Source organism: Zosterops lateralis (assembly GCF_965231275.1).
Source record: "Zosterops lateralis genome assembly, chromosome: 1".
Classification (NCBI taxonomy): Eukaryota; Metazoa; Chordata; class Aves; order Passeriformes; family Zosteropidae; genus Zosterops; species Zosterops lateralis.
This window is the reverse complement of record NC_139762.1, coordinates 68,542,908-68,602,769: the sequence shown is the minus strand read 5'-3', so window position 1 is coordinate 68,602,769 and position 59,862 is coordinate 68,542,908. Positions and strand designations below refer to the sequence as shown.

General features: G+C 43.4%; 3 protein-coding genes across 6 annotated transcripts; all 3 read left to right on the top strand.

Annotated features, from left to right (window-relative positions):
• The first annotated feature begins 4,114 nt into the window (after positions 1-4,114).
• LOC310911066 (ribosyldihydronicotinamide dehydrogenase [quinone]-like) lies at positions 4,115-11,519 on the top strand. 3 transcript variants are annotated; one of them, XM_083864244.1, is made up of 7 exons: positions 4,115-4,222; positions 4,360-4,436; positions 5,512-5,676; positions 6,551-6,681; positions 7,648-7,761; positions 9,111-9,203; positions 10,068-11,519. In XM_083864244.1, the coding sequence occupies exons 2-7, from the start codon at positions 4,430-4,432 to the stop codon at positions 10,239-10,241; spliced, it is 684 nt and encodes a 227-aa protein (XP_083720370.1). In that variant the 5' UTR covers positions 4,115-4,222; positions 4,360-4,429; the 3' UTR covers positions 10,242-11,519. The 3 variants fall into 3 exon arrangements, with proteins under 3 accessions (XP_083720370.1, XP_083720372.1, XP_083720371.1); XM_083864246.1 differs by having other exon boundaries at positions 4,165-4,222; positions 4,384-4,436; XM_083864245.1 differs by having other exon boundaries at positions 4,175-4,222; positions 4,377-4,436.
• Positions 11,520-15,063: 3,544 nt separating this feature from the next.
• Positions 15,064-21,576, top strand: NQO2 (N-ribosyldihydronicotinamide:quinone dehydrogenase 2). Of its 2 annotated transcripts, none has more exons than XM_083864226.1 (7): positions 15,064-15,118; positions 15,461-15,513; positions 16,920-17,084; positions 17,938-18,068; positions 19,024-19,137; positions 19,512-19,613; positions 20,793-21,576. In XM_083864226.1, exons 2-7 carry the CDS (start codon positions 15,507-15,509, stop codon positions 20,964-20,966), a joined length of 693 nt encoding a protein of 230 aa, XP_083720352.1. In that variant the 5' UTR covers positions 15,064-15,118; positions 15,461-15,506; the 3' UTR covers positions 20,967-21,576. The 2 variants fall into 2 exon arrangements, with proteins under 2 accessions (XP_083720352.1, XP_083720351.1); XM_083864225.1 differs by having other exon boundaries at positions 15,071-15,118; positions 15,454-15,513.
• Positions 21,577-30,327: 8,751 nt separating this feature from the next.
• On the top strand, positions 30,328-55,032 carry RIPK1 (receptor interacting serine/threonine kinase 1). Its single transcript, XM_083866492.1, has 12 exons — positions 30,328-30,483; positions 34,976-35,191; positions 36,841-36,994; positions 37,936-38,073; positions 40,399-40,627; positions 41,515-41,664; positions 42,778-42,854; positions 45,897-45,987; positions 48,189-48,755; positions 50,297-50,368; positions 52,196-52,360; positions 53,004-55,032. Exons 2-12 carry the CDS (start codon positions 35,040-35,042, stop codon positions 53,288-53,290), a joined length of 2,082 nt encoding a protein of 693 aa, XP_083722618.1. The 5' UTR covers positions 30,328-30,483; positions 34,976-35,039; the 3' UTR covers positions 53,291-55,032.
• Positions 55,033-59,862: the final 4,830 nt, after the last annotated feature.

The following is a 59,862-nucleotide window of genomic DNA, read 5'->3' as shown; positions in this document are numbered from 1 at the left end:
AATGCCAAGTTGTTAATCTTGAGCCTGGGCAGGACAACTTTCCTTTGATGACTGTTTTACCAGGATGGCTAGTGCTCAGCTTACAGGATGGTGTGTTCCTGTACAGGACTTGATCCCATATTGTGGCTTTATTCCAAGTCAATGAAAGGCTTCAACAGAAAGCAACCACTAAGTTATTGTCATGGGTATGTCCCATAACAAAGTGCCAGGATGAGGTCATGGCACACTGAGCAAGTGGGTGTTCCCTCTTCGTTTCCCTGACTTTTCTCCCCATGGGGCTTGCAGGTGCACAGAGTGACCTGTCAGCAGATGTTTCAGACTTGTACTCTGGCATGTGAGAGGAACCTGTAAAACTTCCTTTGGAAAGATTATCTAAAATCAGTTGCTTCTGAAATACATAATGTCACACATGTCACTGGGCTCACCAGAGGCAGCACCTTATATACATTCTGCTGCCTCTCTAGGGCTGATCAGATGTATAGGATTGTTATCCGCCACCACAACAGACTTTAGCCAGCAGCTGGGCTCCTTTCCAGCATCACTTTTCAAATCTAAGGAAGCTTCACTTTGAATATGAAAACAGAACGCCAACGTGATGTCTTGTCTTCATAATAGACAAATGCAAATTTTACAATAGAGATAGAAAGCAATTTTGATGTGCAATGACTATTGAAACAGGTCTCCCAAGTTTTTGTTTCATCTAAAGGAAGAATTATTGGCATAGAAAATCTACTTAGTCCCTTATTCACCTCTCTCCTGAAAAAGCCTACAATCTTTAAAACAGTGTTTTGAACTTGTGTTCAAAGTCAGATAGGTAGAGCTGTAGAATATCAGCAGATTTTAAAATACTTTCTCAGAAAGCTATGCTCAGATGTATTCCAGTATTTTAATATCATAGCTAACACATTGCCATTCTCAGTTCAGATACTCCATAAAGTATCTTCCCCTGAAATTAAACTCCTTATTTATTGCCTTTTTAAGTACCAGTTAATACTAATTTCACTCTGTATTTACATAAAATATTCCACAAGTAGTTGAGGGAGAATGCAGACACTTCCTATTGCCTTTTGCTATCACAAATGGGGCAAAGACAGTCACATTTAGCAAAGATTCTCATTATTCAGATGCAAAGACAAATCCTAGCTATGCTGTGCTTTACAGACAAAGACTGAATTCATAGTCAGATGTGAAACTTCAGCCCCTCTTCAAAAGATTATCTCAGGCCAGACTCCTCAAACAAAAATTACAGAAGGGATTAAAAATTTGAAAATAACAAATTTGTATTTGCCTGAACTAATCCTCTTACACCCTGGCAAAAATCTGCTAGCAGAAGCTGCAATTCAGTTTCAAACAGATAAAAGCCTTATATATATATATATATATTTCATTTATATACTTTCATAGTGTTAAATATTTAACACCACAAAGTTTAAAAATAAGCTAAACAACTGATAAGAGATGTTTTCCAGGACACTATCCCTGTTTCTGGTTTGCTTTTGGTTTAGAGACTGTATTACAGACTTGTTAACTCCAGAGGTTACCATTTTCAATGTCTTCTACTCATTACCACACAGGCTGAGAAGAGAACAGGTCACAATGAGAGGCTGTTAGTTACACAGTCCTCCTGCTTCCTTCCTTCCTTCCTGCCTGTTGCACAAGCCCCTCAACTTTCCTGCTCTGAGGAGAAAGATGAATACAAGAGTGACTGTCATCTTTATTACATAACAAAACAAGCCTAGGAATAGCTACGGTGTTATTGTGACATGTAAAGGGGCAAAGACCTATTTTCTGTTGGATATTATTTCTCAGTTTCTCCTTTTTTCTTCCTTTTCAGTGCAGAACCACAGTACTCACTGCCTAGAACTCTTCCCCCCCATGGCTGTGTTCTCCGCGAAAGTCACAGAAAACTTAATTTAAATAGGATTTCTCTCACTCTAACGGTTTGTTAGCATCGTTTTTCTTTGCTGTTTATTGTCACTGGCAACAAAGGTTCTTAAAATATTTCATCTGGTGCAGAAATTGCTTTAGGGATTAAATGCTCGTCCTCGGTGGCGGCTTCACTTCTGCTGTAAAGGCAAACCCTCGCACTGGGCGCTAGAGGGCACGATAAATATCCTTTAGATACGCAGTATCTTAAAACCTTGATATAGTACTCCAGAGACGGAACGGCGTAAAAATAGTTAAAGTAGTTCCTGCACAGTTATATTCTAACGTGTTTCATTTATTCTAATTCATTTCTTTTCTAAGATAGATGACCATCCCTTGCACTCTAACCCACAGTATGCAATTTGTATGAAGAAAATTCACACATACACGCACAAGTACGTTATTAGCATTTCCACACGGATTTATACAACAGCTATTGTGCATCACAACATTGTGTGCTGTGTCATCTGATAAAGTGGGAGGGGAAAACTTTCATTTAATTCAATTGCTGAAGAAATCAATCAACCTAAGTGTTGCATGTGTTTGTACTTTATAGTGGCATCTATAATGGCTTTGATTGTGTTTATGACTCAACTCATTGTTGGCTTGAAGCAACAAACCTGACTGTTTCAGAGTGGTTTGGGTGGAAGTGCTGAGCTCTCCTCTCCTGGAACCAATGACAATGGGAATGGCTAAATGCTGCACCAGGGCAGGTTCAGACTGGACATTAGGAAGAATTTCTTTATCAATCATTCAGTATTGTTTCCCTCTAATCCTCCCCAAGAGTTTCATTAGCAAGAATCTGGGTTACCCTCACCTTCTGCACCTTCTGGGTCACTACAGCACCCAACTGCTGTTGCATATTAAAAGTTTCAGCAATTCTGAACATAAAGACTGGAGCTTTCTTGTTCCAAGGTAAACCCAGTGCCTAAGTAATAAAATGATGCCTGCTTTCTCTCTTTTCCTTCACCAAAACATAAAATATTTTTCTGCAATGGAACAGCTGCAACTGGAGCTGATGATGTACCCACTCCAGAAAAAAACAACTCGCAGTTAGATGTGAAGGTCATTCTTTAAGAATGAGTGTTTTGTTTCCCTCAAGATGAAGACAGAATTAAATCCAGCTCATGAACTTTCTAAATAAGTGGACCAATAAGCAAAAATTGCAGCTGTACCAAAAAAAAAAAAAAAAAACCAAAAAAAAAAAAAAAAAAAAAAAAACACCACCCACAAACACCCCACAAGTATTTCTACCTTCCTCTGCTATGTGTCCAATGCCTGCCCCAAGAAAATCAATAGAAGATCAAGTTTCTTCAAGTTTCCTGATTAGATTTTCAGAGAATAAAAGTTATTCATCTTCTTTAGCGGTTTTAGGGCAAGAGTAAAAGTATTTTAGATACCAGTAGGAAAGTGTACCTATAATATATAAGCTACAAACCTGTGCCAAATTCCTCCAATAGGTAAGTCGTTCACAGAGCAGAAGGGTTATTTCTAACCTCTATGAGAACTAAGACCAGCACAGTGCTCTGAATGATGCTCAGGAGGTTAGACAAGTGAAAGTTGTTTTTAGTCTCTGTGGACCTTAAGAGACGCTTCTGGGAGACAAACAAACCGGATTGGCCTCACTTTTAAAATAAAAGGCTTTGAGCTATCACCACACAGGAGTAAAATCTTCTAACTATGACAGATATTTCCACACAGTCATCAGTTCAACACTCCCCACTGGTCAAAAAAAAAGCACAAACTTTACATCAGGAACCACTGGGACCACAGAGCAGAAAATCATCAGATTACTGGGTATATCCAAGGCATGTCCACAATGTGAAAACCATGTGTAGAGCTGGTTCCTTCTCTTCAAGAATGGTACAGCAAACCTGGAAAGGGGCAGATAAGAGCACTAGGAAGGATTGAGAGTACAGAGTAGTTTCTGAACACAGATCGCCGCCGAAGAATGGAAAGAGGTGATTCAGCCGGCCCACGCTGCAAGCCCACAAAATCACCAGCGGACAGGGGGGGAAGAGCAGGGACTGACCCTGGACAAGACCTACAGCTGTGGGGTACCAAATGAACCAGATGCAAAGGGGAAAAAAGCCGCAGCCGTGGCTGCGGGCGGCGCCCATCCCGATCCTGATCCCGCCCCGCGCTGGCGCTGCCCCAGGGCCCAGGGTGGGCGGGCCGCCGGGAAAAGTCGGACTCGGTGATCATTAACAGTCCCTTCCAGCTCAGGATATTCAGTGATTTTACGAAGGGCCGCTCCCAGCCCTACCTCAGACGTGCTCCGGGCCCCGAGGAGCAGGTAAGGGCGGCACGGCCGGCGCCGGGGCCGGGGCTGGGGTCGTTCTGGAGCCTCTTTCCAGAGGGCGGGACGGGACCGGGAGAGGAGCCATGCACCTGCCCGTTCTCCTCGCTCCTCTTCCTGATGTTTCTCACCAGAAAATCTCTCCCTTGAGTTCCCAGGCAGTACCAGATTATCAAGAGAGAAGCTCCCCCGCGCTCCCCAACAATGGCAGGTAAGAGCAAATGAGGGGAAAACGCTGCTGGATCCCGGGTGGGCGCTGGGCACCTCAGGGATGGGCCCCTCTGCCGTGGTTAGTTGGGACACTGAGGTCTTACTTTCCAAGCGACTGAAATTACCTCAGTAAGTGATGCCTTGGAAAACTCCAGTCTCTCCAAACACTGTGCCCGAGTGGCCCCAGCTCCACCGAAATGGAAACAAATCAGCATTTTTGCAGAATCGAGCTTAGTACCTTGGAGAGCTTGTCCATCTCCAGATACTCCATAGAGGTCCCTGTTTGCTGGGAACTGGCAGGAACAGCAAAGGGGCAACTACTCCGTATATTCCAGAATAACATATATGCAGAGGTTGAAAAAGTTTGTACACAAGTTCAATTTATGAGAGCATTTGACCCGAGAGTTTTAATTGGGTTTTTTGCATAGCTCTTGTTACATGGACAATGTGCACACTGGTGAAATAATTACCCCAAACTATTTCGGTTGAAAATGAGCTGGTTTTTCATCAAATATTCAGCTCAGTTTCTAGTAGTTCTCCCTGATACCGTAAACTTGCCTGTCACTCCACAGGTGTTCCTCTGAGCTGAAACTGTGTCCCAGAGAAACTGACCTCAGGAGTTGCCTGAATTTTTATCTTGGCAGTCAAGAACTAGGAGCTGCATTTTTTGCACACCCTGTCACTTTAAATAATCCCTATAAATGTTGCTCTCTGATTATCTATAAACACCTGCTACAAAATATTTCCTCTTTTCTTGTTGTCTCAAGGGGAAGGGCTGGGTTGGGCTGATATAGGGCAGTGTGACCTGCTGTGCAACACCCCCTCTGACCACTGAGCTCCTCCTAGGAGAGCCCAGAATTGCTGGGCAGGGCACACGCAGCAATCAGTGCCTCAGGAGTCACTCACTGATGCTGAGCAGGAGTCAAATGCTGCCACTGCCACTCTGCTGCCACTGGCTTTGTGCCCTCGGGAAAAGACACTACAGAAAGAGTGAGGAACAAGCCCCAACTCTACAAACTGTTCTGCATCTGCCTCCTACATTCCAAATGGTCTCCTAGTTTTCTTTCTGCCCTCAGGGAAAAAAGTGCTGATAGTCTATGCACATCAGGAGCCCAAGTCCTTCAATGGATCTCTGTTGAAGATTGCTGTGGAGGAGCTGACCAAGCAGGGCTGCAGTGTCACCGTGTCGGATTTATACGCCATGCAGTTTGAGCCCAGGGCAACAAGAAATGACATTGTTGGTGAGACCAGCTAAAATATACCTTTTTCACAAACCAGAGACTTGTAATCCCCCCTGACAGGTATCAGAAGGCTGAATAAAGTCCCCCTGAAACCTTCCCCATGCTGAACAACCCCAGCTCTCAGCCTGTCTTGATAGAAGAGGTGATCCAGCCCTCAGGTCAGCAAGAGATTCATAAGAAACTCATTTCATTAATAAGAAACCTATTCATGACCAGGCATCTGCATTTCTAAAAATCCACTCGTGAACATGAACTTTGTATCACGCTGAGATTACTGACAAAAAAAACACATTAGCACATGCCCATAATCAGTCTCCAAAGTCCATTTCTCCTGGGAGGAAATGCCTTGGATAACATTCTGGCACTTGCTACAGTTTAGTTCACAAGGCTACAACTGCCCCTGTCTTCTGCTAGAGACTGATGATCTGCAGTGGAGTCAGAGCTGGCCAATACTGGTTCCCCAGCCCTTGGTCAATCTCCCAATTCTGGAGGCTGGAAAGCAGCTCCATAGTGTTAACAAGTGCATGATGGCCTCAGTAAACCTGAAGGCAGAGGCAGAACAATTAACAACACTCTCTTAAATCTTCCACCTGCATCCCCAGAGTCCTGAGGCAAGTTTATCTCCTCATATTGAACTTCCTGGTTGCTTCAGGAAGGTGAAGGTTTAGAACTCTGAGATCCTACATTCCTCTCCATGTTAAAATCAAGTCACCATCAGCTGGGATGATGCTGAATATCCAACAAAGACAAGAAAGTAGGAGAAATGGAAAGCAGTAACTCAGTTTAGAACTGTGAATGGCAACCTGCACTCAACCCTTATCTGGCACTGATCCTGGATGGGGGGCAAGGAATGACTGTTCACTTCTACCCACAGGTCACCTGCACAACCCAGAAGCGTTCAATTACGGTGTGGAGACCTGGGAGGCTTACAAGAGAGGAGGTTTGTCCAAAGACTTGGTTGAAGAGCAGAAGAAGGTGCAGGAAGCAGACCTGCTGATTTTTCAGGTCCTTATTTTAGACAGAATTCAGTTGTGATGTTCACTTTATCTCTAGGTTATGGTACAGTAAAAACTACAGATCAGTAGTACAATTACCTGGGTCATTATTACAGCCCATCCAGTAACTGAGTAGCACAATGATGCAGGTTGGAACAGCAACCCCAGGAACTCCTCAGCACTGGGCCAAACTTCCTGAGGGATGCACAAAGACATATGTGACCATGGCTGTCAGGCAGGTGGGCAGGAAACAGAGCAGAGATTATTTTCTGGGCAAGGAGCTGGGAGCAGCCAGCAAAGTCAGGGGATTGGGCTTTCCCAAATAGACTGTTCTCACTTGTTGCTGAGTTGCAAAAGCACTACTGGGAATTGCTAATGGATTTTTATAGTCCATGTCTATTGTCCACTATGCCAGCTGTGTCCCCAGTGTCTACAAGTCCCAAAGAACTGCGAAGGGAGGCAGTAGCCTTACCTGTCTGTTTTTTCCCTGTTGGCCTTAGACATGGCTTGATGGCACGATGTCAGTAGGTTTTGAAAATAAGTCTTTCCTAAGATCCTGTGGCATTTGTCAGCACACTTTCAGATCAGAACTCATCACCAGATGTCAATCCTGCTAATCAGATATTAGATTCTTTTGCATTTCAGCCATGGGAAACATGATTCTGTACAGTCTGAAATCTGAATTAAATGGCACCCTCCTACTTTTATCCTGTCCCACCTTTAATCTGGATGGAAGCCCTCACATGCACCATGGTGTTGATGTGCTGTAGATGCTCAGCTCTGGCCCTGAGGTTACCTCAAACAGAAAGCACTTCAGTTCTTTTTGCCAGTCATAGTTACTGCCTCTCCTGACAGAGAGCTGCAAGAAGGCAAGCACAGGATCTGAGCTGGTTCTGAGGACAGAATTGTCCTGCAGACCAGGGCTAAGGGTGGCCCAGACTCTCTGTGCTGACCAGGTAATTTTCTCTTTGCCCAGTTTCCCTTGTTTTGGTTCAACATGCCTGCGATCCTGAAGGGCTGGATGGACAGAGTCTTGGTCCGAGGCTTTGCTTATGATGTGTCAAAGGCTTATGATGGTGGTTTGCTCCAGGTATGTTTATGGAATTGTTTTGTTAAGGTCAAGGCTTGCACCGTGTTCTATGGTTCTTGTTCATTCTTTTCCATTGCAGTTGTTTAAAGCTCTCACTTTACACTGCTCTGAACTAATGCTTTGGTAACATGTTGAGTGATTTTCTGGGTTGTTCACACTGTCTGAAGGGTAAGAAAATATGGAGACTGCAGCATTAACTAAAGATTTAAGTGATCTCCTAGAGATATTTATTGGCCTACTATGTGGGTTTTATCATTATTAGGAGTATCAAAGTGCACTGTGGTAGCATACATCTTACAAACAGTTTAAATCAATCCATTCCATACAATTACAGTCTTCCCACCACTATAGTACTGTTCTTATTTGTCATGACTGATGCACTAGGTGTCAAAGTCCCATTCTGGGATTAGATGTCAAAGGCTGGAGTTGAATTATAAAACTTAATCAGAAATCTGAAATACCCAGAGTATGAACCTCTGTCACAACTATTCACTTTGAACCTTTTCCTCTCTGTAGCTTTTAATTGGGTAAGAACAGTACTTCTTGATGTCAATTCATACATTTTTAATTCCATAAAGCACTGGGAATATCCGTGGAAAATTCTGGCCCACTGTCTCTGATAGATCTTATTTGATAACAAATTCTGCATCAAAAAACATCAATATTAGTTTCACATTTCTTTCACTGCATGTTAATCTCTGTTAGTTCTGATATTCTTAACAATTTCAAACATTTCCGTTTCTTTAAATTCAGAAATGGCTGTCTTGCTGATATAAATAGGCATAATCCCCAATGATCACAGCTGCATATGGAGTACAGGGTGAAGATATTTGGGATACTGAACTGGAAAAATTTTAGTTCCATTACAGAAGCTAAAATTGAGATGAGAGCAGCTGAGCACATGGCTAATATCATAGTCACAGGAGCAGAAGGAACATAGTGGTTAAGCAAGCCTAAGTTTGAAGGGAGGAGTTTAGCAAAAAAATTCTGCAGTCAGAGAAGACAGGAATAAAGATTTTCACAGTAACAGAGGGCTTTCCAGCCACAGTTTTCCAAATGTTGCATAAGGAAGGACAAGGATCAGCCCTCCTTCACATGAGGGTGTCAGACATAATTTGTTTTCTTTTTCACCCATCTCTTCCCAAAGCCCAGACACTCAGTCCATTGATGTAATTGTATGACATCAATCTTTGCCTCAGAACTGCCAATCCTTGGAACATCTGGGAGAGAAGTGGATACCCTCCTCCTCTAGAAATCCATGCTGTCCAGGTTTCCCCAAATATCTTTTGAACTATTAAGGCACTCTTCTTTAACCATGTCTAACTCAAGCACCACTTTCCTAATTCTAGGGCAAATTATGCTTGTTTTCTTTCACTACGGGAGGAAGCAAAGAGAAGTATGCAACCAGAGGTGATATTCGCTATCTCCTATGGCCCATGCAGGTATAATATATGATATTTGGTTACTGTTTGCTTTAAATTTTACTATTCCAGCTATTTATAAAGAATTGTTTTATTCATTATTTTATACAAAACATAATAAGAAATAATTAAGTTGCTCCAAGCATCTGCAGGTTATAAACTGGGCTCTAAAATCCTGAGATTACTTCAAAAGTCCATAGAGTTTTAAAGTTGTTTTGTCCTCCTTCCTCCAGCTTGCAATCTGGGGAAAGCTTCTGCTGTCAACTTTTCCAGTGTCTCTGGTGTTACAGGATGTCATTTAGCTCTAGCATGCAGGATTTTTGTTCCCCATGGTTACCCAATTCATGTAGGATGCATGGTCTCCTCCCCACTGCAGTTACTAGCTCCTTACCCCTGAGGAGCTGTCCAGCTGCACAGCTCACAAGTAAATGTGGCAAAAAATGTAATGCAACTCTAAATTCAGAAACACACAGAGGGAAAATGGCAAGCTGAACTTCCAGAGGCACTAGCCTTCCCGCAGGATCATATGGCTAAGCCAGAGGCAAAAGCTTATAAACCAAACCAAACCAAAAAAATAATCCAAGAAACCAACATGAAAGTAGATGTGAAACACAATGCAGTTCAGGAACAATCTGAGGGAGTTCAACCCGGACAATGAACTTTAGACTGTCTCTAATCATTGCAAATTGAACAGTGTACAGTATCCAAAGAGGACAGTCCTGTGTCTTTAACAGCAATTTACTTCTCTTCTCCTGATAAATGCAGAGGTTTAGAGAACCATGTCCTGATATTGGGTCAAAGAAACAGAACAGATTTGAATCTTCCATGCCCCTCAAATGAAAGTAAAAATTTCCTGAAGCATTTCTTTCTTTGCTTTGCATCCAGCATGGAATCATGCACTTCTGTGGTGTCAAAGTCCTTGAACCTCACATCTGTTACGCTCCAGAGAATGTCTCTGAGGAGAAGAGGAAGGAGATGCTGACTGCCTGGACCCAGCGTCTGAAGACTCTTTGGAAGGAAGAACCCATAGACTGCTCTCCTGAGTGGTATTTCAAGTAGTGCTCAGGTGCAAGAGTACAGAGAGATGTTTTTTTTCTCCATTCTTTTGGATGTTCCAGCTAAATACCCGAACACTAATCTCCTAATTCAAATCCGTTTTAAGAATCTTGAATGCTACATCTAGCAGTTTAACTGACAACATAGCATTTATCTTCCCTGATTGCCAAGGGATTCCCTTCAAGGATGGGTGCAAATCTCTTTGTGAAGTTCTCCTTGCTCACATAAACAGTGTCATCCTGCCTCCTTGTGGTTGATAACACATGTAATACTTCATGGCAAATTATATCATTGCTGCTTGTCAAACAGTACATGGCCAAGTTTAACACTTTTTGTACCGGTTTCCACTTTTTTCCTTTACCAGGAATATGTTGCCCATACCCAACTTGTCATTTAACAGCCGCTTGTCATTGGTTGTGAGAGCTCCACACTTGTGCCTTGGAGCAACAAAAGCAGATCATGGGTAGTGTTGCAAAAGGTACTATTGCATATTTACAAAGCAATGTTAAAGCCATAACAGATACCAGAAAGGGGAAAAAATATATGCAAATTTTGTATATTGATATGTCCATGAATTGCCCTCCTTTGTAGACTACAGCTTCCATTTGTAAAGTATGCAGCTTCCTAAAATCAAAGGGACTTCTTGATTTTGATTACCCTTTGTAAAGACAAAATGGAATCCTGTTTTTTCCTGCTCTCTCATGGCAGTCACTTGTTCAGGTTTGCACCTGTATGAAGTGAAGGGCCACGTCCAGCAGAGACATTTCCCAGGAAGCAGAGCTGCTCCAAGCTGTTGCGGATGTCTCCTGTGGGACACGTGAGCCAAAGTTTTCAGGTTCCACCAGGGTGCTGCTGTTGCCATGCTTTGGAAGCCATCAAATGTGCAGTGAGATTGGGTGCTGAGCCAAGAGTTATTGTCCTTGACCTGATGTGCTTTCAGTGTGTGCTATGCAGGGCACTGTGCTGGGCTGCACACGTGTCCTGACACAAACCTTTCCAAAACTTGGGAGAATTTTAGAAAATATAGAAAAACAGAGGCTGGTCTGAGGTTAATAAGGAAAGAGAAAAGAAGTGGCAGTATTACTTTCCTAGCAGCACTGGAAATGTTACAGCTATTTTGAACTAAAGAATAATTGTCCTTTTAAATCACATTATTCTAAAAGTAAATGTCAACCTGCCAAACCAGCATTGATTTCATGAGAATGAAACTAGGATTAGGTAACTTGTAGCTGCACTTCAGGCTAGGGAGAAAGGCATAAAGGAACATGCTTTCCACTTCCATTTAGTCTGGGGATTTGTTTTTTGTTGCTGGTGGTCCTCCTCTCCCACAGATATCTAGGCAATGCTCTGATCTTTTCCTCTGAGAATTTTTTCCAGAAATCATAACTGTAATTCTTTTATTTGTAATTCTTTTGACCACAATGGCAGGTCAAATATGTTTCCAACTGCAGAAACAGAGGAAAAAAAAGATGCCCATCTGAACTATGTTACCAAGAAGCCTCATAGCCTAGAGAAACCAAAACTGATGTCTTGCAGTAAGTAAAGTAAAGTAAACCTGCCTTTAATCCAGATTTCCAAAAAACTGACATTTAAAGCCAAGTGTAGTTCATTCTGTGGTTTAATATTGGGTTCCTGAAGCAACATCACTAAGGTGAGCTGCCTGCTTGCAGAGGAATATACTTTGTAATAGTCTATTCATAAAAAGTTTGTGCTAAGGAGAGAAACAGCCAATAATTAATACCATGCACAATACAAGTACTACTTCTTTTTTTTCTTGAAAAATCCTACTGTTATTAGATACCTTAAAGTCTAAAGAGGTTATATTCTACAGAAGAGATGAAAGAATTTAAGCTGATGCTATACTCAAGTTAGTGCTGGATTGTCACTCATGATTCTAAGAGTATTAAAATGCTCCATTTCATGCAGCTTGAATACAAGGGAATTTGGATATGTTTGAAAAACTCAAGAAGGAGATAAAAGACCAGCTTCTTCCCTAGGACTGTGGAGCCAAAATACCCCATAGCTCTTTCTGAACTGTCTTTGATGAAATGAGAAAGCATTTTGTTGACATACAACAGAGAGAATAAACCAAGGCCTAACCAGCTTGTCCACATAACACATTGTCAAAACTGCAAATACACTTGTACCCCAGTGAGACATACAGAGAAAAGGTGTTTTTTCACTGGAATTCAGTAAGAACCCAAGAGAAAATGAATCCTCTCAATGTATTCTATGCATACATGCTTGTGTTTATGCCATCTGCTGCTAGGCCACAGCTCAGCATCTATGGGAAATGTCAGGTAGTGGTCTTTTGAACTAAAGTGCAGTGAAAATTTGTGGCTGCAGTCAGTCACCAACCACAGTGGTTCCCAAGGCCCTTGGAGCCTCCCATTCTGCATTCACACTGCCCAGGAGGATGCAGCCCTTCTCCACAAGCATCAACTCTGTTGGTTGCTGCAGTTTCTCCCACCTCAGCCCTCTGGGGGCTCAGAGAAATACTGTATGAGTTTTGGTGCACAGATACAAAACTAGCCAAGATCACAGCTTCTTTCTCTGACATCAGCTCTACAGCACAATATCTTCATGACTGTTGGACAGCAGGGGGCTCAATCAGACCAGATAATGCTTTACTTTCAGATTAAAACGTAGATTACAAAAAGATTATAGACAAGTTTCTCCTTAGAGTTTTGCCCACTGATGATCCCCCTCCCCAGAGTTTTGGACAGAGTATAGAGCCCAGAATTAACATTCCTGCACTGAGTCATCTCCAGAGTTGAAAACCTCCTGTATGAGAGAACACTCATCCTTGCTGGGCCAGGCAGAGTGTTAAGCCAGGGACAGACAGAGAATGATTATTCTTAGGTCCCTACAGAACTTGCAATTCATCAGAGAAATGGAGAGAGAAGAGTCTCTAAAGAGATATCTGGCTACAGGGGGAGAGGAAGGTGACTTAAAAATTAAACCTTTGTTGGCAAAGCTTACTACTACTATACAGCCCTTAAAGTTAATACCACGAAAACAGATAAAAAGTCACCTCCCATTACAGCACAAGCTTACTGTGATTGGATTTTTAATTAATATTAAGGAACGAGGTAACCATTCCAGGTAGCCTTGATCTAGAACTGTGGAGACTCGATGCTTTTTATTCATCAGTCCCTATAATTTTTCCAATGGTGCAATGAAACCTGCAAATTTCACACACAGTAATTTTCATCCTCCTGGCAAAAAAAAAAAAAAAAAAACAAAAAAAAAAAAACAAAAAAAAAACAAAAAAAACCCAGCCACATGTCAAAGGTGTGACCTCTAAACACATGCAAATAGATGCCAATATCTCTCTTTCTTTGCCTAGTACATGCTGGCAAAACCACACTGAATGAGACTTAAACCTTTCAAACCAAGCAATTCTTATAAATTTAGTCATGTCTCTTCCTGCCTTCAGCCCATAAATAATGCAAAGCTCAAAATTAGAAAAACCAAACCAAAAGAAAGATCGGAAGTCAAATGTTATCAAAAGCCTCCTGTAATGTTTGGGGTTGCAGGAGAAGATCAAAACTGCACAATTGGCCTACCAGAGATACCACATTTGTATTTGCATTTGCTTTATTTACCTGACAAAAGTCCCAGATTCTTGGGACTACAGGATCAATAACGCTCTCCTTGAGATACTTCACACTGTGGATGGACACAAAATTGCTGAATTGCTACATTCAAACTACAGTGATACTCAGTGTGGCAATTCAGCATTTGGTATCGAGGCTCCTCTTTACAGTAGGTGTGATCAGCCCTTGCATCAGGAGCTGTCAGAGCACTAAATTCCTGTTCTGTCTCAATACCAGCTGATCCAGAATGGGTGGGAAACAATAATGTGCTGGTCCTGCATCAGTTCCTCTAGTTCCACTATTTTTTTATTATTATTTTTTTTTCCCCAGGGCAAATGATTGCATTCAGAATGTTGGGGGTTTTGGGTTGGTTTTCTTTGTTGTTGTTGTTGTTTTGTTTGTGGTTTTTTTTTTTTTTTTTTCGTGGGTTTTTTTTTTTTGTGGGTTTTTTTTGGGTTTTTTTTGGGGGGGGTTTGTTTGTTTGTTTGGTTTTGTTTTTGGTTGGTGGCTTTTTGTTTCTTGGTTTTGGGGGTTTTGGGGGGGGGGGTTCTTTTTTTTTTTTTTTTCCCTTTTTCCCCCCAAGGTCTCAGAATGAAGATGTTTATTCAGTTTGTCCAGCGTAAGGCAGTTTTAAACTCAGAGAAAACTTCATCTTGAAAGTGACCACCAAAGCTGTCCAGTCTCTCCAAACCCACAGCCACCCACACCCCACCTGTCGTTCCCATGAGACACCTTTCAGAAAGCTGGAAGGGAAGAGCCCCTGCTCCAGACAGAAGGTGCATGGGTGGGCCAGCACAGGGCACAAAGCAGACAGTGCCACCCCTGGAAGAGCAGATAAGGGTAGATGGAGGGTTTAGGAGCTCACACACTGCGTTGCTGGGAGAAATGAAGAACGAGCTCTGTACGCGGAGAAGAGCAGAGACCCAGAACAGACACACACGCAGAGCTGGTGTCGGTGTCACACGCTGTCACAGCGGCGGGCGCGCCCTCGAGCGGGGCCGGAGGAGCGGGCGGCGCCGATCCCGATCCCGATCCCGATCCCGATCCCGATCCCGATCCCGATCCCGATCCCGATCCCGGTCCCGCCCCGCGCTGGCTCTGCCCCAGGCCCGGGGCGGGCAGCGGGGCCGCCGGGAAGGGCCGCTCCAGCCCCGCCGGGAAGGGCCGCTCCAGCCCCGCCGGGAAGGGCCGCTCCAGCCCCGCCGGGAAGGGCCGCTCCAGCCCCGCCGGGAAGGGCCGCTCCAGCCCCGCCGCAGACGCGCTCCGGACACCGCGGGGCAGGTAAGGGCAGCCCGGCGGGCGCTGGGCCCGGGGCGCCGGGGGCTGTTCCCAAGCCGCTTTCCAGAGAGCGGAACAGGACCGGGAGCGGCGCGATCCAGGCCCGGGCCCAGGCGGCCGAGCCGAGGCCGCCAAGCGCCTGTGCGGGGCCGGAGAATTCCAGAATTCCTCCTCCAGGGCCCGGGCCGAGCGCCGGGGCGTCCCTCCTGCTGGGGCGGGTCGCGCTTGGCCAGCGCCGCCTGTGCCTGAGCGCTCCGCACCGCGGCAATTCCCACTGAAACAGCCGTTCTCCTCGCTCCTCTTCCTGATGTTTCTCACCAGCAAATCTCTCCCTTGAGTTCCCAGGCAGTACCAGATTATCAAGAGAGAAGCTCCCCAGCGCTCCCCAACAATGGCAGGTAAGAGCAAATGAGGGTGAAAACGCTGCTGGATCCCGGGTGGGCGCTGGGCACCTCAGGGATGGGCCCCTCTGCCGTGTTTAGTTGGGACACTGAGGTCTTACTTTCCAAACGACTGAAATTACCTCAGTAAGTGATGCCTTGGAAAACTCCAGTCTCTCCAAACACTGTGCCCAAGTGGCCCCAGCTCCACCGAAATGGAAACAAATCAGCATTTTTGCAGAATCAAATCTTAGCACCTTTTGGAGCATGTGATAGGTCCAGTCGCTGAGCTCCATTTGTTGAGATGTGGGAGGAACAGCAAAGTCATAACTGCTCCTGGAATTCCAGAGTAAGGGATGGAGCTGGGATTTAAAGAGTTTATACAGACATTGAATTTATGATAGCATTTGACCTGCAAGTGTTAATAGTCTTTTTTGCATAGCTCTTGTTTCACAGGCACTATGTACCCCCATCCAGAAGCTCTGCCACAGAGAAACTGAGTTCAGGACACACCTGAGTTTTTGTGCTGGCAGCCAGGAAGCAAGAGCTGCATGTTTTGCAGACCCTGTCATTTTCAATAGTCCCTGTAAATTTGCCTTTCTGGTTATCTATGAACTACAACCTCATACAAAATCTTGCCTTTGTTTTCACTGATAAATGATTTTGAAGAGAATTATCAAAATTGTAGGGCCTGTGCTCAATAAAACTTTGAGCACACCATGGAGCTCTTTGAGCAGAGTCTTGTTACACACTTCTAAGGTGTTCCATTCCTGCACACCTGTTTGGCTACTCACCTTACCTTGAATCCACTTTGAAAGCAGTTTGAGATACACATGACAATCTAACCTCTGAGAAAAAAAATCCCGTTGCTCTCCACAGAAGTCACTGTGATGGTGCTGAAGTGGGACAGGAGCATCTTAAATGTCTATTCCAGTGTTGTAATTTGCACAGCACTGAAATGAAATGATCATAATGGGATCCCCCACAAAAGTAGGAAGGTGTTCTGACCTCGCAGAAGTTGTTTCCCTGACACTTTGGGGCAATCTAAGTTTGCACGGTTTTTTGGGTAGTAGAGGAATCAAACCAACAGAAATGTTGTCTCAAGAGAAGGGGCTACATTGTGCTGATGTAGGCCAGTGTGACGTGCTGTGCAACACCCCCTCTGACCACTGAGCTCCTCCTAGGAGAGCCCAGTGCAGCACAGAATTGCTCGGCAGGGCACACGCAGCAATCAGTGCCTCAGGAGTCACTCACTGATGCTGAGCAGGAGTCAAATGCTGCCACTGCCACTCTGCTGCCACTGGCTTTGTGCCCTCAGGAAAAGACACTACAGAAACAGTGAGGAACAAGCCCCAACTCTACAAACTGTTCTGCATCTGCCTCCTACATTCCAAATGGTCTCCTAGTTTTCTTTCTGCCTCCAGGGAAAAAGGTGCTGATAGTCTATGCGCATCAAGAGCCCAAGTCCTTCAATGGATCTCTGTTGAAGATTGCTGTGGAGGAGCTGACCAAGCAGGGCTGCAGTGTCACCGTGTCGGATTTATACGCCATGCAGTTTGAGCCCAGGGCAACAAGAAATGACATTGTTGGTGAGACCAGCTAAAATATACCTTTTTCACAAACCAGAGACTTGTAATCCCCCCTGACAGGTATCAGAAGTCTGAATAAAGTCCCCCTGAAACCTTCCCCATGCTGAACAACCCCAGCTCTCAGCCTGTCTTGATAGAAGAGGTGATCCAGCCCTCAGGTCAGCAAGAGATTCATAAGAAACTCATTTCATTAATAAGAAACCTATTCATGACCAGACATGTCCAGTCCTGGACATGAACTTTGTATCACACTGAGATTACTGACAAGAAAAACACATTAGCACATGCCCATAATCAGTCTCCAAAGTCCATTTCTCCTGGGAGGAAATGCCTTGGATAACATTCTGGCACTTGCTACAGTTTAGTTCACAAGGCTACAACTGCCCCTGTCTTCTGCTAGAGACTGATGATCTGCAGTGGAGTCAGAGCTGGCCAATACTGGTTCCCCAGCCCTTGGTCAATTTCCCAATTCTGGAGGCTGGAAAGCAGCTCCATGGTGTTAACAAGTGCATGATGGCCTCAGTAAGGCAGAGGCAGAACAATTAACAACACTCTCTTAAATCTTCCACCTGCATCCCCAGAGTCCTGAGGCAAGTTTATCTCCTCATATTGAACTTCCTGGTTGCTTCAGGAAGGTGAAGGTTTAGAACTCTGAGATCCTACATTCCTCTCCATGTTAAAATCAAGTCACCGTCAGCTGGGATGATGCTGAATATCCAACAAAGACAAGAAAGTAGGAGAAATGGAAAGCAGTAACTCAGTTTAGAACTGTGAATGGCAACCTGCACTCAACCCTTATCTGGCACTGATCCTGGACGGGGGGCAAGGAATGACTGTTCACTTCTACCCACAGGTCACCTGCACAACCCAGAAGCGTTCAATTACGGTGTGGAGACCTGGGAGGCTTACAAGAGAGGAGGTTTGTCCAAAGACCTGGTTGAAGAGCAGAAGAAGGTGCAGGAAGCAGACCTGCTGATTTTTCAGGTCCTTATTTTAGACAGAATTCAGTTGTGATGTTCACTTTATCTCTAGGTTATGGTACAGTAAAAACTACAGATCAGTAATACAATTACCTGGGCCATTATTACAGCCCATCCAGTAACAATGATGCAGGTTGGAACAGCAACCTCAGGAACTCCCCAGCACTGGGCCAAACTTCCTGATGGATGCACAAAGACATATGTGACCATGGCTGTCAGGCAGGTGGGCAGGAAGCTGAGCAGAGATTATTTTCTGGGCAAGGAGCTGGGGGTGGCCAGCAAAGTCAGGGGATTGGGCTTTCCCAAATAGACTGTTCTCACTTGTTGCTGAGTTGCAAAAGCACTATTGGGAATTGCTAATGGATTTTTATAGTCCATGTCTATTGTCCACTATGCCAGCTGTGTCCCCAGTGTCTACAAGTCCCAAAGAAATATGAAGGGAAGCAGTAGCCTCACATGTCTTTGTGTCCCTGTTGGCCTTAGATGTGGCTTGATGGCACAATGTCAGCAGGTTTTGAAAATAAATCTTTCCTAAGATCCCGTGGCATTTGTCAGCACACTTTCAGATCAGAACTCATCACCACAGGTCAATCCTGCTAATCAGATATTAGATTCTTTTGCATTTCAGCCATGGGAAACATGATTCTGTACAGTCTGAAATATGAATTAAATGGCACCCTCCTACTTTTATCCTGTTCCACCTTTAATCTGGATGGAAGCCCTCACATGCACCATGGTGTTGATGTGCTGTAGATGCTCAGCTCTGGCCCTGAGGTTACCTCAAACAGAAAGCACTTCAGTTCTTTTTGCCAGTCATAGTTACTGCCTCTCCTGACAGAGAGCAGCAAGAAGGCAAGCACAGGATCTGAGCACGTTCTGAGGACAGAATTGTCCTGCAGACCAGGGCTAAGGGTGGCCCAGACTCTCTGTGCTGACCAGGTAATTTTCTCTTTGCCCAGTTTCCCTTGTTTTGGTTCAACATGCCTGCGATCCTGAAGGGCTGGATGGACAGAGTCTTGGTCCAAGGCTTTGCTTACGATTTGTCAAAGGCTTATGATGGTGGTTTGCTCCAGGTATGTTTATGGAATTGTTTTGTTAAGGTCAAGGCTTGCACCATGTTCTATGGTTCTTGTTCATTCTTTTCCATTGCAGTTGTTTAATGCTCTCACTTTACACTATGTTGAAGTAGTGTATCAGCCCTGCTTCATACAAGACACATAATTCCTATTCTTTAACCTATCTCTTCCCAAACACATAGAGTCTACTGTCTAATTGTATGACATCAGTCTTTGCCTCAGATCTGCTACTTCATATAAGGTCTGGGAAAGAAGAGGTCACCCTCTCCCCAAGAAATCCTTGCTGTCCAGGTTTCCCTGAATATCTCTCTAACTGTTCAGGCACTCTTCTTTAAACATGTGTTAATCAACCACCACTTTTCTAATTCTAGGACAAATTATCCTTGTTTTCTTTTACTACGGGAGGAGGCCAAGAGATGTATTCAAAAGGAGGTATCGGTGGTGATATTCGCTATATTCTGTGGCCCATGCAGGTATAATATGTGAACATTTTGTTGTTGTTTACATTTTTTTTTATTATTCCACCTATTTTTAACCATTGTTCTATTGATTTTTTTTAATATTAAATGTAATAATTAATAATGAAGTTGTCAGTTCCAAGGATCTACAAGTTGTAAACTGTTACCTAAAATCCTGGGACTACCTTAAAATTCAATTGATTTTAAAGTTATTTAAGTTACTTTGTCCCTCTTCCTCCAGATCAGAATGTAGAGAAAGATTAACACTGTCAGTCTTTTCAGTTTCCCTGCTGTTACAGGACTTCCTTTAGCTCAGCTATGCAAGATTTCTGTTCCCCTTAGTTTCCCAAGTCATGTAGGAAGCAGGGCAAAAGGAGAGTCACACACTACCCCGTTAGTAACAATCAACACACAAAAGTTAGCATTTGTCTTCTAATTGCTACTCTTTTAAGAGAAGTGCTACACTTTTAAGAGAAGTATTTCTCATGGTTTGGGAAATACAAGTGGTAAGGCAAGTTTTGCCAGCTTCTTCCTGATACAATAGAACAGATGAGCTAAAATTCCACCGTCTCCTCCCCAAAGTTACCAGCTGCCTACTCCTGTAGAGCTGTCCAGCTGCAGAGAGCTCACAGGTCAACATGCCAAAATGTGAAACACAAATGTGAATTCAGAAACACAGAGGGAAAATGGCAAGTTGAGCTGATTCCACCGGCATTAGCCTTCTTACAGGAACATTTGGCTAAGCCAGAGGCAAAAGGTGAAAAAAAGCCCATCTTAGATGTAGATGTGGACCACTGCAGTTAGAGACCAATCTGAGGAATTTCAAAATGCACAATGACCTTTTGGCCACCTGTAATCCTTGCAAACTAAACAGTGTACAGCTGCCAAAGAGGACAGTCCTGTGGGATTAATAGTAGTTAAAAATAAATTCCACAGGGCAGAATAAATGAAGTTATCCCTTATCTTTCAGTATCATGTGTGCCATTCTGCTGAATGCCTTCAATAGTGACTGCCTGGATAGGCAGGGAACTTCTGCAATTTATTTTCCTTCTCCTGATAAATGCACAGGTTTAGAGAACCATGTCCTGATATTGGGTCAAAGAAACAGAACAGATTTGAATCTTCCATGCCCCTCAAATGAAAGTAAAAGACTAAATATTTCCTGAGGCATTTCTTTCTTTGCTTTGCATCCAGCATGGAATCATGCACTTCTGTGGTGTCAAAGTCCTTGAACCTCACATCTGTTACGCTCCAGAGAATGTCTCTGAGGAGAAGAGGAAGGAGATGCTGACTGCCTGGACTCAGCGTCTGAAGACTCTTTGGAAGGAAGAACCCATAGACTGCTCTCCTGAGTGGTATTTCAAGTAGTGCTCAGATGCAAGAGTACAGAGAGATGTTTTTTCTCCATTCTTTTGGATGTTCTAGCTAAATACCTGAACACTAATCTCCTAATTCAAATCTATTTTAAGAAGAATGCTACATCTAGCAGTTTAACTGACAACATAGCGTTTATCTTCCCTGATTGCCAAGGGATTCCCTTCAAGGATGGGTGCAAATCTCTTTGTGAAGTTCTCCTTGCTCACATAAACAGTGTCATCCTGCCTCCTTGTGGTTGATAACACATGTAATACTTCATGGCAAATTATATCATTGCTGCTTGTCAAACAGTACATGGCCAAGTTTAACACTTTTTGTATCAGTTTCCACTTTTTTGCTTTACCAGGAATATGTTACCCATACCCAACTTGTCATTTAACAGCCGCTTGTCATTGGTTGTGAGAGCTCCACACTTGTGCCTTGGAGCAACAAAACCAGATCATAGGTAGTGTTGCAAAAGGATGTACCATTGCAAAGTGTCTTAAAGAGCTGGAAAGCCTTATGGGCAGCCTTAAGCTTCTCAGATATCTATAAAGCAATATTCAAGCTATGACAGATACCAGAAAAGGGAAAAATAAACATGAATGTAGTGGTGTGTTAATGAATTGCCTTCTTTTGTAGATTACAGCTTCCATTTTTAAAGTATGCATCTTCCCATAATCAAAGTAGAGAGAAAAAGGAGTCATGTCAGTCACCTGCCCCCTCACACCAGTCAGTGTTGGTGTTTGGATCTGGAGGGTGTTTGCTTCCTCTCCAGCTTCAGCACTGATGGGCTTCCTCGGAGATCTCCAGTATCAGCAGTTGGTGAGGCAGAGCACTAACCTGAAAACCTGCAGGTGCACTGTCTGTCTATGGGACAAAAAAATTTTCTGGCTCTTAATAGCCAGGATTTTTACCTGAAACTGTAGCAGGATTTTTTTTTTTGTGCTTTAGATTTGTTAACCCTGTTTGTGCATATTGCAAGGAGTGGGTTTCTCACTTAGAGAAATTCCTTACTTTGACCAGCTCACCTCACTTCTGCCTTTCCACTTTGATATTCAAAAGAATGTGGCCTCAATAAGAACCCATCTCCTGAGTTACTGTGAAACGTCACATAGACCTCTGTGCATCTGCCATGGCTGCTTTGTGGCAGTCTTGTCACACCTCAGCCTTACAGTTCCTTAGGGACTAACTGGATAATCACCATGCTGAGCCCAGACTCTGGAGGCTCAGTGTAAGCTGATACACCAGACTGGGAAATGCCATCACAGGGAAAAGGTCATGTGTTCCTGTTTGCTCCCATATGAAGTGAAGGGCCACATCCAGCAGAGACATTTCCCAGGAAGCAGAGCTGCCCCAAGCTGTCACAGATGTCTGCTGTGGAGCATGTGAGCCAAAGTCTTTAGGTTGTAGAAGCAGGAAATTTGCTTTGGGTCAACAGCTCTGTTATAGGAAAAGGAAAGTGAAAGGGAATAAGGAAGAAAGTGTTAACACATCTAAGTTGTGGGAAAGCAGATTCATGCCTAAAAGATTTGAGGAGAACAACTTAAAGTTGCCAAGAGAAATTTGAGGACAAATTTTAAAATTGCATAGAAGAGAAATCATATTATTCACTGTGTTCAGTTAGCAGACTATTCAAGAAAGAAGGAAATTGAGGTGAAAGCAGAAGTTGCAACTGTCAAACCAGCGTTACTGTTTTGGATCAAGTGCAGAGCTTAGTGGGGTTAACTATAAGATGAAAAATGACCTGTATGATGAGGATACTGTGCTTGACACTATCTGGCAGACACGTGCCAGCTCCCACACATATGGTAGCACTAAGTTTTAATAAGATAGCTGAGATTTTTAGTACAAAGTATGTGAATGGTTGAGATTAATGCAAGTTCAGTTAAAGCTAAAAATAAAATTAATAGGCTTATTAAATTCTCATTAATGCTAAAATTGAAGACTTCTGCTCAGATAAATTCATTATTGGGAAAAGCACTAAAATGTACCAGTCTTTTTGTCCATTTCAAGATAGCCTTTCCTTGTTCACAATCAGAATTAAGACATTCCTCTGTAAATTCAGACTGCATTTCTGGATCTGTTTATTTTCCCTATTCATTTAAGGAAGGAATGTCATAACTGGCAACACCAACCTCTAAGCACATACAAATAGGACTCTTACATTGGACTTCAGGAGAGTGGACTTTAGCCTATGTAGAAAACTTATTCAGACAGCTCCTTTGGAAGCAGCCCTTAAAAACAAAGGAGTTTCAGGAAAGCTGGGTGTTCTTCAGAACAGAGGTCTTGAGGGCACAGGAACAGACTGTCCCTGTGTGCCAAAAGAGGATTTGACAAGGCAAACACCCAGCCTGGATAGGCAAAGAGGTTTTGGATGAACTCAGGAATAAAAAGAGGATGTATCATCTTTGGAAGGAGGGTCAGGTCCCTCAGGAAGTATTTAAGGGGGCTGCTGGAGCATGTAGGAAAAAAATTAGGGAGGCCAAAGCTCAGTTTGAACTTAAAATGATGACTTCTGTAAAGGATAATAAAAAAATGTTTCTACAAATATATTAATGTTAAAAGGAAAGGTAAGGCCAACCTTTGCTCTCTATTGGATAAGGGAGGGAACTTAGTAACTGCAGATGAGGAGAAGGCAGAAGTGCTTAATGCCTTCTTTGCCTCAGTTTTCAGTGGGAAGACAACTTGCCTACAAGTGCTTAATGCCTTCTTTGCCTCAGTTTTCAGTGGGAAGACAACTTGCCTACAGGACAACTGTCCTCCTGGGTTTGTTGATGGTGTCAGGGAACAGAATGGTCCCCCCATTATCCAAGAGGAGGCAGTCAGAGAACAGCTGAGATGCTTGGACACTCATAAATCTATGGGCCCAGATGGGATCCATCCCAGGGTGATGAGGGAGCTGGCAGATGAGCTTGCAAAGCCACTCTCCATCATTTACAATCAGTCATGGCTCACTGGTGAGGTTCTGGATGACTGGAAACTGGCCAATGTGACAGCCATCCACAAAAAGGGTGGGAAGGAGGATCCCAGTAATATAGACCAGCCAGTCTGACCTCAGTACCTGGCAAGATAATTGAACAGTTTATACTGAGTGTCATCAAGCAGCACCTACAGGATGGCCAGGGTCTCAGGCCCAGCCAGCACGGGTTTAGGAGAGGTAGGTCATGTTTGACCAACCTGATCTCCTTTTATGACCAGGTGACCCACCTGGTGGATGCGGGAAAGGCTGTGGATGTTGTCTATGTGGACTTCAGCAAGGCTTTTGGCACTGTCTCCCACAGCACACTCCTGGAAAAGCTGTCAGGCCATAGCTTGGACAGGAGCACTCTTTGCTGGGTTAAGACCTGGCTGGATGGTTGGGCCAGAGAGTGGTGGTGAACGGTGATGCATCCAGCTAGGGACAGTCACCAGTGGTGTTCCTCAAGGGTCTGTGCTGGGGCCAGCTCTGTTCAATATTTTTATTGATGACATGGATGAGGGTATTAAGTCTTTCATTAGTAAATTTGTTGATGACACTAAGCTGGGAGTGTGTGTTGACCTGTTGGAAGATAGTAGGGCTCTGCAGAGAGACCTGGAACGGTTGGATGGATGGGCAGAATCTAACAAGATGAAGTTTAATGAGTCCAAGTGTCAAAACCTGCAGTTTGGGCACAAAATCCCTCTGCAATATAGACCAGGTTATAGACCAGGGATGGTGTGGCTGGACAGTGCCCAGGCTGAAAGGGCCCTGGGGGTTCTGGTCAGCAGCCGGCTGAACATGAGCCAGCTGTGCCCTGGTGGCCGAGAGGGCCAGTGGCATTCTGGCCTGTATCAGGAATGGTGTGGTCAGCAGGAGCAAGGAGGTCATTCTTCCCCTGTACTCAGCACTGGTGAGGCCACACCTTGAGTGCTGTGTCCAGTTCTGGGCCCCTCAGTTTAGGAATGATATTGAGATGCTTGAGTGTGTCCAGAGGAGGTAACGAGACTGGTGAGGGGCTTGGAAAACAAGCCATATGAGGAACGACTGAGGGAGCTGGGGTTGTTTAGCCTGGAGAAAAGGAGACTCAGAGGTGACGTTATCACTCTCTATAACTTCCTGAAGGGCGGTTGTAGCCAGCTGGGGGTTGGTCTCTTTCTCCAGGCAGCAACTGGCAGAACGAGGGGGCACAGTCTTAAGCTGCACCAAGGGAAATATAGCTTGGATATTAGGAAGAGGTTTTTCACGGAAAGAGTGATTGAATACTGGAATAGTCTACCCAGGGAGGTTGTGGAGTCACCATCCCCGGATGTGTTTAAAAAGAGACTGGATGTGGCACTCAATGCCATGATCTAGTTGAGGTGTTAGGGCTGGGTTGGACTTGATGATCTTGAAAGTCTCTTCCAACCTACACATTCTGTGATTCTGTGAAATAAATGACGAATTCTTTCTTTGCCTAGTGCTTTTTGGCAAGTCACCACCAAATGAGACTTAAACCTTTCTAACCAAGCAATTCTTATCAGTTCAGCCAGCTGTCTTCTTGCCTTTATACCACACCTTCCCATACACAATGCAAAGCTAAGCAGCAGAACCAAACCAGACAACCAACTGACCAAAGAAAGAAAGAAAAAAAACCCCTCGCAAGTCAAATGTTATCAAAAGATTTCTATAATATTTGGGATTGCAGGAAAAGATCAAAACTGCACAATGACTAGAGATACCACATCTGTATTTGCATTTGCTTTATTTACCTGACAAATGTCCCAGACTCTCTGTAGGTTCAATAACGCTCTCTTTGAGATACCTCACACTGTGGATGGACACAAAATTGGTGCATTCAAACTACAGTGATACTCAGAGAGAAAACTTCATCTTGAAAGTGATCACCAAAACTGTTCTATCTCTCCAAACCCACAGCCACCCACACCCCACCTGTCTTTCCCATGAGACACCTTTCAGAAAGCTGGAAGGGAAGAGCCCCTGCTCCAGGCAGAAAATGCATGGGTGGGCCAGCACAAGGCACAAAGCAGACAGTGCCACCCCTGGAAGAGCAGATAAGGGTAGATGGATGGTTTAGGAGCTCACATATGGCACTCCTGACCATCAAAGGGAGAAATTAAAAACATAATTTGTGGGATGCTATTGCCCTGCCACGTTGATCTGCTGCTGCTCTTCTATTATTGCCACGCTAAAGCACCACAGGGAATGCAAAAGTTCCCGAGAATGGGAAAGATCATGGTAAAGAAATTAGACACTCATCATCACCATGCTTTTCAAAGAAGAATGCCAAAGAGATGGCCCTATATGGAAAAAAAGGTGTATTAACTACACACCTGACATCCAGAGAAGGGTGAACGAGGTGGTTTATGGCAATTCTTTTGGTTATGTATCCCTGCAACTGTCCCCAGGACTGTTACCTGTGACAGTGCCTCTGATGACAAACAGAAACTCCTGCCTCGGCCCTACCTGAACAAAAAAACCTCTACATATCCAGCGCCAAATTTTCCAGGGAAAAAGTCATTGCCAACATGCCTCGAACTACAAAGATGTTCTCAGTCTCAATGACGTCGCCAGGTAGTCAAGATTCAAAGCGCCCAGAGAGCTATGGGGGTGCCCAGGGGCACCGAAGGAAACTCCGGGCGCCGCCGGCAGAGTGTGGCACCGATCGGGTGCCCCGGGAGCTGAGGCACCGATGGAGAACCACGGGTGGCACTGATCGAGTGCCCCGAGAGACGAGGCAGGGATGGAGCCCCGCGGGTGGCGCTGAGGGGGCCTTCGGTGCGGCACCGATTGGAGTGCTCCTGGAGCTGAGACACCGACCGAGCCATCCTGAGGCACCGATCGGGGTGCCCAGAGAGCTGAATTGACCCCGGAGCCCCCCGGGTGACACCGATCGGGTGCCCCGGGAGCTGAGGCACCGGCGGCCCCCCCGTGCAGAACCGATCGGGGTGTCCCGGGAGATGAATTTACGGCGGAACCCCTCGGCTGGCACCGATTGAGTGCCCGGGGAACTCAGGCAGCGATGGAGCTCTCAGGGCGGAACAGATTTGGGTGCCCCGGGAGCCGAGGCACCGACAGCCCCCCCCCCCCCGTGCAGCAATGATTGGGGTGCCTGTCCCGGGACCCGAATTAACCCCAGAGCCCCCCGGGTGGCACCGATCGGGGTGGCCCTGGAGCTGAGGCACCGACCGCCCCCCCGTGCAGTGCCCGTCGCGGTGCCCCGGGAGCTGAATTAATAATTAATGCCCGAGCCCCCAGGGCAGCATCGATCGGAGTGCACAGGCAGCTGGGGCACCGACGGAACCCTCCAGGCGGCACCGATCGAGTGCCCCGGGAGATGAGGCGGGGATGGAGCCCCCAGGGCGGAACAGATCGAGGTGGCCCGGGAGCTGAATTAACGCCGGAGCTCCCGAGTGACACCAATCGAGTGTCCCTGGAGCTGAGGCACCGACGGAGCCCCCCGGGGCGGTACAGATTTGGGTGCCCCGGGTGATGAATTAACCCCAGAGCCCCCCAGGCGACACCGATCGGAGTGCCCAGATGGCCGGGGCACCGACGGCCCCTGGTCCCCCCAGTGCAGCACCGATTGGGGTACCTCAGGAACTGAGGCACCGACGAACCGCCCCCCCCCGCCCCAGTCCCCCCATGCAGCACCGACCGAGGTGCCCAAGGAGCTGAGGCAGCGATGGAGCCCCGCCAGCGGCGCCAAGGGAGCCTCGGTGTGGCACCGATTGGAGTGCTCCTGGAGCTGAGACACCGACCGAGCCATCCTGAGGCACCGATCGGGGTGCCCAGAGAGCTGAATCGACCCCGGAGCCCCCCGGTGGCACCGATTGGAGTGCCCAGGGAGCTGAGGCATCGACGGCCCCCCCCCCCCCCACCCCGTGCAGAAGTGATCGGGATGTTACGGGAGATGAATTTACGGCGGAACGCCCGGGTGGCACCGATCGAGTGCCCCGGGAGCTGAATTGACCCCGGAGCCGCCCGGGTGGCACCGATTGGGGTGCTCAGGTAGCCGAGGCACCGACTGATCCCCCCGGGGGGCACCAGTTGGAGTGCCCGGGGAACCGAGGCACCGACGGCTCCCACTTGCAGCAATGATTGGGGTGCCCCGAGAACTGAATTAACCCCAGAGCCCCACGGGTGGCACCGATCGGGGTGGCCCTGGAGCTGAGGCACCGACGGAACCCCCCGTGCAGCGCCCGTCGGGGTGCCCCAGGAGCTGAATTAATAATTAATGCCGGAGGCCCCAGGGCAGCACCGATTGGGGTGCTCAGGGAGCTGGGGCACAGACGGACCGACCACCCCCCGCCCGGTCGGCACCGACGGAGCCCCCGGGGCGGAACAGATTTGGGTGCCTCGCGAGATGAATTAACCCCAGAGCCCCCGAGGGGTCACCGATCGGGGGTGCCCCGGGAACTGAGGCACCTGCGGAGCCCCCAGGGCGGAACAGACGGGGGTGGCCCGGGACCTGAATTAACGCCCGAGACCCCCGTGCAGCTCCGATCGGAGTGCCCAAGGAGCTGAGGCAGGGATGGAGCACCCCCCCCCCCCCCCAAGAGCGACACGGATTGGGGCGCCCCGGGAGCGGGATTAACCCCGGAGCCCCCCGGGTGGCACCGATCGAGTGCCCCGGGAGATGAGGCGGGGATGGAGCCCCCAGGGTGGAACAGATCGGGGTGCCCCGAGAACTGAATTAACCCCAGAGTCCCCCGGGCGGCACCGATCAGGGTGCCCAGGTAGCTGGGGCACAGACGGCCCCCCCTCATGCAGCACCGATTGAGGTGCCCCGAGAAATGAATTAACCCCGGAGCCTCCCGAGTGGCACCGATCGGGTGCCCCGAGAGATGAGGCACCGACGGATTCCCCGTGCAGCACCGATCAGGGCTCCCCGGGAGCTGAGGCGGCGATGGAGACCTCAGGGCGGCACCGATTGGAGTGCCCCGGGAGATGACGAGGGATGGAGCTCCCAGGGCGGAACAGATCAGAGTGTCCCGAGAACTGAATTAACCCCAAGAGCCCCCCGGGGGACACCGTTCAGGTGCCCCTGGAGATGAGGCACCTACGGAACCCCCCGGGGGGCACCGATCGGCGTGTCCCGAGAGCTCAATTTACGGCGGAGCCTCTGGTGTGGCACCGATCGAGTGCCCCGGGAGCTGAGGCACCGACCGGGGTGCCCCGGGAGCTGACTTAACCCCAGAGTCCCCCGGGTGGCACCGATTGAAGTGCCCGGGAAACTGAGGCACCGCAGAGCCCCCAGGGGGAAACAGATTTGGGTGCCCAGGGAGATGAGGCACCGACGGCCCCCAAGTGCAGCAATGATTGGGGTGCCCCGAGAACTGAATTAACCCCAGAGCTCCCCGGGTGGCACCGATCGGGAGGCCCAAGGAGCTGAATTAACGTCGAATCCCCCAGTGCAGCACTGATCGGGGTGCTCAGGGAGCTGAATTGACCCTGGAGCCCGCAGGGCAGCATCGATTGAAGTGCCCAGGTAGCTGGGGCACAGACGGCCCCCCCTCATGCAGCACCAATTGGGGTGCCCCGAGAACCGAATTAACCCCAGAGCCCCCCGGGCGACACCGATCGGATGGAGCTGAGGCCCCGACGGAGCCCCCCCGTGCAGCATCGGTCGTGGTGCCCCGGGAGCTGAGGCTCCTACGGAACCCCCCGGGGGGCACAGAGTAGAGTGCCCGGGGAACTGAGGCACCCGCGAGGCCCTCAGGAAGGAACAGATTTGGGTGGCCTGGGAGCTGGGGCAGCCATGGAGCCTCCAGGGCAGAACAGATCGGGGTGTCCCGAGAACTGAATTAATCCCAGAGCCCCCCGGGCGGCACCGATCGGGTGCCCCGGGACACGAGGCACCGACGGCACCCCCCCGGGGGGGCCCGGGGAACTGAGGCACCTGCGAGGCCCCCAGGGCCGAACAGATTTGGGTGGCCCAGGACCTGAACTAACGCCCGAGCCCCCCGTGCAGCACCGCTCGGAGTGCCCCGAGAACTGAATTAACCCTGGAGCCCCCCGGGTGCCCCTGAAACTGAGGCACCAACGGAGCCCCCTGGGTGGTACCCATCGGGTTTCTCCGGGAGCTGAGGCAGCGATGGAGCCCCCCGGGCGGCACCGACGGAGCCCACCCGGGCGCACAGGTCGGGGTGCCCCGGGAGATGAGGCGGGGATGGAGCCCCTTGGGCGTAACAGATCGGGGGTCTCCGGGAGCTGAGGCACCCTCCCCCCCCGGGCGGCACCGATCGGGTGCTCCGTGAGCAGCGGTAGCGATAAGTGGCACCAATCGCAGTGCCCGGAGAGCTGAGGCAGTGACTCACTCTGGGCGGTACAGGGCCGCTTTTACCCTGCCCCGCCTCTCTCTCTCTCTTCTGCGGCTCCGCCCGATCCCGAGAGCTACTTAAACTGGGCGCTGGGGTCCGACCCCCACTGCCAGCAGCGCCCGGGGGATCATCAGGACTGTCAGAGGCCAGAGCGCGGCAAAGCAGGAGCGCGGCTGCCGGAGCTGCAGGAAGGGTCCCCGCTGCAGCACCGAAACCGAAACCACGGTGGCGACCCCGCCGGGCGAAGGTACCGCCGCCGCTGCGTGACCCCTTTGGCGGGGCTCGGGCGGGTGACGGGCTTCGAGGGGAGATGGCCCGGCGGGCATCACCTCCCACCCATCCCATCCCATCCCGCACCCCCTGGAGAGGCTCCCGGGCACGGGGAAGGGGAAGCGGCGGGCGGGGAGCGCCGCGTACGAGAGGAGGCGGCCTCGGCGGCAGGAAGCCGCTGGGAGAAGGGCGATATGGCTAACGAGGAACTAGGCCAGAGCAGCCCCGCGTTGGGGCTTCTCGGCCCCTCGGCTACAGGACGGCTCTGGCGCTGCCCGCCCTGGGCGCCGCGGCCGCAGCGGGGCCGCGCTTTGCTGAGCGGGAGCGCCCGGCAGCGGCTGCTGCGCCCCTCCCCGACGGCCACGGCCCGGCCCGCGCTGCAGCCAGACAGCCCTTCCCCATTCCCATACGGAATGCGCGGTTCTGTCACCAGAACCGACTGTAACACCTTTGCACAGACCCCATCCTTTCCTCTTCCCACGCTGCCTCTGCTCCTGTGAAAATTTGTGTTGCATAACACCTTTGTTTCCCTTGTATTGGCTTCTCCTCCCCGTCCCACGGGATGCTTTCTGCTGACGATCTGACACAGGTATTTTCTTTGCTATTTCCAAAAGGAAAAAAGAAAATTCCTTAGTGAAAAGATGCATCAGCTGAAAAACCTGAGTAGAAGGGGAAGGTTTAGATGGAGTGGGCTATTGCATTTACGGCAACAAATCTGAGATATCTTGACAGCTTTTGAAACATCATATTGACAATATTGACACAGGCAATGTTTCTATCTTTTTGTTATCAGCTGTAGCAACCCCTTCTATTTGTCTCCTGTTACTCATATGGGAATACCAGCTTTGGCTACTGTTCTTTATTCCTTTCCATTACTGATAACTCAGTGGCCAAGACTTCTGCTACTTGTAAACATGCTCATTTTCTCCAATTAAAGTTTGTGGCACCTCTTAAGAACTTGGGTGCTGGGAGAATCATTAGACTACAAAGGCTGCAATCAATGTTTTTTCATATTACTGTGCTAATGTGCTCAGGTCACATCAGATCTGCACCAGATCACTTACAAATCATTAGAACTCAGCAAAGCATTTTTGAACAGTGATTAGGGATATGACTCAATGACCTAATTAATGCCCAGGTTATGATTCTTGTGAATTTAAAAGCCCTTTTAGAGTTAGGGGAGAGGACATAACCATGGTGTTAAAAGAAAAATGCCACAAACCCACTTAGCACACTTCTATCCTTTTCTAAAGAACACCAGTCATACTGGGTGGACAGAAATTCCTCTCTTCTAGCAACTGATATTCAAAATTTTCCTAATACATGTTGGTACTTGGTAAATATGAACCCAACTGAACACAACAAATGTTCAGAATAGTATATGAAAAAAACTGCTTTATAATTAATCTGGTATACAGATGAGGGCTACTTCACAGAAGGTATATTAACCACTAGAAGAATGCATAGCCTCTGTAAGGGTTGGCTAAAGCTACAAAATTTCTGTTCTCTTAACCACAGATACACAATGCAGGAATTGGAGTGTCCTAAGTACTGAGGATACATACAAATTACCCCGTATCTCAATAAGAGATACATCTCAACAGTAAGGTTGGAATGAACGTGAGTCTTTGAGCTTCTACCTTTGGTTTTTTATCATCTGACTTTTCAAGGTATCATAAGCCAATATCTCATGCTACCAGAATAGGTAGTCTTTGCTTTAAAGCCTGGCTAGACACTGTTTTCCTGTGATTTTTGTTAAAAAAAAAACAAAAACAAAAACAAAAACAAAACAAAACAAAACAAAACAAAACAAAAAAAAAAAAAAACAAAAAAAAAAAAAAAACACCACCCACCCAAAACTTTGGGTTTGAAATAAGTCATTAAATCAGAGACCTTCTATTCAGAGTACTTCATTACTTAACAAGAACATCAAAAAAAGCAGTAGCATCTTATTATGCCCAAGGGGGAAGATTCCCTTCCATCTAATAAGAAAATTCCCTCTCTTGACTGTTACCCAGCTCACTTCAGCAGATACATTATGATTTTAGAAATTATTACTTCTTTTGACTTTCCAAGACTTCCAGTTATAGTGACTACATGTGGCTTAGTAGGAACATGTAATTAACACTGTAAATAGGAACAAGGTTCTATTTATTACAGTTTTGGGCAGAGATTGTTTTTTTGCCAGATTATATTGCATTGAATGTCAGTGCCAAACTATAAGTGATATTAATGTAACTTTAGAGATTCACAATTCAGAAATACACATCTATTTGCATTTACAAGAAAGCATGTGCAAGTCTTATAACTACTACCTAGATGCATTATTGCTGTTAGCATGGAAAAATTAACATGCATAAGTGACTTCAAACCAATTCTTGGAAGGGAGACCCAGATAAAGAGGCAAGAGGCTAGTTTATGCCACGTTTGACTCTCACAACTGAATTTAGGCCCTTGTACATGTGATATCCACCCCATCTGCACAAAAGTCAGTATGACCACACCAACAAATCCAGAGAACCATCACAACAAACTTCCAGGGAAATGAAAGCTCAGCTATTATAGCAGCAATGGCACTGCTATGAATTCTTCATGGCACTGCTATGAATAATTTGACTCATTTTGGCTATTTGATTGGCTGTAAAGGAATTTAAAACAAACAAAACAGAAGGTCCCAAACAAACAAAAAAACCCCACCACAAAATAAACAACCACAAAAAAAAACCCAACAAAACAAACAAACAAACAAAAAAAAACCAAACCAACCAAAAAAACACCAAAACAAAAACTTACTACAACAAACATGAATGCAGCCATATGCTCAGGCCTGTGCTCATAATGCTGGCCAGCACTACAACAAAACAAAGCATGTATCTTTTTAAAGTCTGTAAAGCCAAAGCAGAAAACTCTGAAGAGAGGACACTGCTCTGGGTGTAGGGAGGTTGTTCCCTATCTGTACTACAACAGCCTGTAGAGTCTCTATATGTACTTTGAAGAGAAAGCTCTTGCTCTATCTCTTCTACAGGCACAATTTGTTTATTTTTTAAAAAATTAACTTATTCTTCCCTGTTTTGGTTTGTCAGTATTGAACTGGTCAGACCATTTCCAACTCAGCACTGAAATGTCTCTCCTCACTCAGGTACCAACTGTCCACATACACAAACCCCTTGGTTCCCAGGCTCCCCAAGAGGCTGTGGTAATGCGCAGTCAAAATTAGCCTGCAGCTGATGTTCACAACAGCATTAAGCAATCTTTTCAATTGGAGATTGGATGATAAAGGTGCACAGTAGTTTATAGGAATTAGCAGTTATTTGTTGGTCTGGAAAAACTCTGGAGTCCCTTTGCTACACAATTTAGAGCTCTTAGTTACCCAAACCAGCCAATCTACTGTTGCTGATAGTGGCACTTAGAGGTGGTGCCTTTCTCCCAGCTCTGTCTGCATCATAGTTACCCAAGATGAGTGGAAAATGAGCAGCCCTGATAGTCTCTTGGACTTTGTCTTTTCTCAGCAAACTCCTTTACCTGATGTAAGGTGCTTAAATTAAAAACTTAGTGAGAGGAAGAAAAGCAGAGCTTGTTTGCTTGCCTGAGTGCTAGCAAAGCAGCTTGCTGATGTGCTGAAGGCAAGGGCTGTCTAGCCTGGGAAACATATTAGACAAGAGAGTACCACAGCTTTATCAAAGGATTGAAATTATTCTGGCATCCACTGATGTTTACTTATCTATTAATTACCCATTTCATAGGGTCCCCCAAAGTCTCTTTTTGTCTTGATGCACTTAGGAGTTACTACCAGCCTTCACAATTTCTTTGTTCCTCTTCTTTTTAACAGGCGGTGGAGAAGTTGCCATACATATTCCTTTCTAGTACTTGTCTCAAGTTCACGTGCAAATAATTTTTCCATAGAAGCTGAGTCCTTAATTTCACCCTCCAGAGGAACCTTTTATTTGGTTGTTTGGTTTAAGCTTTAAGCAAACCGCTTAGAGCTAGGTTTGCAAAGATGCCTAAAAGTTAGCTTTGAGTTATATAAAAATCTGGGCACCTGACAGGCCCATGTTTGGGCAATTCAGAAAACAAGATACCTATCAGAATAATCATTAGGCACTACCTGCCCTTGGGACCATGGCTCTTGATTTTGCTGGGGTTTGGATTTTGCACATATGAAGTGTAGGGACAGTACCAATCTACTGTATATTGTATAGATAAAATATATTTATCAACAGCACTTTGAGATCCTCAGGTGAAGAAATGGTTTTACACCAACTGAATATAACTGTAGTGGGTTGACAGGATAAATCATTGTGGTCTTTAGGTCTGACTCTGTGAGAACCACAGAATTTTTCGTTTCCAGCTCAGCATTCATAAAGGGTCATGAGAGTTTATGTTTCTGTCCTACTCATTAAATGTACACTTATTTAGTGGAACAGCTAAATGCTTTCAATTACACTTATTTTTCCTCCTTTATACTGCAGGTCCAGAAGCACAAGGGTGCTTGATTTTGTTTTAATTGCTAAGCCACAAAGAGCCATTGCAGCCATGTCGCTGGAAGACATCCACATGAACACCAAGGACTTGCTTGAACAAAAACAATTAGATGCTGGAGGATTTGGAGTAATTTCTTTATGCATTCACAAGAAACATGGATATGTAGTATTAAAAAAAGTGTATACAGGACCACAGCGCACTGAGTAAGTTACAGATCTCAGTTCTGATTTTCATTTCAGTTAGTTCTGAGTCCTCTAAATTCAATTAAGATAAATCTAAATGGAGTGTAATAATTCAAGTCTTTGGATTCTGGAGATACTTTATGCGAGGAAAATAAAACAATGCTAACAGCTGTCTCACAAATTTTCATTTTTTCCCCTCTTGAGACAACTTTTTTAGTTTTAATTCATAGTTCCAGTGGGTTTTGTTACAAGGTGAATTGGTTTTGTTACATTACCATGAATTGTTAAGACTCAAGAGGACTCTTGCACACTTAAGGAAATGCAGGAACTTAGTGGCCACATGATATTTTTAAACTTGCAGATATGTTTTCAATGAAATTATCCAACTGTAGATGTCCACTAGGAACTAAATGCACATAAATTATCAGCAGGACTTCAACTTCATGTGTGTTAATACCACAAATGTGACCCTCCCTCCTTTAAGAAATTGCAGAGTGAGCCAAGCCCACTGATTTAATTCAAAGATTGAATTAGCTGTTGATTTCAGTGGATTCAGGTCACATTGCAGCTCCTATTACCTCACATCCATAACAACCCTAAAACTCTCCCATGAGTCATCCACTAGAGAGAGACAAAATTCCATGTTTTTTCTATGGTAAATAACTGAGATTTTATTTAACTGGTGGAAAGCAGATTAAGAGATTCTAGTAGTTTACAGCCTGCAATGACAGTTTGGGATGACCACAGTTAAAATGGACAAGTCTGCCAAATGTATTTTTGGGGTTGTGTTTTTATTTTTTCATTACACAGGCTCATAATTTTATTATTCTTAAAATATTGAACCAAAAGTCTTTAGCAAATTTTTAAACTGAGCCTAATGCAAACAAAACAACCAGTTTCTTCTTCTGTGTGTTGTATGGTAGAACACAGATGGAGAAAGCAGTTTTCTTTTAAGTCAGAGGGTAGGAAAGCATTAGCAAGCATAGTGTCAAGGTTTTCATACATCCTTTCATCTGATGACTAGAACAGGAACAATAATAAAAATTCCACCCCTTCTATTCATTATGTAATAGATACTATCCTTTTTTAAGACCTCTAGTGAGCTCCCAGATATGTTCCTGTGATGATGGGTTGTACTGAGGCAGAGGTAAAGAGTTAGGCTTTAATTCATCCTAAACCAGTAATTGTTAGCAAATGCTGTCATCATTTAGTATGTGTGTGATTCCCTTGTAAGAAATCTGTTTTGAACATGAAGCCCTTTGGAAACAAGATCTCTGTAAGTTTCCTGTATACATAAGTAGTGAAGTGGATCTTGATCCTCCTTGTTCCAAGGCTCTTTCAGCTCTGCCCAGATCTCACCCCAGTTTAAAGACTGGACATCTACAGCCACCCACAAGAAGAATGCTTATTCAGTTTCTGAAAAGCAGGCCTTAAAATCAGACTGAGCAGGCAGTTGCTGTGTAAGGCATTTGAGCAGAATCTTAGAGAATATAACCTGGCATGAACAAATCTGTATCAATTCATAATCAGGTGAAGGTATGGTTAATCTTGCAGGAGTTCTGGGGGTGTTGACATTTTTGGCCATGATTTTCGTCATGAATCAGTGTGACTTTCATCCCTTTATTCTTTCTAGGCTGGCACCTAAATTTGGTGTAATTTCTGTTTTACAGGTACAATGTTTCCCTTCTTGAAGAAGGCAGGATTATGCGCAGACTGCAGCATGACCGTGTGGTAAAGTTACTCGGTGTCATTTTGGAAGATGGAAACTACTCACTTGTGATGGAGTATGTGGACCGGGGGAACATGATGAAAGTGCTACACAATGTGAGCAGTCAATTACTTCATCCCTTAGGGTTGGTGAGCTGCTTGAAAGGGATAGGGTGTTACTGCCATATCCAGAGAAGAGAGTCTTTAAATTAGTATTCTATTTTTGGTATTAAAAAGCCATTGGCAGCGCTGCCTTCTTAGAGACAGCAGACAATGACAATGGCTTTCCTGTGCATCACAGAGGAGCAGACCAATTACAGATTAAAAAGTTCTAGAAGTGGCTGTAGAGATATGTGGAAAATTTGCTAAATATGTAGCAAATATTTGTCAGTATGGAGTGATTCTAGAATTATTTTAATGCCAAAATTTCAATCCAAGAAGGACCTTAGATCCATAGAATATCCCTAGTTAGAAGGGACCTTGAAAGACCATCAAGTCCAACTTGCACAGGACAACCCCAAAAATCACAACCACCCTCTGGGTGAAGTATCTTCTCCTAATATCCAATGTAAACCTTGCCTAATCCAGCTTCATGCCATTCTGACAGGCCTATTGCTGACTGCCAGAGAGAAGAGATCAGTGCCAGTCCCTCTGCTCCATCTGCTTCCCATCATGAGGAAGCTGTACACCATGATAAGCTATTCATTCCCTCAGTCTCCTCCAGGCTGAACAGACCAAGTGACCTCAGCCCTTCCTCACATGGCTTCTCCCCAGGTTTTTCACCATCTTTGTACCTTCCTTTGGAGAGTCTCTAATGGCTTTACATCCTCCTTAAATTGTGGCCAAAACTGCACACAGTATTTAAGGTCAGGCCATACCAGTGTGGAGTAGAGTGCGATAATCGCCTCCCTCAACCTGCTGGTGATGTAGGTTTTTCTTACCATAGCTTAAGCAGAGATACTCTTGGGACTGAGGAACCTTTTTTAAAAGACTGAGTTTTAATTTGGTTGTTGTGGTTGCATTTTTTAATAGATTGCACTTCTTGTTCTTTCTTTTAGTTCTCACTACCTTTGTCAGTGAGAGGGCGTTTCGTGTTGGAGATCACAGAAGGAATGCTTTATCTGCATGAGCAAGGCTTTGTACACAAAGACCTAAAACCAGAAAACATCCTTGTGGATAGAGACTTCCACATTAAGGTACTTGTTAGCATGTGAATGAAGAAGGCTGGTGATTTGGGTTGAAGAACCCATTTCAGCCATGTTGGTTTGAGTTCCTAACTTGGTGGAATTGGTAGATGAATGTCTTTGTAGTTTAGTGAGCTACCACTGAGAGAGTGTTAGCCCTGGATCACTGAATTATGGTGGCCTATACAACCTCTGAGTCTGAGATTTGTTCAGTATTCCTCCAGTTGTGAAAAAAAAAAAAAAATTAAGGGCATTAAAAAAATAGTATTGTTGAGAATTAACAAGCTATAAATAACAAAAAATTTGAAAGCTGAAACAAATGTTAATACAGAGTTTGAAACAAAATAGAATTTTTATGAGTAATGTCTTCTGTCCTTTATTACTCTAATTTCTCCTCCTGCCTTCACTTCCTTTTTTTTTATTCCTTTCTTTGTTTTGTTATCTTCTCCTCTTTTGTATCCCTCTTTTCCCTTAGTCATCATTTTAAAATGACATCCAGGAGCTACAAAAAAAGCCCCATCAGTACACTACTTCAAAGAATGGTTTATAAGCCTAATCCAAAGCCCTTCTATTAACTTTAATGTGGTTTTGGATCTAGACACTTAAATATAGAGGTTACTCTGGAATAAACCTGAGGGGAATTTGCAGCAGTTCTCATCAAATATCCTGTCTCTTGTCAAGGTGACTTGTTGAAATAATCACCCCATTACAGTTTGAAACTACAGAATAAATCTCTGTGAAGAGAACTCTAATTTTTTATTTCTCACACTTTAATTAGTGAGAAGTTCTTTGACAATGTTAATATAGTAGCAAGTGCAGTATGAGCAGCTTGCAGATAAGAATTATAAATTTATTTATTTTCCAAAAATAAAAACCCCATCATGATCTGCTTTAAATATAAATTGTATGGGGAGCTGGGTTTCAGCTTGCTTATATGGACAGGAACCAAACTAGGCTATGATCACATTTCATGACAAACTGATCTGGAACATGGGATCAAATTCAGAATCAGATAAAACTTCCTTAAGTATCTCAATCAAAAGGATAACGTAAGGCAGCTATTGTATGATCTATCTGCTTGAATGTGTCTAACATCGTCAACAATTTGAAAGGAAAATAGTTGTTCCAGAAGATTGTACATGTAGAAAGATTTATGTCATATCCTTCTCTATCAGTAGAACTGTCACTTGTACCGGGACTCCTACTTCCTCAGCAGAATGTTACCTAGATTTTCCTCTGAATACACAACCTCTAAATGTAGCCCAAGGCTTCAGAAATTCAAGAGGAACAACAAGCTAGTTAGAGGCAATAAGAGAGAAAAGTGAGGCAAGGTTCACCTCAATTTCATCTGAAGTAATTGAGTTACCCACCTCCGTTGGACAGCTGCTTGTGGCCAAGAGAAACAGGCCCATTTTCTTTCACTTTCCTCTCCTGTTGACTTCCTATTCCCTTGTGTTAGCACTGCTCCTAATCTGAACACCCTGCCTTGATTTAGGAAGCCAAACCAGCAAATTACAATTTACCTTCTTGGCAGTGCTACCCTTCTGTTGGGAAGACTTGGTTCAGAAGCTGCTTGACTGCCTTGAACTAGGTCTTTCCAGCTAAGTGTCAGTGCTAGAACAAGAGGAGCAGAGGGAGCACATAATTGAAGACTGGGGGAAAGGAGGGAAGGATTTCATTCTTCACCACCAGCAATTTGTCTAGTTGCAGAACTGCACCCTAAAATTTCAGTAATACCACATTGTCAAGCACACAGTACCCAGGTATCTCTGCTTTAACCTATTCCATGCTATTCTTTCCTGTGTCTCTGTGTCATACATATCACATCATTTTAGATCCTCCTCTTTCCCTTTTCTGAAGGAAGATCTAAGATGGTTGAGCTAAACAGAATCTGAATGGAAAGGGCAGTGAGGGATGAGGCATATCTGCCCCTCTCATAGATTGATTCTATTGAATCTTCTATTGAATCTTAAATTCTTCTCCTGTGAATCTTCTGTATTGAAGGGAGAACAGAAAAGGGTTGAAAACTATACTGAAACAATAAAAGTACATGTCAAAAGAAGTGTAAATTCCAACAAAACTTCTCCCCACCATACTCAACAACTCTTCCTCATCTGCATGCACCAATCATAACACCTTATGCATAACACAAACAAAGAAAAATGAGAAAAAAATCAAATAATTTGTTTTCCTTTCTTAAGTTGTATTTTTTCACTATTTAATTTTTAGATAAGTTATTAGACTAGTATTAAGTCTTGACAAAACTGAGCACGACATGCAATGCTTGTTTGTTTCCTCTTCATTACAGTGCTAGCTCTGACATGTCTCATTTTTCAGATTGCAGATCTTGGCATTGCCTCTTTTAAGAGCTGGAGTAGGCTGACCCAAGAAGAAACTGTCCGACAGAAGCAAATGAAGACAACTTACCAGAACCATGCTGGGACTCTTTTCTATATGGCCCCAGAGCATTTACGCTGGGTTAATGCTAAACCAGTGGAGAAATCAGATGTTTACAGTTTTGGCATTGTGATCTGGGCCATTTTTGCTAACAAAGAGCCATATGAAAGTACGTTGCTTTCCAAAGGATGCTATCAGAAAAATAAGTTATGCTTTCCAAAGGATGCTATCAGAAAAATAAGTTACAAATATTAAGCGTTTAATGTTACAAAATTAAGATTAGAAGATTGCATCACCCATGGCCTAGAATAGCACCTGTTTGGCACCTCATGTCTAGTGAGAGGAATTAGTGCATCATTCCTGACTTCTAAGCATGGACAAGAACATCTGAATGAAATGCAGCCATGAGCTGAATCTACTCACATCTACATGGTGTGGGCACAAACCAGACTTGGTGGCAGAAATTAGGCAAACCTCAGGTGGGCCAGGATGGAAACTTTGGTGGACACTATTTCCTGAGGTGAACTAGTTACACATGGAAATGAGAATGATCTCACAGTCAGTTACCAATTCTCAGCTGTGTGGTGCTGATTTCTCAGCATGCACCAGTGGTCTTATAGAGAACAATAGGAGCCAACTGTGGAATTCCAGAGAAACACGATTATAATTTTGAATGGATTTTTTGCTATTTTATTGGCTAAATGTTGCCTTTGTGGCCATCTTTGTGTTCATATCCAGTGCAGCACCTGCACTAGGTAGCTGATGCACCTGAGATGCAGGTTCTATAGAGCTGTATCTATCATCCTTCCTCATACTGCACATGTCATACGTGTAAAAGTAAATCCATTAATTTTAAAATAAATCGCTAATCCATGGAAGTCAGGGCAGTGGATTCAAATTCACTAATATAAATGATCTGTAGGTGTAACCTGGACCTCTTTGAAATCATATTTTACACACCCACAAACACAAAGGAAGCCACTTCATTGTTTCTTTTACCTATGGAAAAGTAGCAAAACTCATGAGCAGAACTTGATAGGAAATTTTATTTTTCAGATGGTATAAATGAAGCCCAGATTTGCTTTGGCATCATTAACGGAAACAGACCAGATGTAAATGAGATCATTGATAAATGTCCAGAGGAAATTATTGACTTAATGCAGCAGTGCTGGGATGCAGATTCAGAGAAACGTCCAACTTTTGCAGGTAAGGCATTACTTTAGGATTCGTATTTGTTTGTGTCCATTGATAGTTTATAATGCAGCAAAACAAACCTGAGTATTTCCCTCTTGAAATAAGGTGGGGTTTTTTTGAAAACTGAAATAGCAATGCACGTGTTCTGTAAAGCATGCTGTCTGTACCATGACCAAAAATGGGATCTGATCCAGCATTTACAGGTTTGAGAAATCCTAGTAACCAAACTGAGCTATTTAAGGCACTTTATCCCTGATAATTTCTTTTCAGCATAGTATAATCTTATTGCTGAAACTTACATAAAAACTAACATCAAGGGATAGATGTAGTATATCTTGACAATGACTGAGAAAATATCCTATTCAAAATACTCTAGATTCAAAAGCTGTCCTAGTTATCCTTCCATAAGCAATCTGACAGACTTTGATAGCTAATCATCCTTTCATATGGTCAGATGGCAAAACACTTCCAATCAGTAGAAGTCTTGGCTCAATGGTCTGGGAAGGAGACTAAGAGCAAATAAACCAAAACTCTCTGTCTCGTTGTCTCTTCTTTCTGCCTCAATACATAGTGCCAAAAGTAACAAAAAAACCCCCAATAACCCAGAAAACCCCAAAACAACAAAAAGGAAAAAAACCCTACCCACAAAAAAGACCCTAACAAATAACAGGAAACTGAGGTTTGTATTTAGACAGGGACACCAACAGCTTCATATGTAGCAGGTATGTACTTAAATACACAGAGGAACTTTGTATCCCATGATAAAACCACCTATTATCTCCATTTTTAACATATATATTAAGCTTATGCTTGTATTGGATCTTAGCTTCTAATTTACCCATATGCAAGTCAAGGAAAGATGCTCTCAGCTACTGATCATAGACAGATTTCACCCTAAAAAGCATTACAACAACAAAAAAAATCTCAAAAAGTCATCCTTTTCTTGTTACTATTCAAGACAAAATATACGATGTGAACAAGTTACAAACGTATGTATACCTTTCTTGTTTCTGATATCATAGAAGTCTTCATTCTTCATTCCTTTTCCATCAAGATTGTTAACAGTACAAGTCAATTTTACTTTCCATTGAAAATCACTTTCACTTAGTTATTTTATTTTTGCAGAAATCAGTGAAAGATACAAGCCATTTTACTGTCAAAATCTAGAAAAAAATATCGAAGAAGATCTGAAGAATTTAAAAGTGAGTAAATTTCTAAGAATTTTAAGGTTTCCCACATTCCTTCTTCCCAACCCCAATTATGGCAGATCTGCCACTTCAAGACTGATCATGCTTGACTGATGTGATTTCCTTCTGTGATGAAATGACTGGATTTGTGAATGAGGGCAGAGCAGTGCATGTCATTTATCTCAACCTTCAGAAGGTTTTCAACACTCTCCCAAACTACTCTTGTATCCAAGTTCAGATGTTGCTGTCTGGATGAGCAGACAAAAGCAGGTTGGACGGCGAGTCCCAGAGGAGAGGAGTTGATGGGTCCTATTTCACCTGCAGGCCAGAAGCAGCTGCAGGAGTACAGGGGACTGGGACCTGACCTGGCTTACTCCTGTGTCAGTGACCTGACAGAAGTGATGGAGCACACATAAGGTGTGCAGGTGACACCAAACTAGAAGTCAATACAGTCACAAGGACGAGGCTGACAGCTGCAGGCTGGAGGAATGTAGTGACAGAAACCTTGTGAAATTCAGAAAGCACAAGTGGAATGCATTGCACCTGGGATTAAATAACCCCTGGCTTCAGTGCCAACCAGGGGCCACGCAGCCAGGGAGCAGCACTGCCGAGAAGAATCTCAGGGCGGTGGAGAGCAGTGACCTGGGCACCAGCCACAGCCTGCCTGGCACCAGCAGTGTCACAGGCAGCAGATCTGCTCAGACCTTGTTAGTCCTAATAGGAGATGGGGCTACTTCAGCTCAGACAAGCAATGGCTTTGGAGAACAAAGCTATTTGCAACCTGCCCCTCTGTGAGGAGTTTGAGAAGATAGAGCCAAGCTCTTCACAGCAGTGCATTGTGTGAGGACTAGAGAAAAAAGACAAATACAGAAACAAGAGAGACTCAAGCTGGATGTAAGAGTGAAAAGAAAAAAAAAACAATTTTTTTCCCTCTGAGGAGAGCAGAACAATGGCACAAATTACCTAAAGAGGTTGTCCAGCCACCATCATTGGAGGTTTTCAAACCCAACTGCACAAAGCTCTGAGCTACCAACTCCGATCCCATAAGTGACCCTGTTTTGAGCAGGAGGTGGGCCCAAGGTCCCCCAAGGTCTGTTTCCACTTAAGTGGCACACTGATTCTATGATAATATTTTGCAAAAGCTCCTCATGCATCCATTAAGTCTCACTCATGAAATAAAATGTTATTCCTAACAATTCAAAAGTGGCAGAACCTGTTTTAAAGTAACTTCATAAATTCTTGGTAATTTTTGCCCTGTCTTCAGGGCAGTGTCTAATGAGCCTCAGCCTGCTTGAGGCCAGAAAGCTATACCACAGTAATATTAACAGGTAGAAGTTAAATTCAGGTAGTTTCCTGAGTGTCCAAGTTGGTTTCTCTTACTTTTCTGGCTGTAGATTTAAAAATTATGATTAAAAGAATCATTTTCTGACTGAAAATAAGAGAATCAGAACTTCTTGATCAACTGGGCTGATAATGGAATCTTTTTATCACAGATGTTATGAATTTAATCACTTGACTATGTAGACTTCACTCACAGACAATACAGACAATATTCTTAACTAAGAGGGAAAAAAAACAAACTTCCTTTGTGAAACCATTCTTTCACTTCTTTTTTAAAGTGCATCCTTCTCACCAATTGTTGAAATGGAAGTTACTCATTTCATGTGATGTTTATGAAGCACCAGTAACTAATCAAAAAAGCAACAGTTTTGCAAAATGAAACTGATGAAACAGATTTCTTGGACTGATTTGATCAAACTCTCAGTGTGAACTGTATATATGTCTAATTTATGACAGCAGCCCCAAATGAGGTCCATGGCAAATTTTACCATGCTCTCTGCAGATGCACCTCTCATATCATAGGGACAAAAGGACTGTTTAGGAAATGGGCTGTGAGCTTATTACTTTCTCAGGAAGGAAAGCATTCATTACAATCGGGGCACAGATTAGGAAGGGTGGATCCAAGGCAAGTCAGTATGTGAACTACTAGTACAGCTTCAGTAGCAGCATGACTTAAGGGGTTTGGGCATAATCTCCCTGCTGCCTGCCCAGCAATCATGGAAACCTCCTAAAAGGATCACAGGATCACAGAATGGTTGAGGTTGAAAAGGACCAGAAGTCATTTGGTTTAACCCCCCTGCTCCAACAATTCCATTACTCAAATAAAATCTAAGGAACTGTGGTTGTAATGTGTGTTAGAACATCACCTTTTGCTTTTGGAGGGAAGTAGATTTTTTTGGGGAAGAGATAGGTAGGAATTGATTTTTAATCTGTGAAAGTACTTCTTGGGTTTAATTAATTTAAATAAAAACTCACTAACATAAACTCTACTTTTGGAAATTATTTTATGAGTAAGCAGCATTTGGGGAAGTTGAGAAATAATTTATCCAGGTCAAAAAAAAAATCTACTTCCAGCAAAGCCTGAATAATGAGAACGTCAGGAGTAGATTTTGCCTTTGCTCTAGTTAAGTGAGGATGAGGGTTATAGAAAGGAAATTACACTGCTTCCTTCTGAACATTTCCTCTAAACTCATCATTCCTAATCATCTTCATAAAAAATTAATGTTCCTATACCTGAATGTTAATTATTTCTCACCTCTTCTTTCCTGTTGATGAATGAACTTACTAGATATAGATCCACAGAACAAGGATGCACGTTTGCTACCTTTATCTCTGCAGCATCCCCTCACCAAGATTGCTTGCCAAAAGTCTGTCTATTAAATACAACTCAGAACAATCCAGAGTCACTCTGGATTAAGCTCACATTCATGCAGGCAAGGGTATTGTTTGGCCAACTCAGAGTATTATATACTGCAGTTACAGTGCAGACCTCCCTCCCTTCATTGAAGAAAAGATTTTGCCCACCTGTAGCAAAGCAATGGGTATTTCCCGTCAGGCTCTGCTCTCTGAAAGGGTATGGGATCTTTTCCCAGAGATTCACAGAATCTGTTCATCCAGGTCACTTCACAGTGAAGCTGTGCTGTTTCATATTCTACAGGTATTCCCTTTGTTTAAGCTTTTGCCTATAGTTTAATCATTTGTTCTTCTTCACACCAGGAAATGAGGCCTGAGTCAAATGAACTGCTGCATAACATGGAATCCCTTCAAATAGATGCTGTACCAGAAGATACCAGCAATGGTCAAATAGGTAAGTCACTAGCACATAATTATTCTGTGTATTTGCCAAAGATAAAGTTGTGTACAAAGCAAGTAACCTTACCATTAAGGGTTATTAAGAGACTCAATTATTCACCACTTCAGAAAGAATTATAATCACTGAGAAGATGTTATTTGTTCCCAGAAATCACACTTATAGTTTCAAAATTTCCATCATCTACAATTCAAACCCATCTCCTTTTACACTCTTCTGCTTTCTGCTCCCATGCCATAAATTTTGTTCAAAATTAAGCTTTACAATGGTCACTTTGATTATTACTTTTCATACTCGATCTTTCTTCTCATCTTTTTAGTCATGCCAACTGCTTGGTTTGTAGGCTTTAATTTCATTAAGACTTTCCTTTTTCCTCCTCCATCCTTTCTTATGAACACTCTGAATATGACCAAGATACATAATTGTAAAGTATTCTTTTGTTTAGGACCTTGCTGTCTAAGGAATCTGAGGAACACTAGTAGATAGCTTTTTCTCTCTTTTCTCTCATACTTTCATCAAGTCTTGGATGAGTTGCATGATTTGTGATTTTTATAGAGCTGGCTCTCTAATATGTGATAATATATCTAATATGATAGAGTTTTGTAGTAGTGTATCTGGAATCCTCTTACCAAAGTTTCTTAATGTCAAGGGACATAGGATCTTATTTGCAACACTGATTTACAAGAAATAATAAAAAATCCAGTAGAAATAAAAATCTGCTGAGTTATCTAAGACATGATTAAATTAATAATGTTAAACTGTAATATGCAACTAAAAATCTTCCCCAAAGCTAGGTCTGCCACAACTATTCCTCAGTAGAACTGATGGACTTAGGGCAGCCCCACTGCTCTATTTTTAAGTGAGTGTAGTTACATTTCCTGAGCAGAAGGAATCGTGTATGACTGCTGCAGATTGCAGATGCTCTCATGTTTTTTGTACAAAAGACTTTGTTCTGGATCTCCATTGCAAAAAGATGCCAAGTTGCCAGCCTGTCAGTCAAAGGCAGGGGTTTTGCTCTAGTCAATGGGCATCACTCAGACAGTGGTAGTGAAAGGCATCCCACAGGATTTGTTCATACATCTCAAGCTTGCTCTGGAGAATAGATGCCATACAGTTTATGCTAATAATGAATTGCTAAGAACTGTCACTTTGGGTGGGGTTATTTCTGTATTAATCATTCCTCCACTCCCTCTCTAGCAGTGGTAGTAAAACAGGCAGAGCAAGTCTGACTGAAGGTGCACTAATATACAGCCATCCAAAGGAACTTGTTCTGGTCCTGCATAATATGGCCTGAAATAATGTGATTTGGGGGGGAAAAAAAGTTCACTGGCATTATCTGAGCTAAATAGAAGCACACACATACACTTTATTCCAGTTTTACAGTGCTCTCTAAGTGTCCCTTACTTCAAGCAAGGTATGATATTTTCTAGAAAAGTGTAAAGCTTTCAGAACTTTAAGAAAGCATCTGTAGTCCTACCCTTAAAAATATAAGTACAAGTATCAACAAAATGATTTTTATGTTTCTTATTGAGTCTTGGAATGCTACAGCATCATACATATTATAACTCCATCTAGTTCAATTCTGAAGTAGAGCTTCCTTTGATACTGAGAATTAGTTTGAAAGATGCAGACGACAAAGACTATTTTATCTGGTAGACATTACTTGCAAAAATGTATTCTTTGAGACCAGAGTATTTATCATTAAATGCCCATTAAATAATTTTAAAGTAAGATTTTAATGACAAATTATTTGCGCAGTATGAAATTACACCTGTTATTATAGCTGTATTATTTTCCATCCTGTTACACTTCAGTTTTGCACTGATCAGGCTCCAGTTAAGAGGAGACACACCTGGAAATCAGACCCTTCAGATGCCTGCAGGAATATTTGTTTCAATGGTTGAAAACTTGATATCAGTATAAGCAGACTACACAGTGAATTCTCACTCTCCTTGAGACAGTGAGATTTTTAATATTGAGAGCTAAAGCAAACCTGTAATTCCCAAATAAAATCTGTTGTACTTGTCAGTAAAGCTGTGTTTTATTTTATAGAATGTCTTATGCTGGAAGTAATGTTTTATTGAAACCTTTTAAGTATGCAATAATAATAAAGTAGGTTAATAGATTTTAGTATCATTGCAACAAGTTGAATACGTGCATTCAAATGTTTTCAAACATTTAATGTTCTTCCCTTTCAGATCAGCCTAATTCTCTGCACAGTTCCCAAGGTCCCGTGACCAGTGAGGTTGATGAAGCCCTGTTTGCTGCCTCCCCTAAGAACCAGCCCATTGAGAGCTGTGAGACCTCATTTGCATCTCCTGAGCCCCTGGAAAGAAAACTTCAGCATGAATACAACTACCACGCATTTGGAAGCCGGATGGATAAAGCAGTTCCACCTGTAGTCTATAGCCCTGAAATGCTAGAGGAGGAAAGGAGACGGAGAGTTTCCTGCGATCCCTTTGCAAAGCCATCTCCTGCTTCTCAACGGAGTGAGCCATATCCGAGAGCTGAAAAACCAGGATCAAACACTAATCCATATTTCTGGCCACAGCCAGCTGCAACAACACCAAAATGGGGGAATGTAGATGCTTTTTACGGGCCCAATCCCAACAGTCTTCCAGCAGGAAATGCAGTAGATGCCTATGGATTGTATTCAGCCGCCAGTAACTTTAGCTTAAGTAAACCTCCTGTGCCAGAATCTGGACAAAACCAGCAGTCACCGACCAATGTAAATTGGTATTCAAAAAATTCAGACACAGATACAGGTGAGATTCCTCCTTATCCAACACCTGTGTTTCTGAAAACACACTTTCCCACTATTCATTGAAGTGGTCAGGAGAGTTTTGTAGCTCATGGGACAACCTGCTTAATTGCAGGCTGATCTGTAATATAGCAAGGGTGAATTTATTTCATGAAGTTCTCTTTGTTTACTCAAAGTTAGAGCACTCTAGCTTTGACTTCATTATGCTGCTTTCACTGATGTCAGGCTGCCAGTTTCAAATGAACCATTTCTAAAGCATCAGAAAGTAAAGTAAATTTCTAAAGTAACAGAAAAGCATGAGACCCAACACCTGACTCTTCAGCTACCAGCCAAGGAAGAGCAGAGAGCAAGTACTGCTAAAGCAGCTCCCAAAACCAGGAGCTGCTACCAGTCATTCTAGGAAAGCTGAGGAGAACTTTGACTCTTAGAACTGTAACGTTCATGCCATAGGTTCTGCTCACGTGAAAACAACATTTGTAGCATTCCAGAAAATAGATGAGTATTTTTTACCTTGACTTGCTGCAAGCTGAGAGACTCCTGAACCTAGGGAGCCAGCAAGGAGCTAAGGATTGTAACTGGTTTTTCCAGAGAGCTCTGTCTGGTGCTAAAGGAGAGCTTCTGTTGGTGTTTGCTGATAAGCCATAGAGTAGAAAGGTATGGAGACAAAGTAGGAAGAGGATATTGGGCATTAACAAAACATATAAATAAGTGGTAACTGGATACCTACAAGATATAACTTTGAGGAAGTAGAGACAGCATGAGATGGCTGCTCCTACTCTTGGATATTTTTAGCATGGCGTTATTTTCCAGGTCATCTCACAAGAAAATGAAAGATGCCTAGCTGTTTACAAGCAGAATGCCACAAAGGTGTTATTTTGTTAAATTATTTATGCAGAGGCTATGATTAGTTGTTTATGGGAGTTTATTTGCTGAAATGAATCTGGGGGCTGTCATGTCAGAAGGCAGGCATTAGAATTTTCAACATCACTAATAAAGGAAAACCTTCTATTTGAAAGAAATAAAGTTATTATAGGAAGGCTGTGTGAAATAGTGGAGTAGATACCAGACTGAGGTGCACAAGAGCTGCATTTCAGCTTCTCACTGACTTGTTGAGTGACTATAACCTATCTGCTCTTGCTGCCCCAGTATGAGTTGCAGAGCTCATATGTGAGCATTCAAACACTCACACTTAAGGCATTTTCCAGTTTGACTACGTTATACAAGACAGCTCAGTCTGTAACTGCAGTGTGCTGTGATCCCACACTGCCAGATATTCCTACACGTATGTGGAAGCCCATTGTCCTCACTGAGATCCAAGGATGGTTAAGGTTATTAGTAACTTCAACAAAAATCACAATAAAATCATTGCTTAAACTAGAGTTATTCAAGGAGATGCAATCCTGCTAATTACAAAGCTTCTCATCTCTGTATTTAAGAGCACTGTATACTCACATTGTTACAAATATGGCAGTCATTGTTATGTATATCTACTTTTCTATTTACATAATGCTTTTGGCATTTCTTTGTTTTTTTCTCTTTCTACAGGTTACAGGGATTCCACTTCTTTCCCAAGGGGAACGTTTGCATACTATCCTAGCACACCCATAGTAAGCCCAGGTAAGTGCTGTGGCCTTCATCTGCCCTGGCAGCCAACAGGCCGTGCATTGCATCCTCACCAGTAAAGCAAAAAACTTCAGGAACTTGAAATAATTTCTGTTATTGCTTAATACCTCTACCCATAGCTGAAGTTTTCAGAATCAGCAGGTAAAACTAATTCCTGTCTCTAGCAGGACCTAAACACACCATTAAATGTGTATTTGATAAATCAATAACAACATATTCTTTTACGTAAGAACTTTAAAAATACGAGAGCATTGCAAGATTCCTGTACACCTAAACTAGTCACTTTCTTAGATTAAACTTCAAGTTGCTGTCACTCTGCCCAGCTCTGGAACCACACACACATTTGGGACACTTTGTCCTATCTTGCTCTGGATTTTCATACAAATTTCTAGCTACAAGCTTCCTGCTGATCAGCCTTCATTGGGGCTCAGTTCTCTACAGTTCTACTGGCTTGAGCCCCTAAAATCATGTAATATCCTTCGGGAGTTATTAATATACGCTCCTTTCAAGTTGTGTTGCTTGGGGGACTCTGAATTCTTTAATTAACCCTTTCAAAGGCCTGTCCAGTTTCTAAGTGGTCTACACTACAAAGAAAACTTGGAAGAGCAGGTTTCTGTCTTCTTGACTCTGCACCCCTTAAATGATGACCCACACCTGAGAAGTTGCAAAGTGTAAAGCCTTGGGAAAGGAGATTTATAAGCACACTATTTTTTACTGTTAATACTGTAACATTGACAAAATATTTGTATACATTTTCCTATCTTGGGCTAAATTCATTTTGTTGCCAGATAAAAATATAAAGAAACCTCATGTTTGCTATGTTCTTAACTACAAATATGATGAGTTTCCTGAGTCCTCTGGCTCTTAAAAGAAAATACAGGAATCATAATGTTATAAGTAGAAGTAATAATGTTATGAGACACGATAAAATGCATTCCTTTTTTACAACTTCATCAATCTAATCATACATACATATAACATTTCTGACTCACCATCTCAGGTTAGCATATATTAAGTGCACTTAGTCAGATTTTCATACAGAACTATATATTTTCACATTTCATATTGAAATCTAGTGTGTAACAAGGTTGTAGCCATTATTTCAAGTGATTAAATACAGAGCTTGGTGTATCATTTTAAGTATCTGTTCTTCCATTTTAGACCCAGGTTGTGAGATTCACCATTTAAGCTTGAGTTAGAATGTTCAGTGGATGATTACCCAAGCAGAGTTCAGAAAACATTGCCAAGAGAACAGAAAACTGACATTACCTAACACAAATAGTGACTTAGTTTCATGCTGTGTGTGGAAATCAGACAACAGTAAAAAAAAGATCAAATTGTGTGTTTTTATAATTGTATCTTATGAGCAACATGAAATGATTTGCTGTAGTCCCATAGAACTCAGAAGTCGTAGCTATAAACTGAACTTACATGTATGAAAAGTAAAGCTGAGAGGCAGAAGTGAGGCTTTAAGATTTAAACAAAAAGATCATTCAAGTTAAGGCTGACCTCCTGAAGCTGTTAGGCAGCAGAAAGCAAGACTGCTACTATGCATTCCCAAGGCACAGAGAACATTATTTACAGTCTAGTAACTATCAGCTTGGTTGTGACACTCTGTCATAAAATAGACGGGGCTTTCCCTAAAGTACATTTGTGTCACCCTGCATAGTAAAAATACGCTCACAGCATGCTTGCCAGTAAATGGCTATTTCTACATCAAGTGCAATGAATATCAATCCCCTTATTAGTAGAACTACTTCCTCCTTATGTTACTTCTTGACATTTGAACCTTATGCTGTTGTTTGTAATTTTGTGTTAAAGTTCCTTATACAGATGATTCAATCAAGTACCACATAAATAACAGCTCTGGAATTCAAATTGGATCCTATAATCACATGAAGATTGAAGAGCCAAATCCACATGTCAGCACTTGTTCTGTTGCTATGGAAGAAATTTATACACAATATGAAGCAAGGGGTATATTTGGTAAGAGAAATATCTCCCTAGTTTTCATGTATTCAACCCATAAAATTCTGAGAACCATTTGGTTTGGAATGCATAAAACACTCAGACTGGTAGAAGCAAGGCTAGGACTGGAGATCCTCACCTGACTTCAATGGACCCATGCAGATCATAGAGTCCAGTGGCTGACACGACACAGAGAAAACTAAAAGTTAAACCATATATTCAAGAGCCACAACAACTTCATTCAGATAGAAGTTGGACAATTTTAAAATGTAATTTATTTTTGTTGGTCAATACTGAATTAAACTATCCCTGTGTATTGCTAAGTAACACGTGTGTCTCAGAATATAAAATATATACAACTCTTTAAAAACTCTAAAAAGGGATTTTTCAATATTACAAGTTTAAGTGACAGCCTATGATAGCTTCAGATCAAAGAGCAAGTCCAGCAACTGACCTATGAATACATATATTCTGTCTGGACATTTCTTGCCTGCCATCACTGGGTTATGCTGCCCTCCATGGAATCCACTTCTGATTGCATCACTAAGATTCTGTCTCCAGATATTACCAATAAATAGTTGGGGGAGGACAGGAGAGAGAGAGTGACATGAGCAGAACTGTTGAATGATGCAATTTTCTTACACTCTTCTTCTTTTTGCAGACAATACTACTGTCCTGACAGAAAAGCATTTGAATCTAGTGAGAGAGAAGCTGGCTAAGCAGTGGAAGCACTGTGCTCGGAAACTGGGCTTCAGCGAACCAGAGATCGATGAAATCGATCACGACTATGAACGAGATGGACTAAAGGAAAAAGTTTACCAAATGCTGCTCAAGTGGGAAATGAGGGAAGGCTCCAAAGGTGCTACAGTTGGAAAACTTGCCAAGGCCCTCTTTGGCTGCCAAAGACTGGATCTCCTTAGTAGTTTGATGCAAATCCAAGAAGAATAAGTTTACTGAGAACAGACTTTCTAGAGCTGTCCTTTTTGCACAGACTTTTTGGAACGTATCTTTTTCACCAACCAATTCCCAGTGAATACGTCCACAATATTTGGTCTTCCAAAGGATTTAAAAAAAAAAAAAAAAGCATCTTCCTTCCAAATAGAATGATTGTCCAAAGATAACAACAACAAAATGCAAGACAAATATCAATTCAAGGAGAATGTGTTGCACAAAATTTCTGCATTCTAATCTTGAAATGTGTTGGTAGCATTCAGTTCTGAAGATTGACCTACTGCTTGAAAAACTTGTATGGAAATCAAAACCAACCCTTATATTTTTCCACAAGTGCCAATACTTATGCCAGTATTTGACTGGTCTAAGTTAATAATACATTTCAAATATTTTTATAATTTTTATTAAATACAGATGTCTAGAATTATGCAGAACAGCTGCATAAGTAAAAGCAAAACCTATTTCTGGCTTTAAAAGTCTATAAGTGATATTTTATAGTTATAATGTTACATTAGATTTTTACATTGTTTGGTAAAAAGATTTTACAGGGCAAGAGTCTCATCTGTTTTATGAAATAATGAAAAAATAAGTTCAATCAGTATGCAATCCAGACTGAAATCTCAAGAATACAAGAGCTTTGAGAAGGGAAAGGTGCCTTATTATCTCTTGACTGAAGACTCATTCTCCAACTTGCTCTGGGGGGGCTCAGTGTCACTACATTCTGAATCTCTTAGGCTGCATTTATATCAGTAGGTTAAATGTGCCTGGAAATGTTACTGGATGCTGAGATTAAACTGATGTGCTGCAGCCTGCTGCCAAAATTCTTTAAACCTCCAAAATGTTGTGCAAAGACTTTCACAGCACTCAGGTTGTTTCTGAGGAACACTGGAGCAGCTCTGTAGTGTAGGTGATGGTATCCCAGTGCCTGGAAATGTTCCTTGTCATTCTGACATGCTAATGTTGACATAATCTCAGTATGCAATATCTATGAAAGAAGAATTATTGGAAGTTTTCTGACTGAAGAATTATGCAAAACTCTTCTTATGATGGACAACACCACCTGTTCCATCAGACTTAGAGATACTTCAACCAGGCAACTGTTTAAGCTGTACATAGAGCACTAGGTGTTCATTATTGCTCATACCTATTCATTTAAATTGTTGGAAAAAAGCTAATAACAAATGGAGTGCAGTTAGAATGGATTTCTGCTCCTTGGTACACCACCCACCATTTCAATGGAGACAAAATGAAACTGTAATCAAAGCAATCATTGATGTATTTGTCATCTTAAACCTACTTTAAAATTTATTGTATTGCCTTGCAGTTTTGACTTAGCAGCATGCTAAATCTTCTCTAAACTCTTGAGTACAATAGAATGATGTGGTTTATCTGTCTAATATAATAAGCCTACACATCCCAGAAAAAGAAAGATTATTCTTTAAGCAGATAGAGAGACAGGGTAGGGGGTGTCTTCTCTAGTTCACAGAGCTAGAGCCAGCAGCTACTGTGTTAGTTCATGAAATAGATCCCTGAACAGATCACAAAGTCCATTTATGTTCTGTTAACACTGGTTGCACTGTATTGCTACATCAACTCCTGAGCCGCCATTGGTTTTTGAAGTCTTCCATATCTGCAGTCTTTATTTAAAAAAAATATGCAAGTTTTCAATCATAAGATCTTTGTCTCATTTGGTACGGAATGAATGGTGATCATTTAATGAACAACATTAAATGCTTAATTTGCTCTTTATTAAAGCAAGTCTGGACCTTACTTTCTGAAACAACAAGAACAGAGATGTAGAATACAAACATGAAGCATTTTAGAACAAGACTTAGACATGGGGCAATCCTAGATTTTTAATGCAGGAGGGGGAGATGTCATTTTACCTTTGGTGCTTGTCAAGTCCAATTCCAGACTAGTGCTCATAGTTCATGTGACATTGTAAATAGTACAGAACACAAACAACTGAACTCACCTAGAGACAAACTCCTTCCCTTGCAGAACTCAGTCACAGAGAGGATTCAGCTTCCTGGGCAGAAGGGCCCAAGTACTACAAGTCCTTTAGCATATCGTGGAAAACCACATAATAGGACACAATGCCTGGAAGCAGCAGCCAGGCATGTCAAATTAGAATACGTATTTAATAATAAGGATGATGAACTACTGGAATAAACTACCTAGGGAGTCTGTGGATCTTCTTATTATCTCTTAATTAAGACTGGTCTTGTTTCTTAAGATGGCTGTAATTGAAATCAAAGCTATAAGTCTCAATACAAGGTTAACTAAGTGAAATGTAAAAGCAAATGGTATACAGGAGTTCCAAGGAAAAGAGTTAGTGCTCTCCCCAACCTAAAAATTTACAGAAACATTAAGTATGGAAGAGAGAGATAAGCTAATACTTACTATATTGCTCATTTCATCTACCACCCCCATACCCCTCTCCCCTTGCTTAAAAAAAAAAAATTAGGGATGGAGCTGATTTTTGAAAAGCAACCTTTCACAGGAAATCAAAAATGCAGGAAAATAATGGGGACAAGGATGAAAGAGAGTGATGTATTATGCCATAGATCTGATACCTTTCATGGCAAAACAAAGGAGAGAAAGGACAAAAGAGTAATTTCACATCAAACTGGCAAGATATCAGCCTCAAGGGCAGAGGCAGCACTTACAGAGATTTTTCATAAGATTGGTGAGGTGCAAGACAGGGAAGAAAAGGCTATGGGTTGCAGCAGCAGGACTCCTCATGGTCTCTCCTTGAAGAACAGGAGGTGAACTCATCCAGTTTTGCACAAGGACATCATGTTTTCCTATTTTAAGGGAGTAAGTGCTTGGAGACTTTAGATCAAATACAACTCAAGTACAACCCTGCCCAGTAGCTGCCGTCATCACACAGCAGCCAATCTGTGCTGAAACTCTTAAATGCAGAGAGAACTGAGTCCATGTAATTCAGAGCAATTAATTTAATTTTGTTACTACACCCCCACTAACAGCATAGAAGCAGCTGAGGAAACTTTACTCCTTCCAAAATAGCTGCTAAATAATACCAATTAATAATGGTGAATTAAAAACTCACAGAGGACATGGTTGCAAGTATTTGATATGTGACCTCTGAATTGAGCTGGCAACAGCTCCTCTTCCTCAGATGCCAGTTTCCAAGGAGAGGAAACACTCAACACTTGGCCTTTGACTGATAGAGCAGCTTTGAGTAAACTATGTCACTTTTCTCTGATAGATTTTTCAGCACTGTTTGATAACAAATGAAGACCATCTTTCAGCATGGAGGCACACAGGAATTTGAGTAAGAATCCCTAAGCCTCTGAAACATGCTCAGCCATGTACACAGTGAGAAAGAGCTACAGTGAAACAAAGCAGGCAGGATCATCCAGTACAAGCAGGGACACATTAGAGCTAAGCAGAACTTGGGAGAGCTTTCTTCACTGGATCCTAGTGCCCTCCAGGCATTTCTTCCTACCCCTTCCTCATTGCAGCTCCTACAGGCTACAGAAAGTACTCCTTGCAGCATGCTAAGTTTCCCTCCTAGCATACCAACTAGCAATAGGAGTCAGCCCACCATTTGTTCCTCAACACACAAGAGCCGGCAGTGAAAGTGCAGCTCCTTAATACAGCCCCTGGGAAAAGGCAATGGAGAAGGTAGGATCAGAACAGGCTCTAGGTCGTAGAGACTAGAAATCATCTTTGTCCTGGAGAAAGTATTGCCTATGAGTGGAACAAAGGCGACCAGAGTTCTGACTTATGCAGGGTTTCCCCCTCCTCTACAAGTCTTAAGTAGGTCACTTCCTTTGTCTTTGGTACAGACACTAACTTCTGCCAGAATGAAGATGTGATCTGATAATAAGCATTGAAGCCTACAGAGCTCAGAGAGATGCTTTGATAAGAGCTACTTGAAACAAAAACCCCACACTAATTTATTTAATAAACCAGTAATACTGATGGATTTTGAACGACAGGTTGCAACTCGTGTTGCACCTGCACCCCACACAACCCCCCACTCTCATTAGCTGAGAGAACTAAATGTAGCACTGGAAAGGATGTCTTGGTCACCAAGTTCATCAAAATAGATTTGCACAACCCCTTCCATAACCAAATCAAGAACCATTTTCTAAATGTTACTCCTGCCTTCTTCAAGGGACAAGCTGTTACTTCTTTCATACCAGAGTATGTGAAGTCATTTCACATCTCTGTGTCTAGAATGTCCTGAATATGGTCAGAAAAAAGAAAATCATTACATATGTGTCTGTGTTTTAATTTCTTCATCAGTCTGAAATGTTCTTTGAGCCAAGGTATTGGGGATCTTTTTCTACGATCTGTTCGGCTTATGACAAAGCATCCTTTCCTTTGTGATCGAAGTCTGACCATTAGCTTGGCTAATACTGTAACTAAATAGGCCTCCTGCTACAAAATGCATATTGCTACTCCCCACACTTCACAGCTTCAAAAGCCATGCCATATTCAGTCCTTCTTGTTTGGAAGGTCAATACCAAATCACAGAAATATCAGTATTTTCACATCTTTGTTCTGAATTTGGCAATTCCCCACTACCCAAATCTTGCCCCTTTGTGGAGCTGAAGCAACACGATTTTTGTCCTAAGGTGAAAACATAACAATCAATATCCAAGAGGCACAAGAGCCCAAGCAACAAAACAGTCCTGAAATAGCAGGATATTTCCCCTCATAGAAGCAGCTAAAATAAATGAGACTGAAATGATCAGTCAGTGTGTTCACAGACTCAGGAAGCAATGTCTACAACAGTACCTGGATCACTGGAGACCCCAACAAGTCAGAGACATGCCTGTAACACAGCTGGAGCAGGGCAGGGACCGGTAGTACTGCGCTGAGCTGAAATTAGGCTCCAGGGCCCCTGAATCAGGGTGTGGGGGAGACCTCAGCTGAGGCTGATTGTGGCCATTAAAGCCTAATAGTGCCCCAATGGACCTGACAAATTAGTTCCTCCTTGAAAACTCCAGAGTTAAACCTCTGCTAGTTGATGATCCAAGCTCCTGATAGGAGAATCCCACGTGTGGGTGAAAATAATGCCTCTAGAGAATTGGAATTAGTCTTTCTGCCTGATGATCCAGCAGATCTCAAGGGACCCACTATGTCAATAACTGACTAGGTCTTTTCTGGATTTTCTACAACCTGCAGAAGTGCAAAAATAGTAGATACATATTTTCTACCCAACCATGAGTCAGAAAACTCCTCCTTGCAATTTAATTGGCATATAGAAAATCTCACTGTTCTGCAGTTTTTTCCCTTACAAGAAATTTTGGAAAACTTTTCCCCTGGTTTTCGGCTCTATAAAGAACAAATCTATGCAGCACCAACAGTGCAGCCTGGCTGCAGGGACTGTGATGGTTCATCAGAGGTGACAAAGTGCCACTGTGCAGCAGTGATGTCCTGCAGAGCATCACCTGGGTATGAGGGAAACCCTGCCAATAATAGATGACCACAGGGAGGAGATGCTGCAACACCAAGGGGGCCAAAAAATAACAGAGGCAGTTAAAAGGGAAATCTGTCCTCAGGGACACATCACTGGCAGAGCAGTGCTACCTCTTCTAAACATTGCCTTTTCCCTTTTTTCTTTTTATTTTCTTCTCTATGCAATGGCCAGAAATAGGTAGTTTCCAGCCTGAACCATCAGAAGTAATCAGACAAATAAAAATATTTTATGGAAGTGGTTGGGAAAACCAGTGCTCCAGTTGTTCTCAACTCTTTCATGTGTGTAAAAGCAAGCCAAAAAGCAAAAAGCTTTGAGCAGCCTGTGTCTGGGTCACTCAAAGCTTTTTCTCTCCTTTCAGCCAGTAATTTATGAAAACATATTTGAGGAAATAGTTGAACTGAAATACTGTATTCTCCCAGGTGCCCATTATGTTCAAATCTGCTTTACTAACAAAACTGGATGTTCTGGTGTACTGAGTAGGTTGAACACAGTTTGAATCTGTGAGTTTACACTGTTTGTCCTCAGATCATCCACCACCTGCATTCAGCCTTAGCAACTCTTGGCAGAGTCCTGCTTTCACAGCTGTACCTGGGGCCATTTCCCTGTGGGCCCAGACAGCAACTCTCCTTGAGTTGCTCCCATCACAATGCCAGTCATTCCACAGACATGCAGAACAGGGTCTTTTGCCAATGCCATTTCTGCCCAACTGCCATACTATTTTTCTCTCTTCTAGCCAAAGGAGTCAGGATACTGCCTGTGGAAGGGGTTGCATGGTCCAGGCACTTGGGAGAGGAATGGGCACTTTACAGGCCTCCTATGCTCCAGAGCTGTGATTGCAGCTGGAGATGACACACGGTGCAACAGCTCAAAAGTGACAGCCTTTTCTACAGAGGGACCTCCCAATTTCTGCCACACTGACAATGGAGTTAACCCACTTGAAACTTTTCCACATCTAGGTGGTACATAAATATCTCCATCTCCCTTTTCTCTCACCTGGGGAGGGCATTTGGATTTGCCTTTCTACTTACCTCTTCCCCTACATTGTATGACAAACTCTTTCTATATCATCCTTCACCACACATTCTGAGAATTTGTTATTTTTCCTTCAGCC

Excerpts from the sequence above, each read along its gene's own strand:
- LOC310911066 (XM_083864244.1), top strand. Across the intron at positions 5,677-6,550 it reads AACAAGAAATGACATTGTTG|GTCACCTGCACAACCCAGAA; the intron begins GTGAGACCAGCT and ends TTCTACCCACAG. Across the intron at positions 7,762-9,110 it reads ATGATGGTGGTTTGCTCCAG|GGCAAATTATGCTTGTTTTC; the intron begins GTATGTTTATGG and ends TCCTAATTCTAG.
- NQO2 (XM_083864226.1), top strand. Across the intron at positions 17,085-17,937 it reads AACAAGAAATGACATTGTTG|GTCACCTGCACAACCCAGAA; the intron begins GTGAGACCAGCT and ends TTCTACCCACAG. Across the intron at positions 19,614-20,792 it reads ATATTCTGTGGCCCATGCAG|CATGGAATCATGCACTTCTG; the intron begins GTATAATATGTG and ends CTTTGCATCCAG.
- RIPK1 (XM_083866492.1), top strand. The coding sequence starts at position 35,040 with ATGTCGCTGGAAGACATCCACATGAACACCAAGGACTTGCTTGAACAA. Across the intron at positions 35,192-36,840 it reads ACAGGACCACAGCGCACTGA|GTACAATGTTTCCCTTCTTG; the intron begins GTAAGTTACAGA and ends TCTGTTTTACAG. Across the intron at positions 52,361-53,003 it reads TGAAGCAAGGGGTATATTTG|ACAATACTACTGTCCTGACA; the intron begins GTAAGAGAAATA and ends TTCTTTTTGCAG.